The 68,854-nt window shown below is 53.7% G+C and overlaps 3 protein-coding genes across 6 annotated transcripts in view; 1 reads left to right on the forward strand and 2 right to left on the reverse strand.

Moving 5' to 3' along the window:
* Window positions 1-9,652: 9,652 nt before the first annotated feature.
* On the reverse strand, window positions 9,653-35,248 carry LOC140903530 (interleukin-36 receptor antagonist protein-like). Of its 3 annotated transcripts, none has more exons than XM_073324939.1 (6): window positions 35,052-35,248; window positions 20,454-20,540; window positions 18,435-18,561; window positions 12,482-12,685; window positions 11,485-11,609; window positions 9,653-10,774 (listed from the first exon to the last, which is right to left on the reverse strand). In XM_073324939.1, the coding sequence occupies exons 3-6, from the start codon at window positions 18,502-18,504 to the stop codon at window positions 10,565-10,567; spliced, it is 609 nt and encodes a 202-aa protein (XP_073181040.1). In that variant the 5' UTR covers window positions 18,505-18,561; window positions 20,454-20,540; window positions 35,052-35,248; the 3' UTR covers window positions 9,653-10,564. The 3 variants fall into 3 exon arrangements, with proteins under 3 accessions (XP_073181040.1, XP_073181039.1, XP_073181042.1); XM_073324938.1 differs by having other exon boundaries at window positions 20,454-20,567; XM_073324941.1 differs by lacking the exons at window positions 20,454-20,540; window positions 35,052-35,248 and adding an exon at window positions 20,387-20,442.
* A 1,769-nt stretch (window positions 35,249-37,017) lies between these two features.
* Window positions 37,018-41,131, reverse strand: LOC140903617 (interleukin-1 family member 10-like). 2 transcript variants are annotated; one of them, XM_073325160.1, is made up of 5 exons: window positions 41,063-41,131; window positions 40,263-40,323; window positions 39,164-39,252; window positions 38,517-38,641; window positions 37,018-38,218 (listed from the first exon to the last, which is right to left on the reverse strand). In XM_073325160.1, exons 1-5 carry the CDS (start codon window positions 41,091-41,093, stop codon window positions 38,009-38,011), a joined length of 516 nt encoding a protein of 171 aa, XP_073181261.1. In that variant the 5' UTR covers window positions 41,094-41,131; the 3' UTR covers window positions 37,018-38,008. The 2 variants fall into 2 exon arrangements, with proteins under 2 accessions (XP_073181261.1, XP_073181260.1); XM_073325159.1 differs by lacking the exon at window positions 41,063-41,131 and having other exon boundaries at window positions 40,263-41,055.
* Window positions 41,132-66,498: 25,367 nt separating this feature from the next.
* The window catches only part of LOC140903717 (transmembrane emp24 domain-containing protein 4), a 4,489-nt gene continuing 2,133 nt past the window's right edge, over window positions 66,499-68,854 (forward strand). The window contains exons 1-4 of the mRNA XM_073325461.1: window positions 66,499-66,817; window positions 67,783-67,883; window positions 68,190-68,315; window positions 68,768-68,854. The exon at window positions 68,768-68,854 is cut by the window's right edge and continues 60 nt beyond it. Coding sequence (XP_073181562.1) covers window positions 66,499-66,817; window positions 67,783-67,883; window positions 68,190-68,315; window positions 68,768-68,854 — 633 coding nt within the window. The remainder of the gene's footprint in view (window positions 66,818-67,782; window positions 67,884-68,189; window positions 68,316-68,767) is intronic.

A 68,854-nucleotide genomic window follows, 5' to 3' on the forward strand; every position in this document is an offset into this window, starting at 1 on the left:
AAGTGTGGTCTCCTAAAACAGACTGGACAGCAATACGTTGCTGCAAGCAAGGGCAAGGAGAAAGCCCAGGCGACTATAGGTCCCGGCTAACTGATATTTTCCTACAACATTCAGGAATACAAGAGCCCGATGTAAATGGGCAGTGGGCCTTGGCACATGCATCTGTTGATGGTCTTCTCCCTGCCACAGGCAGCATGTTAAAACGAATAAGTGTGGGATGGGAGACTGAAACCATGGACAAATTGCTGGCAGTAGCAGAGCATTGCCACCGCACTTTAAAAGGAAAGGAGGAACAGTCCTCCCAAAAGTTAATGGCTCAGCAGATACAGCATTATTCAGGACTAAGCAGACCACAGCGGGGACAGGGACGGGGTTGCGGAAGGGGGCAGGGGGCTGGATTAACTGGGGTTTGTAACTACTGTAAACAGCCTGGACACTGGAAAAAAGAGTGTCCAAGACGACCTAATAATTGTATGGGAAATCAAGTGAACCCCCCGCTGGTTCCTCCAGCTGATCCCCAACCCTATTTTTCACCCCAACAATGACGGGATGCTGGGGAACCTCACAAAGTTTTAGCTCCCTTATTACCTCTGTCCCCTACTGGAGAATGTGTCCTGACTGTAAATGATCTCTCTCTCCCTTTCCTTCTTGATACTGGAGCTTCTCTTTCTACAATCCGCACCCCTGACTTGCCTGAGGTTCCCCGATCTGGAAAATCTGTGTCTGCTGTTGGCATTACAGGGATCCCTACCTCTTTTCCCCTCTCAAAACCTTTGTCTGTTCAGGTCGGTCCCCTCTCTGAGGAGCATGCATTCCTCCTCTCTGATTCCACCCCGCAAACCTTCTGGAACGGGACTTGCTATGCAAACTTGGCTGTTCTATTTACTGCTCACCTCTCCTCTCCTCGCCTCACTAGGTATGAACTTTTGCTGCTTTCAGCCTCACATATCACTATTAAGCGCTGCTCCCGGTTAAACCCTGCTACCCTCCTTCCTTTACCTAGTGATGGTGAACCCCATGACTGCCTTGCAACTGTCTCCGCTATCACTGTCCCGCGCCCCAACCTTTCAGATGTAGCTCTCCCTAACTCTGACCTGGTATTATTCACTGATGGGGCCTGTTATAGAAATGACCAAGGCCACCTTCTTGCAGGGTATGCTGTGGTCTCTCTCTCTGAGACCATAGAAGCTGCGCCCTTACCCTCTGTGACCTCTGCCCAGGTGGCTGAACTGATTGCTCTAACCCGTGCCTGCTTTCTAGCCGAGGGGCTCTCTGCCACTATTTTTACTGATTCTCGGTATGCCTTTGGGGTTGTGCATGACTTTGGCACCCTCTGGCAGGCTCGAGGTTTTCTTACCTCTGCTGGTACCCCTATCAAGAATGGCCCCTACATCGCCGCCCTCCTGTATGCAGTTTTACTACCGTCTGCCTTGGCAATTGTTAAGTGTACTGGCCACTCAGCGGCAGACACCGAGGTGGCAAAAGGTAATGCACTTGCTGATGCTGCTGCAAAACATGCCGCCACTATAAAACCTTCACCAGAAGCATTTCTTGGTCCCCTCTCTGTCTCTGTAATGCCACCATCCCTGTCTCATCTCGCTCAGCTCCAGGATTCTGCCCCAGAAACAGAGAAAACTCCTGGAGTGCTTTGGGTTGCTCTTTGCATTCTGATTCCCTTTGGCGATCGCCCACCGGTACCTTTGTAGCCCCCCTCTCACTCTACCCATCTCTAGCCGCCCTGCTACATGGTGTTTCGCATGTCGGCAAGGAGGGGATGGTCTCTGCTATGAGTAAGGCGGGGTGGTGGGCTCCCCATTTCAGCCCCTTTGCAACCCGCCACTGTGCCACTTGTGTTACTTGTCAAAGCCACAATGTCGGCAAATCTGTAAAAGTAACACAAGGGTTCCGGGGTTTGCCTCAAGCACCTTTCCTACACTGGCAACTCGATTTTGTACAAATGCCAAAGTGTCAGAAATATGAATTCATTTTAGTTATAATATGTCTGTTTTCGGGTTGGATTGAAGCCTTTCCCTGTCGCAAAGCTGATTTATTGTCCGTTGCAAAATGTCGGTTAAACCACATTATCCCTACCAAGGGAATTCCTGCCACTTTGTCTAGTGACCGGGGAACACACTTTACTGGAAAAATTGTTCAACATCTAAACCAGGTATTACATGTCACCCCCCTGTTGCACTGCCCTTACCGTCCACAGAGTGCAGGGGCCGTGGAAAGGCGAAATGGTGTGCTTAAAAATAAGCTGGCAAAAATCTGTAGTTCCACAGGGTTAAACTGGCCAGCTGCTTTACCACTGGCCCTTATGGAAATTCGGTCATCCCCATCCCAGAGACACAAATTGAGTCCATTTGAAATCATCATGGGACGCCCTATGCGAACAATGGCTACTATTACCCCAGCCCCAGACCTAAACCTAACTCACAGCACGCTCCTCCAGTACTGCAAAGGGTTAATGCAAGCGGTGAGCTCCTTCCATTCGTAGGTGGGAGCAGCTTGGCCGAGGGAACCCACCTCTGCTGCCTGTCACACCCCTGAGCCTGGTGAGTGGGTCTGCCTGCGGCACCCCCTTCGGAAGCCCGCCTTGGAACCCCGGTGGGAGGGTCCATACCAGGTACTGCTCACCACCCAGACAGCAGTGAAATTATCCGGCATCGCTGCATGGATCCACACCCCACAGTGTAAGCCAGCGCCACCTCAAGGGGACCCAGCACCTCTGCAAGACCACGCAGAACCAGCTTCAACCCCAGAAGACAAAGAGGAACAGCCTGCAATACCTTACAATCTGCGCTCTCGTAAGGGTTGCCAGAAGCAGAGGGTAAGCAGACAGCAGGACCCAACAAACAAGAAGCAGTAGTGAGCCTAGCGTCTGCTGCCTGGTGGACGTAAAACCATGACTGCGATTCCCTCGAAAGGGGTTGTCGGAACCAGAAAGGGTCCTGCTTCCAACATGTGTCCTTTGAGAAGCTTAATCCTCAGCTCCTGTGTCCTGAGGGTCGGGGAATCCAGAGTGCTAATCTAGTGTTGTTAAATGTCACCAGTGAAAGTAATGAAAAAGAACGATTGATGTATGGAATCCAGTAAGTCATTGGTCATGGGCGTAGCCTTGACCAAAAGGGGGGATTGTGGAAGTTGTATAACATTGTATAAGGGGACATGCTGGATACATTGTATATGAGAGGGCATGCCAAAACATGTTACAAAGTATCTGAGGGAGCACACGTAGGGACAGTTAGCTTTTGAATGGAGAAGCAATTAAGATAGAGCCAGCACATCTAAGAAGCAGGCATCAGAATGGAAGGTGTGAAGGGCAATTAGTTAAGTTAACTGGAAGCTGTTAAAGGAGATTGTTAAGGGTGGCAGGTAATTGAAGATACGTGACTGGTCTCAGGGATCTTGAAGGGTGGTGACTAAAATCTTTTTCTTCTTTTGTCTGTAACTTCTCTGTAACTTGTTCTCCAAAAAACTGTACAAATTAAAAGACACAAGCCCCACTCGGGGGGCTCACTTCTAAATGTATTAGCAGAGCAGCTTTGCTAATAAAACAGAGAGGTCTGATAAATTGTGAATCTGAGTCAAACTTTGACAATAGGGACAGGTTACAGAGGGACCTAGACAAACTGGAGGACTGGGCCAAGAGAAATCTGATGAGGTTCAACAAGGACAAGTGCAGAGTCCTGCACTTAGGACGGAAGAATCCAATGCACCGCTACAGACTAGAGACCGAATGGCTAGGCAGCAGTTCTGCAGAAAAGGACCTAGGGGTTACAGTGGACGAGAAGTTGGATATGAGTCAGTAGTGTGCCCTTGTTGCCAAGAAGGCCAATGGCATTTTGGGATGTATAAGTAGGGGCATAGCGAGCAGATCGAGGGACGTGATCATTCCCCTCTATTTGACATTGGTGAGGCCTCATCTGGAGTACTGTGTCCAATTTTGGGCCCCACACTACAATAAGGATGTGGAAAAATTGGAAAGAGTCCAGCGGAGGGCAACAAAAATGATTAGGGGTCTAGAACACATGACTTATGAGGAGAGGCTGGGGGAACTGGGGATGTTTAGTCTTCAGAAGAGAAGAATGAGGGGGGATTTGATAGCTGCTTTCAACTACCTGAAAGGGGGTTCCAAAGAGGATGGCTCTAGACTGTTCTCAGTCGTAGCAGATGACAGAACAAGGAGTAATGGTCTCAAGTTGCAGTGGGGGAGGTTTAGGTTGGATATTAGGAAAATCTTTTTCACTAGGAGGGTGGTGAAACACTGGAATGCGTTACCTAGGGAGGTGGTGGAATCTCCTTCCCTAGAAGTTTTTAAGGTCAGGCTTGACAAAGCCCTGGCTGGGATGATTTAATTGGGGATCGGTCCTGCTTTGAGCAGGGGGTTGGACTAGGTGACCTCCTGAGGTCCCTTCCAACCCTGATATTCTATGATTCTAAGAGAGATGTGCATGACTTCTTGCCCTCCCCAGTTAGAAATGACATAAACTGGGTTTAATAATAAACAAAATACATTTATTAACTGCAAAAGGTAGATGTTAAGTGGTTAAAGGGAGAGCAAACAGAACAAAGCAGATTACTAAAAAAATGAAACAAAACATGCAAACGGAGCCTGACACACTCAATAGGCAGGATACAAATTAGCAAATTCTCACCCTGAGTGATAAACAGGCTGGCAGAGTCTTAAGGCACAAGCTGCCTTGGCTTTCCCAGGTTTTCATACACAGGCTAAAGATCTTAGTCTGGGACCAGCACTTCTCATAGTTCAGTCTTTGTTTCTCAGGTGTTTTCCGGTGTTTTGTTGTAGGGAGAGTGAGGCCACCTCATGTTGTCATTGTCCCTCTCTTATATCTTCCCCACAACTTGCTGGAAAGCTTTTTTGCTCTGACCTGGGTCAAACAGTTCCAATTGTGCAGGGCTATCTCTGAGAGGTTTCTAGTGTTTGCTGTTCCTGAGGTAATCCTTATGCTTGTGTGCATTTCCCCAGTAAGCCATTAACATTGTTTGGCCTCTTCCAGTGTAGCACATTTGAAATACAGAGGCATGGTCAGATACAGAAACGATACATGCATACACATTGGATAATCACATTCAATAAATCAGAACCTTTCCAATGATACCTCACAGAAGCCATCTTGCATAAAGTACATCTCAGTTCTGTCATATCCATCTCATAAACATATTGCCATAAAGAACCTGGAGTGTAACATCACAACGCCAACTAAATCATCCCAGCCAGGGCTTTGTCAAGCCAGGCCTTAAAAACCTCTAAGGATGGAGATTCTACCACCTCCCTAGGTAACGCATTCCAGTGCTTCACCACCCTCCTAGTGAAACAGTGTTTCCTAATATCCAGCCTAGATGGATCCCCCAGCCTAGCAGCAGCACAAGGGAGAGCTGAGCCCTGGGCTTTGGGAAGCAAAGCCGCTCACGGAGCACCAGAGCAAATGACACAGCATCAGCTCCAGGGACCTGCTGGCTGGGCATCTCCAACCTTGGGCACATGCCTGCCTTGTGCAGCTCCACCTTGGGCTGCGACCAGGGGGCCCTTTGCGGGATGGTGAGGAGCCTGCCCGACAGCTGTGATATAGCATTGTGTCACCACGGCACATGAGAGCACGAGCCATAGCCCAGGCGTTGTGCCAGGTGCGGTCCAAAGCAGAAGAGAGAGCTGGTCCTGCCCCACAGAGCTGCTAAGGTCACAGAAGCAGAGTGTCCCACAGCTATCACAGGCTTGTGCACCCAGGGTATGGAAGGAGCTTGCTGCCCTTGAGGGATCCCCTCCCTACAGATTGGTGTGAGGGTTGCCTGGAGACCCCCAGCTCTCTGCAGAGTGCCAAGGATGCCAAGTCTGGAGCCACAGGCAGGGCCTGTGGGGAAGGTCTCCTGGCCATGCCATGCAGAGGCCCAAAGAAGTGGTAAGCTGACCCCAGTAGGCCATTAAAGCAACGGGCCAAGCCAAGGTCAAGGAATTATGATGGTGATGGTCAAGGTCAAGGTCAAGTCAAGGAATTATGATGTGATTGGAATAACAGAGACATGGTGGGATGACTCACATGACTGGAGTACTGTCATGGATGGATATAAGCTGTTCAGGAAGGACAGGCAGGGCAGAAAAGGTGGGGGAGTTGCACTGTATGTAAGAGAGCAGTATGACTGCTCAGAGCTCCAGTATGAAACTGCAGAAAAACCTGAGTGTCTCTGGATTAAGTTTAGAAGCCTGAGCAACAAGGGTGATGTCATGGTGGGAGTCTGCTATAGACCACCGGACCAGGGGGATGAGGTGGACGAGGCTTTCTTCCGGCAACACGCAGAAGCTACTAGATCGCACGCCCTGGTTCTCATGGGAGACTTCAACCACCCTGATATCTGCTGGGAGAGCAATACAATGGTACACAGACAATCCAGGAAGTTTTTGGAAAGTGTAGGGGACAATTTCCTGGTGCAAGTATTGGAGGAACCAACTAGGGGCAGAGCTCTTCTTGACCTGCTGCTCACAAACCGGGAAGAATTAGTAGGGGAAGCAAAAGTGGATGGGAACCTGGGAGGCAGTGACCATGAGATGGTCAAGTTCAGGATCCTGACACAAGGAAGAAAGGAAAGCAGCAGAATACGGACCCTGGACTTCAGAAAAGCAGACTTTGACTCCCTCAGGGAGCTCATGGGCAAGTGCCCCTGGGAGAACAACATGAGGGGGAAAGGAGTCCAGGAGAGCTGGCTGTATTTTAAAGAATCCTTATTGTGGTTACAGGGACAAACCATCCCGATGTGTAGAAAGAATAGTAAATATGGCAGGCGACCAGCTTGGCTTAACAGTGAAATCCTTGCTGATCTTAAACACAAAAAAGAAGCTTACAAGAAGTGGAAGATTGGACAGATGACCAGGGATGAGTATAAAAATATTGCTCAGGCATGCAGGAGTGAAATCAGGAAGGCCAAATCACAATTGGAGTTGCAGTTAGCAAGGGATGTTAAGAGTAACAAGAAGGGTTTCTTCAGGTATGTTAGCAACAAGAAGAAAGTCAAGGAAAGTGTGGGCCCCTTACTGAATGAGGGAGGCAACCTAGTGAGAGAGGATGTGGAAAAAGCTAATGTACTCAATGCTTTTTTTGCCTCTGTCTTCACGAACAAGGTCAGCTCCCAGACTGCTGCACTGGGCAGCACAGCATGGGGAGGAGGTGACCAGCCCCCTGTGGAGAAAGAAGTGGTTAGGGACTATTTAGAAAAGCTGGATGAGCACAAGTCCATGGGGCCGGATGCATTGCATCCGAGAGTGCTAAAGGAGTTGGCGGATGTGATTGCAGAGCCATTGGCCATTATCTTTGAAAACTCATGACGATCGGGGGAAGTCCCGGACGACTGGAAAAAGGCTAATGTAGTGCCCATCTTTAAAAAAGGGAAGAAGGAGGATCCTGGGAACTACAGGCCAGTCAGCCTCACCTCAGTCCCTGGAAAAATCATGGAGCAGGTCCTCAAGGAATCAATTCTGAAGCACTTAGAGGAGAGGAAAGTGATCAGGAACAGTCAGCTTGGATTCACCAAGGGCAAGTCATGCCTGACTAATCTAATTGCCTTCTATGATGAGATAACTGGCTCTGTGGATGAAGGGAAAGTGATGGACGTGTTGTTCCTTGACCTTAGCAAAGCTTGTGACACGGTTTCCCACACTATTCTTGCCAGGAAGTTAAAGAAGTATGGGCTGGATGGATGCACTACAAGGTGGGTAGAAAGTTGGCTAGATTGTCGGGCTGAACGGGTAGTGATCAATGGCTCCATGTCTGGTTGGCAGCCGGTATCAAGTGGAGTGCCCCAAGAGTCGGTCTTGGAGCCGGTTTTGTTCAATATCTTCATAAATGATCTGGAGGACGGTGTGGATTGCACCCTCAGCAAGTTTGCGGATGACACTAAACTGGGAGGAGTGGTAGATACGCTGGAGGGTAGGGACAGAATACAGAGGGACCTAGACAAATTGGAGGATTGGACCAAAGGAAATCTGATGAGGTTCAACAAGGACAAGTGCAGAGTCCTGCACTTAGGATGGAAGAATCCCATGCACTGCTACAGACTAGGGACCGAATGGCTCGGCAGCAAAGGACCTAGGGGTTATAGGGGACGAGAAGCTGGATAGGAGTCAACAGTGTGCCCTTGTTGCCAAGAAGGCCAATGGCATTTTTTGGAGGCAGTCTGGGAGGGCACCGCTCAGTGGGGCGGATGCTCATTGACCTGAAGAGCTGGAGGCCCAGACCCTGGCCGAGGGAAGCCCACGTCTTGGTGTTCAGGAAATCAAAGCTGGGGGAGACACAGCCTGGGGCAAAGGGACACAGGCAGCACCTCCAGCCAGGGCCACAGTCTGGCCCATTGGTCTGGCCCCAGAGCCTGGGACAGAAACTGGCCCCCTGAGCCCTGCTCCCAGCCAGGCTCCCGGCGCCATCCCTGTGGCCTGCCGATCGCAGGGACAAGGGGGCAATTTTCCCCAGGCTCTGGTCCCCGCTGGGGCCCCCATGAGAGTTTTCGGTGGCACATCGGCAGTGGCAGGTCCTTCAGTGCCGCTGAACACACCCAGAGTGAAGGACCCACCACTGCTTCTTCCACTCCATGTCTCCAGCGAAGTGCCCCGAAGACCCGGAGCGGAAGGATCCCCACCGCCGAAGACCCCAGGCCCCCTGAATCCCCTGGGCAGCCCTGCCTGGGCACACAGAGCCCTGGTGCCTCCTGGTGACTCAGCATTGCTGTCTGCCCAGCCAGTGCATGATGGGGAGGGACAGCTGCAGGGGGGTGTCTGGGCATGGGGCACCAGGCCAGGGGTGTAAGGAGGGAAGAGAGAGGGCCCAGATGATCTCTTTGCCCAGGAACAAAGACAAAGGGCGGAGGAGGGGGCTGCTGGACTGGGGACAAAGAGCAGCGGGAGGCCATGGGAATGGGGACACATGGACGGGGCTAAGACTGGCCAGGCCCCTGAGGCCCCTGAGGACAGCCTGTGCTGTGTTCAGACATACAATGAACCCACCTGTCACGGCAGGCTAGAGATCGGGGGGCATTGCTCCCCTGGGTGTGGCGGCCCCGGGGGCCCACGGCAGAGCCAGGTGTGCTGATGGCTCAGAGAGGTGCGGGCCAGGAAGTGGGGTTTAATCCCCGAGAGTGAACCCCCGGGGAGGGCTGTCAGACTGACGGGCCATATGGAGCTGAGAGAGCACGGGGCCCGGGAGTCCGGGACACCTGCCTTGCCGCCAGGAGCACCCTCCTGCCCCTTCTCTCTGCCCAGAGACCTGGAGAGAGGCCTGGAGACAGCCAGGGAGCCTGGCTCGTACAGCTGTGTATATGGAGCTGGGGGATCCGGCCCTCCCCCATGGATCCCCAGTCCCGCTTACACTGCCCCCAACCGTTACCTCCTGCATCCCCGGCCCCCTTCGGTTCCTGGGGTCCCCCCATCCAGTTACCCCCCAGCCATCCCCTGCCTGACCAGCCACTGACCCTGGATTTCCCTCCTCCAGCCCACTGCCCATTGGTTCACCCCCATCCCCCATTTTCAAATGTCGACCACACACTCAGCCGAATTCCGCCCCCCCCCCCCCCGCCCCGCCTGGCACTCGTGTGTTTGGCAGTGATTCCCTGGGCATTTCGAGCCGTTTTATTTCTCAAAACAGCCTGTACAAAGAGAGGGGAAAGCCAGACCCACAGATGGGGGTTGGGGGCTGGTATGAAGCGAGAGACCGAAATGAACCCCATATGCTCCAACTCCTCCAGGCCCTGCCACTTAGCCTCTTGTGCCTCAAATACGGCCCCCAAGGACCCACACGCCAGCCTCTTCTGGCCCTAGCTTTTTTAGGGGGGGCCAGGGGGTTAGCAAGGGTAACCCCAGGGGGCAGCTGCATCCAAAATCAGCCACACAAGAGTGACAGTTCCTAGCACCGCAGCTGGCCCAGTGCCGGAGCAGATCCCCAGTGGTTACAGGCTGTGGGACCCCCGGCACCAGAGGGTTAAGAGCAGGCTGGAGAAACCTGTCAGACTCGATCCTGCCTCAGGGCAGCAGCTGAAGCAGACGACCCCCAAAGGTCCTTCCAGCTACAAGTGACCCTGGTTCTCTGCTGGCTGGGTGCATAGACCCCCACTGGCCGGGCCAGGTACACAGGCCTCAGGCTAGAATCCAAGATCTCTTCCCATCAGCAGTACTCTGTCAGCCCCTCTAACGGGACCGGGAGCAAAGCTGGGCCAGGCCTCGTGCGCCCTGAGAAGTGGATCCGGTACAAATCAGTCGCTTGCTTCCCATGCCAGCTAAGACTTCAACCCCGGGAAGGCGCTGGGGCCGGGAGACAAACTGAGCCCCGTCGCATGTACTGGTCAGTGCTACGCCAGGGGCTCAGGCACCGGCCAGTCAAAGAGCTGACAGGCCCAGGGAAGACAGGGAAACTGAGGCTGCCATGCCCTCCTGGGGTTCCCATTGGGGGTGGGTAGCTCTAACCCCCCCCCACGGCTAGCCACCGAGAGGGCAGGACTGAAGCAGCACCGTGCCCCAAGGATAGGGCTGGTTTCTGGCTCCTGCTGCCCGGCCCCCACCCGGGGCCTATTTGCGCTTGAAATAGAAGTCGGTGATAGCAGCTTCCCCCAGGCGGGCGGTGAGGCCGATGGGCTCGTTGGCCTGGGCTGAGGTGCAGAGGAACCAGCCTGGGTAGGCAGCCGCCTCGAAGCGGTGCGTGCTGCCGTTGTAGGTCTTGAAGAAGGTGAAGCGCTTGGCCTCCTCATGCTTGTCAAAGAGCTCGGTGAGGTGCACGTCCTGTGGGGGGAGGGCGCGGGGAAGAGGTTAGAATGAGCGATGCCGTGGGACAGCCGGACACAACGCCCTCGGCGCCGGGATGAGTGTGGGGCTGGGAGGCTGAGCTGGGCCCCAGGGGTGACTATTTGTATTGACTAGGGAGGGGGATTGGGGCCTACTGGCCAAAACCCAGCCAGGCCCATTGAGAGGCCAGGGCTGTTCCCTCCTCTCTGACCTGTGGGCTCAGGCTCTCTGCAAACTCAGGCATTGGCTCTGCTTCAGTTCCATTCTGCACAGCCAGGATGCCTGGAGATGAACCTTTTCTGTGATAAGAACAGGAGGACTTGTGGCACCTGAGAGACTAACAAATTTATTTGAGCATAAGCTTTCGTGAGCTACAGCCCACTTCATCGGATGCATTCATGAATGCATCCGATGAAGTGAGCTGTAGCTCACAAAAGCTTATGCTCAAATAAATTGGTTAGTCTCTAAGGTGCCACAAGTACTCCTTTTCTTTTTGTGAATACAGACTAACACAGCTGCTACTCTGAAACTTTTCTGTGATGAATGCTGAGAGTGTGGGGCACTCCCGTGACCCCAGGAGGTGGGCTCCAGATGCTGGCTGGTAGGGCCTACGCCCTGGTCCAGCCCTGGCTCTGAGCAGGGTTTTGAGAACCCCGCAGCAGAGACTCAGGGAGGGGCCGGCAGGGGGTCCCTGGCATGGCACTCACCTCCAGCTGCAGCCGGGGCTGCTTGGCTGTTCCACACGACAGGCCCTGCCTGCCGCCTTTGATGCCCAGGATCAGGGGACACCTCTTGCGCTCCAGCCCCCTGTTGGGGACCACGCTGACCTTCTCTGCAGAGGGAGATTGGGAGGGGGAAATGTGATCAAAGCACGGCCAGGGCCTCCTGCAGGCCAGGTCACTGACCTCCCAGCATGGGTTGCTCCTGGTCCCCCCTCACTGCCTTGTGGTCCCATTGTCCTCCAGGGGCTAGGCTCCCTGGCTGGACTACATCTCCCAGGATGCACCGTGGTAGAATCATGGGTCTTGCATGGCAGTGCATCTTGGGAGCTGTAGTCCAACTGGAGAGCTTGGCCCAGAGAGGAGAAGAGAAGAATGAGGCGAGTGAACTACAGCCCCCACGAGGCCCTACAGTAGCTAGGGCAGTCGCGGTTCAATCCCTCCGGGCAAAGTGACACCAAACTTCCCCCCGTTCCCAACCTGCCCCTCCCCGCTGGGCAAGATTTGGACTGTTCACCCCAACTCGGGATGGAAACGAAATTCGAAAGGTGGGAATTTCCCCAGGCTGGGACCTGATTTCCCACTGGCCCTAGGAACAGTGGAGGGTCTGGGTGGGGGCTCAGGACCATGCTCCGCCCTTCCTGGGGTTGTAGGACCAATAACGCTTGTTGCAAAGGGTTCCCCTGAGCAGCTGTTCCATTAGTGTGCAACGTGCCAGCCACTGGAAAGAGACTGGGAGACCAGCAAAGCGAGTGGGGTAGGGGGCACCTGGCTCTGCTGCTATCTCAGCTCCTTGGGGTGGGCATCGCTGGCTGCAAACTACCAGGAGCCTTGTGTGGGGACAGAGCCCTGCCTGGTGTCTCCCAGCGCCCGGGAGCCAAATGGACCAAGGAGGCTGGAGCCAGGTGCGGAGGGGACTTTGGGAAGGGGGTGGCGTGAAGTCACTAACTGTGAACCCCCAGCAGGTACCCTGGGGGCAACCAACCTTCCTGGCTGGCATTTTCACCCTGCAGGTTCGCGGCCACCAGCCTATTGTCCCGCAGGTAGAAGGCCTTCTGGCTGGTGTCGCGGATCCAGTAGTGGAGCGGCTGTTTGGACGGCCGGAAGCCAGGGGTGGGCCGGAAGCCAGGGGCGGGAAAATTCATAATCTCTGTGCTGGACGTCCCATCCCCGCCCTCGCCCTCGGCAGCTGGGAAACAAACCAACAAGTCCATTACCCAGGTGCTGCTGTGTGACCCCCCCCCAGCCTCCCTAAACCTGCCACTGGGATCCCCCTGCCTGCGGATCCCCCTCCCTGCCTCGCACCTCCGTCGCTGGAGTCCCCCTCCCTGCCCCTGCACTCCCATGGTTGGGGTCCCCATCCCCCTGCCACCGGGGTCCCCAGCACGACAGGGCCCTGATCTTGGTCAGGTCTGGGCAGCGCCCAGCACAACAGGGCCCTGATCTCGGACAGGGTCTGGGCAGCGCCCTGATCTCAGCCAGCTTCTCTAGCTGTGGCTACACAGTTGCTAATACCAGACACCCCCCTGGACCTCCAACTGCTGGTCTCTCAGGTCATTTTCCCACCAGGGGCCTGTAGGGACCCCAGCCTCTGCCTCACCGGATGGGCCCTGGGCTGTGATGGACCCTGTGGGCATGGGGGGCATGGGGCACTGCAGACAAGTTGCTGTGACGAAGTGGGACTGTTCTTAATGTTTTCTCTGAATATTGTGGGGGTGCCTCAGTTTCCCCTAGGCAGTTCTTAAGTATCTAGGGGGTGGGGTAAGGGTGTATGATCATTGCAGAGCCCTAGAGGACAGGTGTGTGCAGGGGTCTGGACACAGAGAATGGCCGACACCCTGTTTCCTGACAACTGATGGCCTGGGCCCTTCCCCCCTGCAAGGTGAGAGCTAAAGGGGTTGGAAAACAAAGGAATCAGGTGACCTCCTGGCCTGGGAAAGGGACAAAGCCCAGAGGGGCAGGGGCTGGAGGGAGTTTCAGTTTGGGGCTGGCTGGGGACGAGGAGTGAAGTGCAGACGGGGTTGTCTGGCTCACTGCCCCCAAAATGGACCCAGCTGAGGAGTCCTGTTCTCTGCACCTACAAGCTCTGGTTTAGACCATGTTCCTGTCATCTAATAAACCTCTGTTTTACTGGCTGGCTGAGAGTCACATCTGACTGTGAAGTTGGGGGGCAGGACCCTCTGGCTTCCCCAGGAGCCCGCCTGGGCGGACTCACTGTGGAAAGCACAGGGAGGGGCAGAGGATGCTGAATGCTCCAAGGTCAGACCCAGGAAGGTGGAAGCTGTGTGAGCTTCTTGCCCTGGAGATGGGCTGCTATCAGAGAGGAGACTTCACCAGAGTCCTGCCTGACTTCGTAGGGAGCAGTTCCCGAGCATCGCCTGAGGACTCCGTGACAACTGGTGGCAGCGGTGGGATGTACTGCACCCCGTGGATGGCGCTTCCTGCAGTAACTGACTGGGGAGCAGTAAAACGAAGGGAGATTGACAAGGACCAGGCGTGCTGAAGGCTCAGAGAGGGGCGGTTTCGGGGGGCAGTTAACCCCTGGGAGTTTGTGACCAGCGAGAAGGACTGTGCAGTAATGGGGTCCCCCTGGGAACTGCGGTGAGCATTCTCGGGGGCGGAGGAGCCTGCAGCTTGGCTCTGGGAGAGAGAAGGACTTTTGCAGTAACAGGGTTCCCCTGGAGATTGCAGCGAGCAGTCCAAGGGGCGGAGGAGTCTGCAGCTCGACCCTGGCAAAAAGGAGGTGACCTCGAGAAGGGCTGGCACACAGGGGCCTGGAAACCGTGGGGAGCTGAGAGCACACAGGCCTGTGAGTCCACAACAACTTGGGAACAGTGGAGTGATCCTGTCACCGTATCCTTAAGAAGGACATTGTAACCCGGTGCAGAAAGAGAGGGTTGAGCATTGGAAAGTTCACCAAAGCACAGTTCATCGTGCAGCTGGAGGAGGATGACCAGGAGATTCTTACCCAAATGGGGCTATAGCAGGATCTGGGAGCAGCTGGAGTGGGAGACAGGCATCCCCAAGACTCCTGTCCCCGACCAGACGGGGGTCTTCACGATCGGGTTCCCCATCGGGGGATCGGAGACGGACGGGATTGGAGCTGAGTCCGAGAGAGCAAGAGGACTGTAAGAGACAGCGAGAGCCCGAGAAAGAGCTGCAGAAGCAGCAGCAGCATGAACTGGCGGTGGGGAGCAGAGAGGCCTAGGGAACCCCCCAGGGGTGAGTGGGGATAGACCCCAGGGTGCCAGCTCTGCGGGGAACCTAGAGACTAAATTGCTGCCCCTGGTTAAGGAGGGGGGGATGTGGATGCCCACCTCACTGCCTTTGAGCAGGCTGGTGATTTGAACCAGGGGGACCCTGCGGAAAAGCCCCGGTGTCTAGCTTCCTTGCTGGGTCCCAAGGCCGTAGACTATATGTCTGTGTGGAGTCTCCTGGGCTCAGGCCCATCGGACCTCCAGTGGGAGCGGAAGGTGATGGTCAATGGGGAGACATTTCTGGGGTGGCGAGACCCTGGGACAGAGAGAACTGTTGTCAGGCCCCTGGTGGTGCAGCCTTAAATGCTGGGGGGCTGTGTGACCTGGGTGAAGGTCCCAGGGATGAAGCCCCTCGCCCTGCCTATGGCCCAGATCCCTGTGCAGACACAGGAGGGGTGGGGCTGGCTGGTAGTTGGGGTTCTCCAGGATATCAGCTGTGAGGTCCTGTTGTGGGATGACTTTGTCTCTTTGGGACCAGATCCAGTCCCTGCTCCTGTAACGGCCGAGGATTTGAATTTGAATCCAGGGAACCAATTGACTAAGATGGAAATTGTCAGTGAAAATGCAAATGACCTGGCTGGCAGGGGGGAGGAGAGGCTAAGCTCAGGATACCTGCCTGCCTGTAACCAGACCCCTGGGGCTGGGTGGGACAGAGAGATGCTCCCCACCCCCTTGCACACCGGAGAGGGGGCTCACGCTGGCTCTGATGCAGTGAGGAAAGTAGCGAGCTCGCTGCCTGCCCACACTGGGAAGCAAGGGCAGCGCTGAGCACAGTGGGAGCTGAGACCCCAGCTGAGTGGGGGGATCCACAAGCAGGGCAAGTCGGCTGCCAACCAGGTTTGCCTGGTCCAGAGGCGCTGCTGGGAAGTGAGTCCATGACAACGATGGAGCTACCGGGGACAGGGCTCAGTGGGGCTGTGACCCCAGGCCCAGCCAGTGAGAGGGAAGACTGGAGAGCTGAGTCTGCAGAGCAGAACAGCTGGGTAGTTAATCTCTCGAGAATGCAGGGGATGGCAGGTCTAGTCTCATCTCTAGACACTTAGGATAGGACTTGTCGTCTCTCAGTGATTTGAACATCTAGTGCCTTGTGGAAGCAGAGGTTGGTAAGGGAAGGAAAACAGAGCTTTGAGAGCACAGCTTGTCAAGGGGAACCTGAGAAGGGTAACTGCGATTTGCTGGAAGTAGCTCAGGGTAGTGAGAAGAGCAGCAGGGGATCTGTTGGGAGTGGCAAGGTGCCTGGTAAGGAAAGTCTGGATGAGCCTAGGCAGCCTTGTGAGCTGATGGCTGTGTCTAGTCAGCAGGGTGGGAAGGCGAGGAGAGTGGAAGATGAGTGTCCCTGGACCTTGCCTGTTACCTGGGTGGAGAATTGTGACAGTGAAGGAAATGTGTCTGTGTCTGTCAGGGGTATTGACTTGCCTATGGAGGGAGCCACCCCAGTCTCCAAGCAGTTGTCTGTGACCAGCCTTGTGTGCTGGGACCAGGGGAATGAGATCCCAAGCTGGGTGTCTGGGGAAGGAGAAAGTGTGTCCGGCTCCTCTTTGTCTGTGGAGCAGACAGAAGGGGCCTTTCAGCCTGTGCCGGTTGAGGGGAGTGCAGTTGTCTCAGAGTTGGTTCTGGATTCAGCTAAAGTCCAGGAAGGGAAGGGTCCTAAGTTTGTGTCTGCTCGGGAGAATGGCCCTGTAACTAGGTCGCATCCAGTTAGTGTCTATGCAAAATCCCAAAGACCAGACAATTCTGGTGCTTGTATTTTGCCTGTTGCTAGTGTGTTGTTGGAAAGGGTGGAGCAACTCTGTCTAATCAGGGTGAGATCCTAGCCAGGGCACAAGGAGAGCATGAAGGTGATGTGATTGTGTTACCTACTGAGTGTGTGGAAACCTGTAGCAAGAAGGAAAAGATTCCTGAACTTGTGTGTGGCAAAGGGAAGGAGAATGCTTCTAACCTTTTATCTAGGAAGTCTGTAAGTTTGCCTGAGAGGGGATTGTGTAAGAATCCGCCTGATGGGCCAGAGGTAATTCTGGATGTAAGGGAGACCCAGAAAGAGTCTGTTGTTGCTCAGGAAAGTGCAACTGAAGGGTGTGAAAGTGATTTAATCAAGAAAGTTTCAGTTCCTAACAGCCAGAAATTTTCTGTTGTAAATGGATCCACTGACTGTCCTGTTGAAAGATCCAGTGTGGATAGCTTTGAGAAGGTCTCAGATGGAGTGAAAGCTGTTAAGAAAGTTAAACAGTCCTATAACCAAGTGGCTGTGTTTGGCCAGCTTGTTGGGGAGACAAGGCTGTTGAGAAAGGAATGTCTCCATGCTGATTCTGTACGTGAACAGTCTGTGTCCCAGATGAAGAGGGTGCTGGGCTGCCCCAAGGAGGCAGGACTGATGGTAAAAGCTGCAAAGTGTAAGGTGGGGATGTCAGAGGTGTCGCACCTGGGCCAAAAGGTGGAGAGTGGATGCCCAAGCCCAGAGCCGGCCAAGGTGGGAGACAATCAGAGAGTGGCCTGTTCCCCAGACCAAGAAACAGGTCCAGGCCATTATCGGGATGGTGGGATACTACTGGAGGTTTGTACCCCTCTTGAGCTCCCCAGCTGCCCCATCACTGAGCTGTGTAAGAGGGGGAAGCCAGACGAGGTGGTCGGGACCGAGCAGTGCCAGAGGGCTCTCTGTGCGCTGAAGGAGGCTCTAATCCAGGGCCCAGTAAATCTGGTAAACCCAGACTTTGCCAAGGCCTTTACAGTGATCACCGACGCCTCAGACACAGGGCTGGGCGTGGTGCTGATGCAAGCCGATGCTAAGGAATGGGAGAAAAGCTGGGACATCCATGGAAACGTTGGTGGGGTCGAACTTCCCCAGGTCACTGGCTAAAGTGACCCCGCTCAGTTCGGTCTCAAAGGGGGGAGAGATGTGACAAAGTGGGACTGTTCTTAATGTTTCCTCTGAATAGTGTGGGGGTGCCTCAGTTTCCCCTAGGCAGTTCTTAAGTATCTAGGTGGTGGGATAAGGGTGTATGATCATTGCAGAGCCCTAGAGGGCAGGGGTGTCAGGGGTCTGGACACAGAATGGCCGACACCCTGTTTCCTGGCCACTGTTGGCCTGGGCCCTTCCCCCCTGCAAGGTGAGAGCTAAAGGGTTGGAGAACAAAGGAATCAGGTGCCCTCCTGGCCCAGGAAAGGGACAAAGCCCAGAGGAAGGGGGGCTGGAGAGAGTTTCAGTTTGGGGCTGGCTGGGGACGAGGAGTGAAGTGCAGCCATGGTTGTCTGGCTCACTGTCCCCCAAAATGGACCCAGCTGAGGGGTCCTTTTCTCTGCACCTACAAGCTCTGGTTTAGACCATGTCCCTGTTGTCTAATAAACCTTCTGTTTTACTGGCTGGCTAAGAGTCACATCTGACTGTGAAGTTGGGGGGCAGGACCCTCTGGCTGCCCCAGGACCCCGCCTGGGTGGACTCGCTGTGGGAAGCGCACAGAGGGGCAGAGGATGCTGAATGCTCCGAGGTCAGACCCAGGAAGGGGGAAGCCGGGTGAGCTGTGTGTCCTGCAGACAGGCTGCTCCCAGGGAGGAGACTTCCCCAGAGTCCTGCCTGGCTTCGTAGGGAGCAGTTCCTGAGCATCGCCCGGGGACTCCGTGACAGTTGCTAAGCAGCATCCACGTCTCCCCCTCTGGCACAGCTGCCCTTAGCCCCTGGGTCGCTACCTTCATCCAAGAAAAGTCTGAACAGCTCCTCCATGTCGGGGTCCACGACCGACTCCGAAACCGGCTCCATCCTCAGCCCTTCCCCTGAGCCCAGCCTGGACAGCGGTGTTCCTGCAGCGCTCTCCAGCTGGAGAGGAGAGACTGAGGTCAGTGATCTCAGTTGCCCCACACCGTAGCCACCCCCGTGCACAGATCAGCGGTCTCAGAGCTAGATCCTGCTGCGGGGGACCCTGCCCCAGGGAGTCACCTACCCACATTTGACTCACAAGCTTGGCAGGGGGGCATTCTCACCCCCTTCTCTGCACCCCCGCTCCCAATCACAGCCTCCTGGGAAAAGCATCAACCCCAATGTGCCCCTGGAAGGGCTGGCCATGGGGGACAGATACACTCTGTAGCACACAGGGGGCACCTGGCTGATTCAGGGGGCAGCAGCTTGTGCAGCTGGGGGTCTTAGCTGACATCCAGTAGCAGGGAGTTCCACAAACTATTTGGCTGTCAACACCATTGCACTCTCAGCCCCAGCTGAAGGGGAGGCAGAGCTCCTTGGGGGCGATGGCGGCTGGGACAGGGCAGAAAACGCTGAGTTCCCCACCCCAGGCACAATGTATCCGCCAAAGGGAGACCCCAGCCCAACCCCAGCCCTTACCCCACATGCACAGTCTGCAGCTGGCTCCCCTCCTCCTGTGGCTTCACTATCAACAAAGGGAGATGGTGACCAGAGACAGCAGCATCACGGCCAGATTTTGCCCCGGGCTGCTGACCTCTCAGGATGCCCTGGGCTCCCTGCACTAGCCCTGCCAGTGCCCCTCACTCCCGACCCGCAGCCCCTGCTAGCCCGGCCCTGGACTCCCCACACAGCAGTGGATCGATACCAATTGACACCAGCAGAGGATCTGGACCATTGATGCCCATGGAGCCACTGCTGATCGCCAGCGGTGTGAACTGGGCACGGAGGTGGGGCCTGCTGGTGCCATCCCTCAGTGTTAGCCCATGTTGGAAGGCTCCCAAGGCCAGTCCAAGCCCAGGTGCGGGCGCGTCCAGCTTACAGCTCCAGCCAGCCCGGTTCTCCCGGGGCGCGTGGGTGGAGGGTGCAGACACGGCTCACGAGCTGTGCTCACAGTCACCTGCCCATGCCCCGTGGAGCCCGGAAAGGCAGGGATCCCACACGTGGCCAGCGTCCATGTACAGCTTGGGGGCTGGGACTCACCTGTGGGGTGTCCCCCAACCCACATGTGACTCTGGGGTGCCAGACATGGCTGAGCCTTGGGGGGAGAGGCGGGCACCTGGCGTCGGTCTGGAATGGGCAGGATTCCTGGCTATCACAAAGGCCTGACCCTGCCTGTGGCTGGGACCAAGCCACAACAGTGGGGCTTCGAGATGGGCCACATCAGTGTGTCTCTAACCAGGGAGCCGGGATTCAGACTGGGGCAGAGGGGGGCATCCTTCTCCAACACAGCCTATAGTGCCAGGATCTGCCCACAGTCCCAGGACGGCCACATGTGCAGCAGCAGAGACTTTAGTCTGCAATGGTGACATGCCTGCGGTCATCACTAGGTTTCAGAGTGAATGCCTGGCTGTGCAGGATGGTGGCAGGTCATAGTCCTCCTAGGCGTTCTTTCTGACCATGGAGGCCTGAGCCCAGAGGAGTCGGTGGAGCTCTGCTGCTTTACAGCAGCTGAGGTGCCAACCCAAGGGGAGACCTGCCGGTGACACCAAAGGCTTTGGGCTTGGGCCTGGGCCAGCCCTGGCAGGCCCCTGTACCCAGGTAACTCCCCAGGCATGAAGGCTGCAAAGGGCTCTCTGTTCAGCCAGCAGCTGGTAAATCCTAGCTGAACCCAGCCCCAGGGCCCACCTGGTAAAGCACTGGATTCCTGCCCTTCCCTGTTGCCCCTGGGAATATGCCCATACCCCATCAGCCCCATCCCAGCCAGAAGAGAAAGCAGAGGACCCACCGGGTGCTAGGGCAGCAAGCTGGCAGAGGAGGCCTGTGGCACTGGGAACCCGGTGGGAGAGCGGTACCTGCAGTCCACAAGTTCCTGTGAGTTCTGGAGCGTGCCGTCGCACCAGTCGCACCAGCCGGGCAGCTCCACAGCTACTTATGGGGCCCTGCTGCACAGGGAGTGTCGGTTACACCTGGGATAATGGGCCGGGAGAGGACAGCGCTGATGTAACATGCAAATTCAGCTGACACATGGTGGCTTCCAGGAAGGGGCAACACCCAGTCCCGGACAATAAAGCTGGGGAGAGCCCATGAACTGAGTGACGTATGGGCAGGGATTGGGTCAGTCTGGAAACCCCAATGCAGGAATCCTCAGATAGAAACCTGAGATTGGGGCCCCGTCAGGCCGGGCACTGTCCAGACCCCGACCGAGATCAGGGCCCCATCGTGTCAGGCAAAACCCCAACTGAGATCTGGGACCCATTGTCCTGGGGGCTGTGCAGACCCTGTGACGCTGCAGGGAGGGGGGAGTGTTGACCTGGGAATGTGGCAGGGGAGTTTCACTGGGGGTGGGAGACCTGAGAGCCTGTCACATGAGCCAGGAGGGGGAGGGGGGAGGTAACACCTCTGCCTGGGAAACTGGACAAGAGCTGGAGGAGAGAGACTGCTGGGGGAGGGGGGGTTGGTTTCAGTTTGGGGCTGGGTGGAGGAATGCAGGGAACCCCAGGGCTGGGGTCTGAGCTCCCTGCTCCCCCAGAAGGACTTGACTGAGGGGTCCTCGTTGTACCCACAAGCTCTGTTTGAGACTGTGTCCCTGTTGTCCAATAAACCTTCTGTTTTACTGGCTGGCTGAGAGTCTCAGTGAAACCCAGGAAGAGGGGTGCAAGGCCTGGACTCCCCCACACTCCGTGACAACTGGTGGCAGCGGTGGGATGTACTGCACCCTGTGAACGGCGCTTCCTGCAGTAAGTGACTGGGGAACAGTAAAATGAAGGGGAATTGACGGGGACCAGGCGTGCTGAAGATTCAGAGAGAGACGGTTTCGGGGGGCGGTTAACCCCTGGGAGTGTGTGACTAGAGAGAAGGACTTTTGCAGTGACAGGGTCCCCGGGGGATCGCAGCGAGCGGTCCCAGGAGTGGAGGAGTCTGCAGCTCGACCCTGGCAAAGAGGTGGTGACCTTAAGAAGGGCTGGCACACGAGGGGTTTTTCCTGGAAACTGTAGAACGCTGCCCGGCCTGCGAGTGGCCAGCAGGGAGATGTACGCTAAACGCCTTAAGAGCGACCTGGTGGAGCTGTGCAGGCAGAGGGGGCTGCGCATCGGGAGGTCCACCAAGGAACAGCTGATTGCCCAGCTGGAGGAGAGGGATCGCTTCGACGACCCGATCCCTGTCCCTGAGGGAAGCTGCCCGGCGGATGCAGGGTGGATCCCTGGGGCCTGACCGGGCTGGGAGGGGTCAGACTGCTGCCGAGGACATCCCGAGACCCTTCCTACCTAGGCCTGGGGGAGGGGTTGGGGGAAGATCCCGGCGGAGCTCCCCATCCCTGGAGCAGATGCGGCTGGAATGGGAGAGGGAGATGAAAATGAGGGAGCTGGAGGATCATGAAAAGCAAAGTCAGCATGAGCGGGAGGAGAAGGAGAAACAACGTCAGCATGAACAGGAGGAGAAGGAGAGGGAATGTCAGGAGAAGGAGAGGCAACGTAAGCATGAGCAGGAGGAGAAGGAGAAACAGAGACAGCATGAAGAGAACCAGAGACAGCATGAACTGGAGCTGGCCAGGCTGAGGAGCAGTGGGGCGCCGGCTGCGGTGAGTGAGGGGGGACCCAAGACTGCAAGGAACTTTGATAAGTGCTTCCTGGCTCAGCGGAAGGAGGGGGAGGACATAGATAGCTTCCTGACGGCCTTTGAGAATGCCTGCGAGATGCACAGGGTTGACCCTGCAGACAGGCTCCAGTTCCTCACCCCCTTACTGGACCCCAAAGCCGTGGAGGTGTACAGCCGGATGACAGGGCCGGAGACAGGGGACTATGAACTGTTCAAACAGGCCCTGCTCCGTGAGTTTGGGCTGACCCCCGAGATGTACTGGAGAAGGTTCCGGAGTCAGCGTAAAACGCCTGAGGTCACCTACCTACAACTGGCCAACCGGATGCAGGGGTATGCCCGCAAGTGGGCAGCTGGGGCCCGAGCTAAAGAGGACCTGCTTGACCTAATCGTACTGGAGCAACTGTATGAACAGTGCCCGTCCGACCTGAGGCTGTGGCTGGTGGACAAAAAGCTCGAGAACCCCCAGCACGCAGGGCAGCTGGCCGACGAGTTTGTGAACAGTCGGTCAGGGGGTAGCCGGGAGGAGTCCCAAAAGAACAGCCCCCCCCACCCCCCCCGATGCAGAGAGAGAGTCACCAGGGGGCCTCCCAGCGGGGAAGTAGGGAGAACCCCCTCCCACGGGGAACGCCTGGCGTCGGGCCCCTCCGACCCGCTCGAGGGGACCAACGTGACCTGAGCTGCTATCACTGTGCCCAGAGAGGCCACATATGGACCCAGTGCCCCGGGCTCAGGGACAAATTGAGCAGACCCAACCTACCCAGGGTTAACTGGGTAGGGACCCAGCTGGAGGAGGGGCAGACAGGCAAGGGGGGCTACCAGTTTACCACCTGCTCAGGAGGGAAGAGTACCCCAGGCCAACTCCGCCAGAGGGCTGGAGGCTCTGGACTCAGGGTGCTTGGTTTACAGGGTGGGCGCGGGGCTGTCCCTCCGGAGAGAGTGCCTTGTTCCCCTGGAGGTGGATGGGAGGAAGGTCAATGGATACTGGGATACGGGCGCGGAGGTGACGCTGGCCCGTCCTGAGGTGGTGGCCCCAGATCGGGTGGTGCCCAACACCTACCTGCCCCTGACAGGGGTGGGCGGGACCCCATTCAAGGTGCCCGTGGCAAGGGTACACCTGAAATGGGGGGCCATGGAGGGCCCCAAGGAGGTGGGGGTGCACCACTGAGGTTTTGATGGGGGGAGACCTAGAGGACTGGCCAAGCAAGCCCCAGACCACCCTGGTTGTGACCCGTAGCCAGAGCCAGCGAGGGGCACTGCACCCTGACCTTGTTGAGGGTACCACACCGGAGGCGCAGGACCCTACCCTGGTGTAGCCAGACAGCCAGCCCCCCCCCCCCCCCCCCTCAGACCAGCATTGCTGGAAACACAGGAGGAAGCCGGAACAGGGCACTTAACATATATTCCAGCACAGCCTTTGAAGCTGTGAAAGCACAGGTGTGCTGCTACAATGTGCCTCTGGGAACAGATACGACGATTAAGCTCACAGCAGGCAGAGGCCCTGTGACAGACATGGCTCTTAGCCCCTACTAAATAGCGTGATGCACACACCCCAACATCCTAGGTGGGAAAATATTTACCCTGATAAAAGAAATGTCCAGTAGTCGAAACTTATTGTTTCTCTCCCTTGCAAGTGTAAACTACTCTTGCGAAAGCTGGCGTCACCCAGACAGACCAGCCCCAATTTGGCATAAGAAAGGAGAAAGAGAATAGAGGAGTACAGAGGTATAAGTAGGGGACCTACAGCACCATGATTTTTGAGTGCTTTTCACTATCTATCTGCTGGTCAGATAAGTGACAGCCTCCCAAGGCTTGTGCAGCTAAGAGGGTCCCTAAGCCTTGTCCCTTATTCGTCTTTCCGCGGAATTGAGTGACCGATCCTGGCTTGGCACCGCTGGAATCGAGAGATGCAAGGAGGGTAAGAAGCACCCACACCTGATCTCCTATCTTTAGTGTACACATATTTTGAAATAGAGCTCTATACTTTGTTTTCTTTCTTTGGGATTGTGGCTTCAGTTTTGTAACTTGTTTGTGTGTGTAACATCTCTACATTTAAATAAGTAGACACTAGCAATTTTGTAACCACATGATTAGAATCTAGCTTAATAAATTTTGGTAACCATTTGTGCATAAGCCTGACTTGTTTTCTCTGGTTTACTGTAAAGCAGCCAACACAATTAAAGAACCTCAGCCGTTTTGGCTCTAAAGCCTGGCCATTAGGTGAGAGTACTAAGAGCCTAGCGTTGAGTTGTGCCGCCTCCACGGGGCAAACTCTTGGGGCACCTGTCAGTCAATCCTGGCTGCCCGCTGCGAAGGAGCTCTGAGCTCTAGCAGTTAAAGTCACGGGTGTGGAGAGGCTCTTAGTGCTGCCATTGGGGCACCTGTCAGTCAGTATTGACTGCCCGCTGCGAAGGAGCTCTGAGCTCTAGCAGTTAAAGTCACGGGTGGTTAGGACCTTGGGGCATCCGTCAGCCTAGCCCGGGCTGCCCGCCGCGAAGGGACAGTGTGTCCTAAAGTCACAGATGGTATAAACGGGCATAGCTGGCACCTCACCAAACATCCTTGGCCGTCAGCTAACAGAAATTGGCGTCACGAACAGGATTGTGATATAGGCTGCACTACAGTAACACAATGAAACCAGTCATGATAAACACCACAGAATTCCCTGAGCTAGAGAAAAGTTTGACCCAAGAGGGATGGGGAAATCCTCTGTGGAGCAAAGAACTGCTGGAGAAATATTGGGGAAAACCAGCAGAGATCTGGCAGCATTTCTGTAACTGGAGAACTGCCTGCAAGATGAAGAAAGGGAAAGGAAAAGGTGCTTGTATATGGCTGCTTACTAACATTTGGCAAGCTGCCTGTAAGGATTATCATAGTCTGGCAATAGAATTTAATAGGCTACAACAGGAAAGGGACACACTGCGCAAGGAATGCCAGAATTTAGATACCAGAGTAAGAACACTGAATAGGGATATGGAACATCTTCAGAAAAGATTACTTCCCTTAATTGAGAAAGAAGGGATAGAACGAAGGGAAAAGCTGGAGACTAAAACACGCAGAATCAACCGGGCTAAAGTTGAGACTGCTCTCTGGCTAGACCCTGAGGAATGGGATGGAGACATTTGGGATTCAGCAGATGAGTTCCCCTCCTCTGAGGAGGAAGGTCCCTCTGTAAAATTAAGACCAGCTATCACACATCACAAATCAGAAGAACATGAGGAAAATTTGAGTGGGGCAGAGCTGGATGAAGAAGGGGATGACAATTATCCATCCACCTCTTCAAAAACAAAGAAGGGAGGTAAAAAGGGAAAAGGGAGTAAAGCTCCAACACACTTTACCAAAATTACCACCCGCCAATATACTCCCATGTAGTTAAAAACAATCCAGGGAGATTTTGCTAAAAAGCCTGAGGAAGGTATAATAGAGTGGCTGGTCCGCCTCTGGGACACTGGGGGTGGATATATACGCCTGACAGCCCAAGAAACTGAGCGCCTTAACTTAGGTGCAGGAATATTCCTGGAACACTCAGAGGGGAACACCCCTAAAACACTTTGGTCTCTGGCTTGTCGATGGGCAAGAGGAATTTACCCAGCAGACCGAGATGAACCCACAGTAATGCACTGGACCAACATAGATGAGGTAAAAACAGCTCTATTAACTGTGGCTGTCATTAGCATGCTTGGCCAAAACCCTCAAGAGTTAGCCTACGAAAGCCCATGGGAGGGTCAGGTAGATGTAGATGATCTCAGACCCCTGCTTAAGGGAGTTCCGAGTAACCACAGGGCTATGGCACTGTCCCTTAGATCAGAAGCTGCAGCACATAACAGTACCTTTCGGGCACTGCTAAACCATCTGGTGTCATACTTTAGAGAATTCGGAGACATCAGAGCACTGACAGGCAAAGCTAAGATGCGTTCCCTTCAGGGAAACAAAGGGGCACCATCTAAAGGACATAAACACAAGCGAGAGCCAACCCAGGAGGAAAAGGAGCTTAGAGCCAAGTTGTGGAGACAATGTCTGGCTTTAGGTTATCCCAGAGATGTGATAAATGGACTGCCCACAGAGCGGCTAAAATTATTAACCACCTTTAAAAGAGCTGACTGGGAGACAACTCATGCTACTCCCAGTGCACCTCTGCAGCTCTTTCCCCACCTGCAGACACCCGGTATACTCCATTGCTGCAGCAACTACAAGAGTTACCAGAGCAGGGAAACTAGCTTGCGGGGGTCAATCTCCTCTCCTAATAAACCAGCTTAAATCCAAAGAGGAGAAAACAACAGCAAAAGACCCCCGGATACATGTAACTGTAAATGACAAACACATTATTCCTTTCTTAATGGACACAGGGGCTCAAAGGTCCATGATTAAGCGAGAAAGTTTTCAGGGCTCGCCACCTACTGGCCGAAAGCAAGTACTTGTTACAGGGGTAAATGGCAGTACCATAACTTACCCATTAGTTAAGATAAAACTGGATATCCCCTTGCAACCCCACCATCAGCCCCGAAAATATGAGGTGATTTTGGGCAATGCCAACATACTGGGCATGGATGTTTTAAGAGGAAAGAAGGGAAGGATGAATGGGGAAAGATGGGCTTTTGGAGTCAGTTCTGTTCCTCATGCCACCCACCTGGAAGAGGAAAGCCCTCCCCACTATTCTGTAAACTTACTTAGCAGCGCACCTGCTCTCCCGCCCTCAACAGTAACAAACACAAAGCAGTATAATGCCCCAGCTGAGGCCATAAGCCCTGTTACTGACCTGATCAAAGATTTGGAACAGCGAGGAATTTTAATTCGTACTCACTCTCGCTTTAATTCTCCTGTGTGGCCCATCAAGAAACCAAATGGCAAATGGAGACTCACTATAGACTATAGGAAGCTAAACAGTAACACTGGACCATTAACTGCAGCAGTCCCTAGCATAACAGATATTGTAAACACCATACAAACCTGGGATAAACCCTGGCTAGCAGTATTAGATGTAAAGGACATGTTCTTCATGGTCCCTTTGCAACCAGCTGACCAGGAAAGATTTGCTTTTACTTGGAAAGGTGTACAATACACTTTTACCCGAATGCCACAAGGGTTTAAACACTCACCCACTATTTGCCATGGGGCACTGGCAAAGGTCCTAGATGACCTTATCCTGCCACCCAATGTACAAACTGTGCAATACATTGATGACATCTTAATAGGTGGGAAAACCTCAGAAGAGGTACAGGAGGCTATGAATCAAATCAAAGGAGCACTAGAAGCCCTTAATTTAGAGTTACCAGCTGAGAAATGCCAAGGTCCCTCCCAAGAGATAAAATTCTTAGGTACTGTATGGATGGGAGGTCGGAGGTCTGTGCCTAATGACACTGTGCAAGAGCTAAATCAGGCACCTCCCCTGAAAGTAAAGATCAATTGAGACAGATTTTGGGAACCCTGGGGTTTTGGAGAAAACATGTACCTGGCTTTGCCATTATAGCCAGACCATTGTACAATTTGTTAAAGAAAAGTGCTGCCTGGGAATGGGCTCCTGCCCATGAGGAAGCCCTCAGGCAACTGATAGGGGAGATACACACCTATCAGGCTCTGGGTCCCATACATCCTGAAGCCCCATTCCATTTGTACCTAACTGTGGGAGCCACTGGAATGTCTTATGCTCTCTGGCAAGACAGTGACACTGCTCCCAGACGACCAATTCAGTTTGGTTCCAAGTCATGGCAAGGGTCACAGGCTAACTACACGCCTTATGAGAAGGTGCTTCTGGCAGCTTACACAGCCTTGAGAGAAACTGAGGAATTAACTCAGGATAAGGACATCACAATTCACACTCCTCTTCCAATCATTACACCTATATTGGAAGGGAAAGAGTTACCACCTGGTGTAGCACAAAAGATGACTATCCAAAGATGGGCACTTTACATACACCACAGGGTAAGGAGTGCAGACACTGCACAGAACCCCACTATGATTCAGGAATCCCTATGGAAAGTAGGAATGCCTGATGAATACCGCCTGCCTCCACAGCAGTCTCCCATTAAGGATGCTGCCCCATTTGATCCTTCTAAGCCTGAGGGAGTATGGTTCACTGATGGCAGTGCCAGGCTGGTCAAAGGAAAATGGAAGGGAAAAGCTGCAGCAGCGCCTGCAGACACCTCTGCAGCACCCCTAACTGCTGGAATTGATGGGTCAGCACAACTTGCAGAATTGGCTGCAATTAAACTGGCCTGTGAAGCAGGAGCCACCGCAGTATATACGGACTCCTATGCGGTATGGGCAGGTGCCACTCAGTGGATCACTAACTGGAAAAATAACCACTGGGAAATAGGAGGTAAACCAGTCTGGGGACTGGAATACTGGCAGTGGTTATATCAGCATGGCCTGCAACAACCCCTGTCTATAGGACATGTCTCAGCTCATCAGAGGAATAATACCCCAGCTGCACAGTTAAACGATTTAGCCGATGCAGCTGCCCAGCTCTTTACCACACAAGTAGAATGGGAACGCTTATATTCATGGTTACATGATAATTTAGGACACACAGGAAGTGATGAGTTAGTGCGGCAAGCACATATCAGGGGGTGGCCTATCACCCACAGACAGGCTAGAGACCTGGTGCAAGCCTGCACTATTTGTGCTGAGACTAGAAAACATATAGCAGAAGGACAAAGGTTTGCCAGGCTAAGAGATGGAAAAACACTATGGGCAACCTGGCAGGTCAACTATGTCGGACCACTGCCCACTACAAGGCAGAGGTGGAAATACATCTTGACTGGGGTAGAAATTGTTTCAGGAATTGGTTTTGCATATCCAACCCGATTGGCAACAGGGTTGTCCACAGTTATGGGACTAAACCGCTTAACAGCAATTGTCCCAATGCCTCAAGAAATCCAATCAGATAATGGTTCGCATTTTAAGAATAAACTTGTAAGGGAATGGACCCTTAACCATGGAGTCCAATGGACCTTCCACCTTCCATATCGACCTCAATCTAATGGCATGGTCGAGCGCTGGAATGGGTTGCTAAAGAATCACTTGAAGCCTACTGATGGCACATGGGGAGACAGACTGGACGAAGTGGTGCAGAGATTAAACAACAGACAGACTCCTACAGGAAGTCCAATCAGCAGGGGATTCTTCCCTACAGGGAAAGCTATCTCCCCTGCCAGAACACCACTGCACAGTTCCAAGTATGCTCCCGGAGATACTGTTGTGATTAAACACCCAGCCCTGGGAACCTTTACCTGCGTTTTGCATGCCTATAAAGAGAAAGGTGTATGGAGTGCCTTAAATGCTGATAAAAGGCTAATAACCATTACAGAGGCTTGGATCGCATCCAAGACCGGCTGACCATGTGATTTATTGCAGGAATGGTCCCATGGTTCCGAGCAACCTGCCAGCTAACCTGTCAGCAAAATGGACCATGCAGCAGACCTGTGTGATCACTAGAGACTACTATGGACTGTTGATATATTTGCCATTACTTATAATAGCAGGTGTAATTTTTGCTTTTGGTTTTAAAATAAGTTTTTTAGCTAGAACACGACCCACCAGAGATATGTTCCTGCAAGCCCTCACGATCCTTCTGTTGGCTCCAGTCACCTTGGCAATACCAGAACATCCTCTTCGGGGAGCAATCCAAACCATCGCCTCAGCTGCTGGTGCTACCAATGGCTGGATGTGCACCTTGCTGGATTCAACCAATGGCCTGGGACTTGAATTGGTACCACTACATGCAGTGGCTGAGAATGGACAAACCTCATGGATGCAATGGTTCGCTCAACACTTGGGATTCTCCCTCTCCCCGTTTTACATTCGGTTGTGAAAACTGTTTTAACCATTTTAATTATTGTAATTGTTTTTTGTGTAACTTTATGTATTATGAAGCGTTTGATTCAAACTGCTCTTTCCTCCACGCAAATCAGATACCTAGAGCTAAAAAGGGATCCTACCCAATTCCGCGAACCCTCATCCTCTAATTTGGTTGTTGGGTATTTCTAGATTTCCCCAAGGAGGGCAAGAGGTGCTGGCATCACCGCCACCTTGCAATCTGGGATGTAGTGTGGTGCAACAGGGGTGGAATGTAGCCAGACAGCCAGCCGCCCCCCCTCTCAGACCAGCATTGCTGGAAACACAGGAGGAAGCCGGAACAGGGCACTTAACATATATTCCAGCACAGCCTTTGAAGCTGTGAAAGCACAGGTGTGCTGCTACAATGTGCCTCTGGGAACAGATACAACAATTAAGCTCCCAGCAGGCAGAGGCCCTGTGACAGACATGGCTCTTAGCCCCTACTAAATAGCGTGATGCACACACCCCAACATCCTAGGTGGGAAAATATTTACCCTGATAAAAGAAATGTCCAGTAGTCGAAACTTATTGTTTCTCTCCCTTGCAAGTGTAAACTACTCTTGCGAAAGCTGGCGTCACCCAGACAGACCAGCCCCAATTTGGCATAAGAAAGGAGAAAGAGAAGAAAGGAGTACAGAGGTATAAGTAGGGGACCTACAGCACCATGATTTTTGAGTGCTTTTCACTATCTATCTGCTGGTCAGATAAGTGACAGCCTCCCAAGGCTTGTGCAGCTAAGAGGGTCCCTACGCCTTGTCCCTTATTCGTCTTTCCGTGGAATTGAGTGACCGATCCTGGCTTGGCACCGCTGGAATCGAGAGATGCAAGGAGGGTAAGAAGCACCCACACCTGATCTCCTATCTTTAGTGTACACATATTTTGAAATAGAGCTCTATACTTTGTTTTCTTTCTTTGGGATTGTGGCTTCAGTTTTGTAACTTGTTTGTGTGTGTAACATCTCTACATTTAAATAAGTAGACACTAGCAATTTTGTAACCACATGATTAGAATCTAGCTTAATAAATTTTGGTAACCATTTGTGCATAAGCCTGACTTGTTTTCTCTGGTTTACTGTAAAGCAGCCAACACAATTAAAGAACCTCAGCCGTTTTGGCTCTAAAGCCTGGCCATTAGGTGAGAGTACTAAGAGCCTAGCGTTGAGTTGTGCCGCCTCCACGGGGCAAACTCTTGGGGCACCTGTCAGTCAATCCTGGCTGCCTGCTGCGAAGGAGCTCTGAGCTCTAGCAGTTAAAGTCACGGGTGTGGAGAAGCTCTTAGTGCTGCCATTGGGGCACCTGTCAGTCAGTATTGACTGCCCCCTGCGAAGGAGCTCTGAGCTCTAGCAGTTAAAGTCATGGGTGGTTAGGACCTTGGGGCATCCGTCAGCCTAGCCCGGGCTGCCTGCTGCGAAGGAGCTCTGAGCTCTAGCAGTTAAAGTCACGGGTGTGGAGAGGCTTAGTGCTGCCATTGGGGCACCTGTCAGTCAGTATTGACTGCCCCCTGCGAAGGAGCTCTGAGCTCTAGCAGTTAAAGTCACGGGTGGTTAGGACCTTGGGGCATCCATCAGCCTAGCCCGGGCTGCCCGCCGCGAAGGGACAGTGCGTCCTAGCGGTTAAAGTCACGGATGGTATAAACGGGCATAGCTGGCACCTCACCAAACATCCTTGGCCGTCGGCTAACACCTGGTGGGGAGGGAGCGCCGAGGGGCTTGGCTTAGAGAGGCTGTGGCCTCAGACCCAGCCAATGAGAGGGAACTGGTCCCCATCCCGTCCCCAGCCGCTGAGTTGCAGGCTGAGTTGAGGAAAGATCCCTCCTTGTGGAAGCTCAGGGACCTGGCCGACCTCGGTGTGGTACAGACCATGAGGAGAGGTTGCCAGGAGAGGTTCCTGTGGGAGAAGGGGTTCCTGTACCGAGAATGGGCTCCCCCAGGGGAAGTGGAGTCCTGTGGGATCAGGAGGCAGCTGGTGGTCCCCCAGAAGTATCGCCGCAGGCTCCTGTACCTGGCCCATGACATCCCCCTCGCAGGGCACCAGGGAATCCGGCGCACCCGGCAGAGGTTGCTACAGAACTTTTACTGGCCCGGGGTCTTTACCACGGTCCGGCAGTATTGCCGATCCTGTGACCCCTGTCAGAGGGTGGGGAAGGCCCGGGACAAGGGGAAAGCGGCTTTGAGACCTTTGCCCATCATAGAGGAGCCTTTCCAGAAGGTGGCCATGGACATCGTGGGGACTCTCACCAAGACGACCCGGTCGGGGAAGAAATACATTCTGGGGGTGGTAGATTTTGCCACCCGCTACCCCGAGGCAGTGCCCTTAGCTTCCATTGAAGCCGACACCGTGGCCGATGCGCTCCTGACCGTTCTCAGCCGAGTGGGGTTCCCCAAGGAAGTCTTGACAGACCAAGGCTCCAACTTCATGTCGGCCCTGCTCCGGTGCTTGTGGGAGAAATGTGGGGTCCGGCACGACTGGGCCTCAGCTTATCACCCCCAGTCCAATGGGCTGGTGGAGAGGTTTAACGGGACGCTAAAGATGATGCTGAAAACCTTTATGGACCAGCACCCACAGGATTGGGACAAGTACTTACCGCACCTGCTGTTCGCGTACAGGGAGGTGCCCCAGGAGTCGACCGGATTTTCGCCTTTCGAACTGTTATATGGCAGGAGGGTGAGGGGCCCCCTGGACCTGATGAGAGACGAGTGGGAGGGGAAGGCCACTCCCGATGGAGAGTCAGTGGTGGAGTATGTCCTGATCTTCCGAGAGAGACTGGCTGAACTCATGGGCCTGGACAGGGAGAATCTGGCCAGAGCCCAGAGGAAGCAGAAGGTCTGGTATGACCGCACGGCACGGGCCCGCGCCTACGCCACCGGGGATCCGGTGATGGTTCTCATCCCAGTGAGAAAGAACAAACTACAGGCCACCTGGGAGGGCCCTTTCAAGGTCGTCAAGCAGCTCAATGAGGTAAACTATGTGGTGGAGCTGTCAAACCGGGCGCACCACCGCCGGGTGTACCATGTGAATATGATGAAGCCATATTATGCCAGGGGGAATGTGGTGTTGGCTGTGTGTGGACAGTGGGAGGAGCAGGGAGATGACCCTTTAGTAGATCTATTCCCTGGGAGCGGAGCTGGTTCCGCCCTGGAAACAGTTCCCCTCTCGGATCAGCTAACCCCTGCCAGCAAGCTGAGGTCAGGGGGGTGCTGCATCCGTCCCAACAGCTGTTTTCTAACCAGCCTGGACGCACTAATCTGACTGTCCACCGGGTGCAGACAGGGTCGCACCCGCCGATAAGATGCTCCCCCTTCTGAGTCACAGGGAAAACTGCTCAGGACCTGGAAAGAGAGGTCCGGGACATGCTGGCTTTGGGGGTGATCCAGCCATCTGCCAGCCCTTGGGCCTCGCCGGTGGTGCTGGTCCCCAAAAAGGACGGGTCGGTCCGGTTCCGTGACTATCGGAAGGGGTAGTATCTGATGCCTACCCCATGCCCAGACCGGACGAGCTCCTAGACAAGCTGGGAGGAGCTCGGTACCTTACCACCATGGACCTTACAAAGGGCTACTGGCAAGTGCCGCTGGATGCAGATGCCCCACTGAAATTGGCCTTTATCACCCCTCTGGGGCTCTATGAGTTCCTGACCCTGCCTTTCGGCCTCAAGGGAGCACCGGCCACCTTCCAGCGCCTAGTGGACCAGCTCCTGAGGGGGATGGAGAGTTTTGCCGTGGCGTATATTGATGACATCTGTGTCTTTAGCCAGACCTGGGAGGACCACGTGTCCCAGGTTAGACAAGTGCTGGACCGACTCCAGGGGGCTGACCATAAAAGCGGAGAAGTGCAAGGTGGGGATGGCTGAAGTATCTTACCTGGGCCATCGGGTGGGGAGTGGCCGCCTAAAGCCGGAACCAGCCAAGGTGGAGGTGATCAGAGACTGGCCCGCTCCCCACACCAAAAAGCAGGTCCAAGCCTTTATTGGGATGGCAGGATACTACCGAAGATTTGTGCCCCACTTTAGCGCCATAGCCACCCCCATCACGGAGCTATGCAAGAAGGGGAAGCCAGACAAGGTGGTCTGGACCGAGCAGTGCCAGGTGGCTTTCCGGGCGCTGAAGAAGGCTCTGGTCAGTGGCCCAGTTCTGGCAAACCCAGACTTTGACAAGCCCTTTGTGGTGTTCACCGACGCCTCAGACACGGGACTGGGGGCGGTGTTAATGCAGGAGGATGAAAAGGGGGAGAGACACCCCATCGTGTACCTGAGCAAGAAGTTGCTACCCCGGGAGCAACACTACGCGGCCATCGAGAAGGAGTGCCTGGCCATGGTTGCGGCCCTCAAGAAACTAGAGCCCTATCTCTTCGGGCGACACTTCACCGTGTACACCGACCCCTCTCCCCTGACCTGGCTGCACCAGATGAAAGGACCAACACCAAGCTCCTGAGGTCCACGTGAATGGAAGTGCCAACCTGATAGCGGATGCCTTGTCCCGGAGAGGGGGCCCCGAACTTCCCCAGGTCACTGGTCAGAGGGACCCCGCTCAGCTCAGTCTCGAAGGGGGGAGAGATGTGACACAGCAGGGAGGGGGGAGTGTTGACCTGGGAATGTGGCAGGGGAGTTTTGGGGGAGGGGAGGGAAGATCTGAGAGCCTGTAACCTGAGCCAGGAGCGGGAGGGGGAGGTAACACCTCTGCCTGGGAATGTGAACAGAGGTTGCAGAAGGGAGCCTGCTGGGAGGGGGGAGGGGGGTTGGTTTCAGTTTGAGGCTGGGTGGTGGACCGCAGGGAACCCCAGGGCTGGGGTCTGAGCTCCCTGCTCCCCCAGAAGGACTTGACTGAGGGGTCCTGGTTGTACCCATAAGCTCTGGTTTGGACTGTGTTCCTGTTGTCCAATGAACCTTCTGTTTTACTGGCTGGCTGAGAGTCTCAGTGGATCCCAGGAAGAGGGGTGCAGGGCCTGGACTCCCCCACACTCCGTGACAGACCCCAACTGAGATGGGGAAGCTGAAGGCCAGACAGACCAACACAGAATCCAGCTCACCTCAGCTGCAGCCCAACGCCTGAGTCACGAACCCAGCTGTCCCTGCTGTGTCCCTTGACAGCTGCTGTCCTTTTGTGGCTGGTGCTATCGCAGATCTGTGGGGAGGGGTACTTGGGGTGTCAGAAGCATACGGAGCTGGGGAGTCCAGTGTTGTGCAGCTGGCTCTGGGGAGCTATGGCATACTCATGCTGGGCCAGTCCCCGCCTCAGGGCAGGAGAAGGCAGCTGCGAAAGCTGGGGGATGTTGAAATCTTGCTGTTGACGCATCAGTGGGTGGAATTAATGGAACCTGCCAAGCAGGCTGGGCATGCAGATTGGCCCTGGTGTGATGCCAGAGCCGTGGGTAGCATTGCCCCAGGGGGATCAGGGTGCAATGATGGGTGAAATGCCCCAGCTGCCATGGGGCTGGCCCTCCATGCACAGCACAAGTAGAGGCCCCTCCCCAAATGAATCTGCGCTCCCACCCCAGGCGGGTGCATCGAGTCCCTGCCAGGGTGGGGAGTGACCCCAGGCCCTCATAGATTTCAGCCGCGCCCTGGTTCCCAGGAGTCATGGGTGCCCGGGCTGTGGGCAGAGCTGGCTGGGAAAGGCTCCTGGTTTCCCTGAGCCATTGGACTTTTGTTCCAAACCCTGGGGCAGGCTCAGTGGTTCCCCATGGATGGGGGGCTGGAGGAGCAGCCCATGAGGGGAATAAACACACAAGGAAGGACGTGTGTGTCCCAGGGAGGCCTGGGAAGCCTCTGCCCAGCAACAAGGTCAGTCTGCAGCCTTAGGCACCTGGGCGCCCAGTGTCCCAGGGACTCCCCACAGCTCACTGGGAGTGCTACCCCCCATGCTCCTCACGTGCCCAGCGCTCCCACTGACGCTATGGGGCTGGGTGTGGCACACATGCTCTCCTCTCTTGCCCCAGTCCCCTGCCTGCAAACTCTATCCACAAAGGGCGTGGACATCGCACCCATGCCCAGTCCACCCCGGGGCCTGTCTGCCATGGGGCCACTCCCAGCCACTCCAGGGGCCATTCCGGACCACCCGCCCACGGGAGCCGTTTCCCCCTGACCCTGTCAGACCCAGGGGCAAGGGGCTCAGATCCCAGCTACCAGACCCAGGGGCAAGGGGCTCAGATCCCAGGTACTGTGTTAGCCCCTCTCCTGGATGAATCCAGCCCCTGAAGTGGCTCAGTTCTGTAGCTCTGAACAGTCTCACGCAGGATAAATGGATCCTTGGTGGAACCTCGCCAAGCTCTTGGCCTCTATGACATCATGTGGCAGTGAGTTCCCCAGGCTGAAGGTGCATTGTATAAAATCCCTTCCCCTGGTTTCGGTACCTGAACAGTCCCATTCCCTGGGGCAGCTCCTCTGCCCCCCACCATGCACTAGCCCCCGTGTTCAACAGGCGTATTCCACAGTGCTCCCATGCCCGCCTGTAAAGCTGGGATGGTAGAGTGCACAGGGCGCTTTCCCTGCAGGGGGAACATATCCCACATGGGCCCAGGGAGCGAGGAGAGCTGGAACATGCCAGCTCTCCTCTGCACGTGGGATCCCCCTGGGGGGTGGGGGGGGATGGTAACATGGAGTGAGCACTGTATGTGTGGGAGTTGTGACTGGCGCAGTTCCCTAGACTCTGATGGAGCAGCACCATGGACACCAGCTCAGGACCTGGCTATAGACCTGGAGCACTAGTCTCATGTGACCGCTGGGGAAACTGAGGCACTGAGTGGGGAAGCAAGTGGGTGGCTGAGTAGGGCATGGAACCCAGGAGTCCTGCTTGTCTTTGCCTCTTTCATTCCTTACTCCAGCAAAGCCCTGCAGGGAATCAGCCCCTGTGTTTATCCAGCCTGGAAGTCGCGGGGAGCAGGCTGGGGGAGGGGGGCCAGCCCTGGGCTCCAGCATGGCCCAGCTGGGGCGTTTGATGGGAGTTGGGCCCAGAGGGTGGCAGGTGCATCTCAACTCAACAGTGTCACTCAGGCATGGGTAGCTACTTTCCACGTTTATTCAAAGCCAGGCTGGGGTTGGGGGGATCCATGGGGCCAGAGCTCTCCAGTGGGACGAGCTAGTCACACAGCGAGGGCGCGCATCCAGATCCCCTTCCAGGGCAGCCGGCCCTTCCGCAGCCATGCAGAGCAGAACCGCTGGGAGACACTGAGCCCAGCCGGAACAGTGCTGCCATGGCAACATCCTGCTGCAGCTCTGTCGGGCCCACGGCCAGACACCCGCATGCTCTGGGAGCCCTGTCTGGCCCCCAGCACCAGAGCCTGCAGCTAATGAATCACAGAATCATAGACTACCAGGGTTGAAAGGGACGTCAGGACGTCATCTAGTCCAACCCCCTGCTCAAAGCAGGACCAATCCCCACTTTTTGCCCCAGATCCCTAAATGGCCCCCCCAAGGATTGAACTCACCACCCTGGGTTTAGCAGGCCAATGCTCAAACCACTGAGAAATCCCTCCCCCCCCATGGAGTTACCCTCACACACCCCGGGGGGCAGGGCTGGTGTCCCCATTGTACAGGGGGGGAAATTAAGGCACGGAGTGGCTCCGGGACCTGCCCAAGGGAGTCTGGCAGAGCAGGGTTTTCCAAGTCCCCGGCTAGTGCTCGAACCGCTGGGCCATCTTGCCACTGGACGCCTGCAGACCCCTTTGGAAAGGCTCCACGGCTCTGGAGAGGGGCCCCCAGGACCGGCCCCCTTTGGGGCACGTTGGCTGAAGCGCACGGCCTGGCTCTACAAGGGGCTGGGTGCCCTGAAACACCCCCACCGGGAGGGGCGCAGTTCCTGGCAGGATCAGGCCCCGGTGCCCTCCTGCTGGGACTCAGGAGTCCTAGGGACATGGCTCTGTCTCCTGCGCCCCAGCAGGTTGCGGCTGGGTCAGGGAGAGGTCATGCAGCCCTTCCCGACCCAGCTGGTCTCCTCCTGCACAGCCGGGGGGAGGCTGGGCCGGGGCACACATCCCGGGCGGCTGGCTCAGCACAGCTGGAAGTAGAAGTCGACGATATGGGCAGCGTCCAGGCTGGTGGTGAGGCCCAGGGGCTCGTTGGACTGGGCGGAGGTGCAGAGCAGCCAGCCTGGGTTGGCAGCCGACTCGAAGCGCCACATGCCGTCCTTGTAGGAGCGGAAGAAGGTGAAGCGGGTGGTTTCCTCACCGCCCCGGGACAGCTCCGTGATGTTCACGTCCTGCGCAGGAGGGGAGAGGCTGGTGAGGGACGGAGACTCTCCCGCGGGGGCCAGCCAGGGCCTGGGGCTGGTCTGTACTGAGTGGGGAGGGGCTCGGACTGGTGCCGGGCAGGGAGGTCACCAATGGGGTGGGCAGAGATCTGGACTCCAGTGGAGCAGGGCGGGATGGGAGCACCCTCTACCAGCCTGCGCTGCAGCCAGGCCTGGGCCGGGGGAATGGAGCCCTGGCAGGGAGAGGTCCTGTGGCAAGGGAAAGGGGGTGTAGGACACAGAGATCAGAGGTGGGGTCCCCACTCACCTCCAGCTGCAGCGCGGGCAGGGCGCCCGTCCCACATGCCAGGCTGCGGCGCCCGTCCTGGACGCCCAGGATGATGGGGAACTTCTCCCGCTCGAAGGAGCGGTTGGGGACCCAGCAAATTTTCTCTGTGGGGAGAAGGGAGGGAGGGTGAGCCCTAGGACAGATCCTCCTGCCCCTCACAAGGCCCCACTCGGCTCAGGCCCCTTGCCCATCAGATGAAATTACCGCCCCGGCGAGTCCCAGGGTGGGAGAGCCCAACTAGCTCTCAGACCACCCCGGTGACCTAACTGCCAGAGCCCCCAGCATGCCAAAGGGGCCGGATTTGGCCCACAGGGAATAAAACCAGACTGGCCTGGTTAGCACTTAGCATGGCAAGTGGGAGAGGGGGGTCTGCGTTGCCAGCCCTGGGGCCACAGGCCTAGAGCTGTAGCGTAATTGCTCAATGGCTGCAAACTGCACGGAGCTCGGGGAGATAGAGCCAGGCTGAGGCACCCAGGGCAGGGCGGGCCTGGCCAGGCCCAGCTGGAGGCTCTGGCTGCCAGGCGAGGGTGGTGGCACGGTGCCCAGCAGAAGATCTGCCCGGGAGGATCCCAGCCCCTCGCCCGCCCAGGGCAGGGGAAGCGGAGGGGGCAACGGGTGCAACCCACCTTCCAGCGCAGAGTTGGGCCCTTGCAAATAGCCAGCGACCAGCTGATTGTTCCGCAGGTAGAGAGACTTCTGGGCCACATCCCAAAGGCTGAAAGGCAGCGAGTGTGAGCCAACAAGCCGCAATCTAGATCCAGCCCCAGCACTCCGCCCCTCCCCTCCAACGCCAAGCACCCTGCCCTGCCCCTCCAACCCTCCAGTGCCCCAACCATCCAAACCCCAGCACTCCATCCCCAGCACTGAGCCCCCCAACACCCCGCCCCAGCACTGAACCCCCCCAGCACCCTGCCCATTCCCTCCAATGCCCAGCACCCTGCGCTGCCCCTCCAAACCCCTACCCCCCCCATACCCAGCCCCAGCACCAGTTCCCAACTGATCTAAACTAAACAGATATAACCTGCTCCAAGCCCAAATGAAAGCATCTACGCAGGGCCGTGCCAGCCTCTCTCTGCACAGCCCTCAGTGCCCCTGGACCCAGCAGTGCCACAAGACAACACGGGCCGATGGCCCCATAAACCCGCCAGCCCCGGGCCTCCCATAGGCCCCACTCTGCTGGCAGTGAGCTCAGGGATCCTGCTCCTGGATTGCTGAGGAGCTGATGGGTGCCTGGTCCCACTGAACATCCCTTGTCACACCCAACCCGTCCCGCCTGTCACCGCCAACGCACGCCTACCTCCCCCCCTCACCTGCTCTTTGAGCTGTGTGCTCGGCGGCCTATGCTGCGTGGGGCCATGCCCACCCTGCCTGGGAGGCTGAGACTGGTTTTGAACACCACAGGACAGTAAATGGCACAAAGTTTCAGAGGCGGTGGGGACCAAAATTCCCTGCACTTCTAGGATCTGCGCTCGCTTTCACAAGCCGCCCAGTCCCTTGTGAACCACCTGAGACAGGGACCATCTTTTTGATCCGTGTCTGTGCAGCACTTCACACAACGCGGCCCTGCTCCATGACTGGGGCTCCAAGGCCCTACCACAATACAGAGAGCAACCACCACAGGGAACCAGTCCGCCTTGTGAAAATCCTCGCAATCGGCCAATTTGACGCTCGACCACGGATCTGAACTCTGCAGCCCTGTGCTGCCAGGAAGCAGAAATCACTTACCGGTACTTGAAGACTTTCATCTGGGCGGCTGGCTTTTCATGAATCTCAGATGGATGTGCCTCTGAACAGAAACCGCAGAGAAAAAGCACTATCAGGTAACTGAGCCAACACACCGGACAACCCATCCTGCACCGGCTGCCCCTGCTCTGTGGATCTACTCTGCCATTGGACCAGTATGGGTCTCTTTATAGAGGCCGTCACATGCTCCCGCATGCCCGCAATGTACATCATTGCTCTATAGCGTAACTCATTCTGTGGTATCAAAATTTCCAGTAGCGTAATTGTCAACCTGCACGCCTTGCAGCCGGTGTCGTAACCAGCTGCGCTGCAACTTCCGTACTGCGGTGACCTTGTTTCCTGTGTGTCGCCTTGGAGGGAATGAAAACTATGGTCAGAGAAACCCAACTCAAATTCAAGCTGGAGGGGACTTGTTTAGAAATGAGCTGGGGTTTCACCTTTTTACAACTAAAAGGTCACTTATTCAAAGAAAATCAAATGACCCTGATTGGCCGCGGGCTGGCTCTGTGGAGCCGCTCGCTTGCCCGCCACCAAGGTCTCAATATATCAGCCCATTCTCTGGCTTGAAAACACAGTGATCGCGCTGCAAACGCCTGTCCTGCCTGGGCGCTGCGTCTCGGGCGGGCGGGGCAGCCTGCCTCCGGGATCCAGCTACAAGGAGATCAAATGCACTCTCGGCAAAAGAGGAAGGAGAAAAGCCCCGGAGAGCCGCAAGGCCCAGCAGAGCAGTAGCAGAAGAGAGAGCCCTTCGCAGCCGTAGCTTGCTGATGGCAATACAGTACCCAGGCCCGCCCGTGGCTCCGAGTCACCCATTCTTCACCTGCCTCTTGTCTGATTTCTTGCTGAGCTTCGCCCGCCTATTTATGCTGCTTGGAGCGAGAGGAGGCGGGGTCACACCTGGGAAGGCTGGCTCGGCTGGGAGCTGCTGTTGCACAATGCTGCTCCAGGCAGGAGGGAGGCCTTTGAGCGTGACCAGCCTGTGTTTGAGCACACTCAGCTTTACATGCAAACCATGCTGGGCAGGAAGCTAGAGCTGCCAACTCGGGGAGAAGACATTGCCAGAATCTCCCAGGCTGGCAAACTGGGGCCGGCAGTTAGGCTCCTCTCCCCAGGCACTAGGGCCGCAAGACAATACACTCAGCACTCCGGCATAGCCCCCGCCACGCAGCACAGCCCTGGGCTTTGTGAGCCCCATTACGGGTGACCAGGTGGAGCCCAGGCAGAGAGGCACCAGGCTGACAGTCACGGAGGCTCGCAGGCAGCCACAGCTATAAAGGAGGGAGGACAGAGCGAGATGGGGAGGCAGAAAGGCCTGGGATAGTGGAGGGGCAACAACCGGGCCAGGCTGCCTCTAAGGAACTGATAGGGAGACAACAAACGCCCTGGAGTTTAAGGGCTGCTTGATGCATTTTACGGCTGGGCCAACAGGAGGTGGCCAGAGGGAGACAGTTAGGAGACGGCCCGAGAGCAGCTGACGAGGGAGTCCCAGAAGTGGGGAGGACTGTAACCATCACTGCAGTGCAAAGAGCGACGGAGGTGAACCGGCTCCTGCACCGGCCGGCTGACTCGCCAGCACAACTGCTCACGGAGATGGCATCACACCAGCAACAGTCGTCCCAATGGCTGGAAGGCCTGGGACCGCCCACTGCTTCTCGGGTACCCGCCCCCATTCGGAGCATGTCCCCGGCACCTCCGGGCACTGCTCCAACCCTGGTGGCAGTGTCCTTGGTTAGGTCAGTCAGTGGGGCTGCTATAGTGGTGAACGTGGTATGAATCGGTCATAGTAGCCAGCTAGGCCTAGGAAGACCCAAACTTGTGTGCCCATTGGGCATAGACCTTATCCATCTAGGGGTGGACTTGCCCTCCACCGACCATGTATCCCAGATAATGAGATTCCTGTTTTCCCTATTACAAACTGGGTTAGCCATTAACCCAGCTTCCCTCAGTGATCGGGGAAGGGCAGCTATTTGTCCAGATGGGAATCCCAATCCTTGCTGGAGATGACTACATTGTCGAAGTATGCAGCCGCATGTTGATTATGTGGTTGGAGTAATTGGTCCACTAAACATTGAAAAGGGGGCCACTGCCCCCTGTAACCCAAAGAGCATCGTCTTAAAATGAATTAGGCCAAGTGGTGTAGGGGAAGCCGTCTTCTTCCGAGAGTCCAGTGATAAGGGGATGTTCCAGTATCTCTTTGTCAAATCCAGAGTGGTGATGCACTGGGCTTCTCCCAGCTGGCCTAAGAGTCCGTCCATCCACAACATGGAGTAGGAACAAAGTCCTCCCGGAAACACAGGGAGCCATCCGGCTTTGCAACCAGCACAACAGGACTCCTCCAGGGATTCCTCTGTTACCCCGAGTTCTAACATGGCCTTGACAGCCCCCCTCAATTTGTCGGTGATTGGTTGGAACCCGTCCTGTATTACTTTACCAGGTTCTGCATTAATGTGATGCTGGGCCATGGACGAGCTGAGAATACCTTTGGAAAAGTGGCCACCAGTTGGAGCACCTGTTCCTTTTGCTTCTCTCTGAGGGGCACTGAGCTTCCTTGCAGGCAGCTGTTAATTTGGAGTCCCGGATCCAGTTCCTCAGGATGCGGCAGAATGAAGAGGCCTTCCCTGGCTTTCCAGGACTTCAGCAAATGTATGTGCTAAATTTGCTGTTCTTTTTTCCCCTGGTTGTCTGGTTAAATAGTCCCTAGTTCCTACTGTCGTCACCGCTGTGGAAGGACCTCGCCACTGGGCCATTATCTTTGCTTCAGAGCTTGGAAGAAGCAGCAGAACTCGGCTGGGAGGCACATAGTCAGGCCTCAGCTTCTTTGAGGTTTTCTCTCTGGGACTGGGGCACCTAGGCTCTACCGTAATACACCTAATAATGTACAGCGCCTGGCACATGGGGGCCTGGTCCGTAACTAGGTGCTACCCCAATCCAGATAATAGCGGTCATATCAGCAAAGCTAGATGTCCTCCAGATGAACACAGCTGTGATTCTGTCCGATGCCCATCTGCCAGAGGGGTGAGGGGCACAAGGGGCCTGGGAATTTCAGACAGCCAATTTGTTAGCGTCAAAGCTCTCACTGACATCTGTGAGTGCAAGATCGAGCCCTCCTTGCCATGTCTAGTCTTCCTCTCTGTCTGAGCAATCTCCTTCCCTAGTGGGCGGGTGGAAGATTTGTTTGGACAGCAGTGGCCCCCTGCCACGAGCAGGAGCGGAGCCATGAATCAGACCTGGGCAGGGGCACAGAGGAAGGAAATGGGATTGAGGCTATGATTCAAGGCAGGGCTGTAAAGAGCCAGTGGGGGATGAATCAAAAGTGGCGGGGTGAGGGGAGGCGGGGGGGAAAGGGGGAGAGATGAGCCAGTACAAGACTCTGGCTCGATTTCAGAATGTTGCCTTGACTTATGAATAAATGACCTGAGATCTAGAAATGTGACATGTTCCCAGGAGAAAGAAAAGGAGGACTTGTGGCACCTTAGCAACTAACAAATTTATTTGAGTACAAGCTTTCGTGAATGCATCCGATGAAGTGAGCTGTCGCTCACGAAAGCTTATGCTCAAATAAATTTGTTAGTCTCTAAGATGCCACAAGTCCTCCTTTTCTTTTTGTGAATACAGACTAACACGGCTGCTACTTTCTTCCCAGGAGAGCGGCTGGGAACCTGCTACCCGACCCTCAATTCCCCAGCAACACAGATGCAAAAGGAATGTCTTATTTATGCAGAGCCTTGTCTGCTGCTCCTGCCCAAAGGGGAAGAGCTGGCCTGGTCCTACAGGAACTGAGATTGCCACAGCAGTCACTGCTGCATCCGCCCGTCACATCCTGTGAGAAGTGTCTCATCAGGCCCTGCACGAGGCCATGACTGTAACTATGACTGTGCCCCAGACATTGGAGGCCTAGGGAACGTTGCTGATTTCCAGGCAGAGGGGACTGAAGTTTTATTGTGTTGCAAAGCACAGAGTCACCCGCGAAGCTTGCCGACTGTACGTGCTACAGCAGGGGTGCAAATCAACTTCTCCCCTAGGAGACTGCCCCCTGGGTGTTTCCTGAGTGAAGCCATTCTGGGGCAAAACAGCTAGTTTCTTAAACAACTCTCCAGGGAAGCAGGAGCAGTATCCGATTTCGCCACTGGTTGGAGGTTATTTCCAGCTAGGTTGAAGTGTATCCTTCTCAACAGAAGACAGGGTGGGCTAGTGAAGACTGGGAAACACCAGATCCAGACTTTGTGTTGCAGGCGCAAATGGGGCATTCCCAGCCCGCCCAGGGTTCGGGGGTTGTGTAACTAGGAACCTTAATATTGTTTTTCCAGACCTGCAAAGTTCAGCTTTCATTTTAAACAGCCCCTGTCTCAGTCCCCTTTCTCCAGGCGACGGCTAGCTCTGGCCAGTCACAATGCAGGAGGAGCGGAGTTGTGGGCCAGGAAATTCCCTTTGTTTCTAATAAATATTTCAGGCTCGTTCAGTGACAGAGCCCGACCCTGGTGTGCTGCATGGGGACCTGCCTGGCAGCAACCTCAGTGGGTCTTGTAAACCACCCTGGGACGTGGGTGGATCACACAAGCTGTGAGGGCCCAGGTGACATTGCAACAGGGCAGAGCAGGTGCTGGCTAGCCCCCACGTGAGGCCCTGCTGCCTTGGCACCCCCTGCCCGGAGGAGATGTCCTTTTGGTGGAAAAGAGCAGTGAATTTAGTCCTCCAAGATCTGCCCAGAAAGGACATCGGGCATCAGCTATGAGTAGGGTTGCCAACTTTCTACTCAAGGTGTGGCCAACCTGAGCCGGAGAAGGAGCCAGAATTTACCACTATACACTGCCAAAGAGCCACAGTAATATGTCAGCAGCCCCATTAGCTCCCACTCCCCCCGGCTCCCAGTGCCTCCCACCCACCAGCAGTCCCACCAATCAGCGCCTCCCTCTCCCACCCCACACCTCCAGATCAGCTGTTTCATGGCATGCAGGAGGCTCTGGGGAGGAGGAGTGAGGGCACTGCAGGCTCGGGGAGGGGGCGGGAAGGGGTGAGTGGGGTCAGGGCTGTGGCAGAGCCAGGGGTGGAGCAGTGAGCACCATCCCGCACATTGGAAAGTTGGCACCTGTCGCTCCAGCCCCGGAGTTGGTGCCTAGACAAGGAGCCACCTATTAAACTTCTGAAAAGCCGCATATGGCTCCGGAGCCACAGGTTGGCCACTCCTGGGCTACTTGCACAAAATCGAACACCCTTGCCCCACCTCTGAGGCCCCGCCCCTGCCCCAAGGCCTCGCCCCAGCTCACTCCACTCCCCCTTTTCTCTGTCGCTCGCATTCCCCACCCTCACTCACTTGCTCATTTTCACTGGGCTGGCTCAGGGGGCTGGGGTGCGGGAGGAGGTGAGGGCTCTGGCTGGGGGTGAGGGCTCTGGGGTGGGGCTGGGGATGAGAGGTTTGGGGTGCAGGAGTGTGCTCCAGGCTGGAATAGAGGAGTTCAGAGAGCAGGAGGGGGAATCAGGGCTGGGGCAGGGGGTCGGGGCACGGGTGGGGCTCAGGGGTGCAGGCTCTGGGTGGCACTTATGTCAAGCAGCTTGCGGAAGCAGCAGCATGTCCCCCCTCCGTCTCCAATGCAGAGACGCGGCCAGGCACCTCTGCATGCTGCCCTGCCCGCAGGCACTGCCCGCACAGCTCTCCTTGGCTGCGGTTCCCGGCCAAGGGGAGCTGCAGGTGTGGTGCTTGGGGCAGGGGCAGCATGCGGAGCCCCTTGGCTGCTCCTATGTGCAGGAGCTGGATCAGGGACATGCTGCTGCTTCTGGGAGTTGCGCGGAGCCACAGCAGGCAGGGAGCCTGCCTTAGGCCTGCTGAGCCGCCGACCGGACCTTTAATGGCCCGGACAGCGCCGTTGACCACAGCCACCAAGGTCCCTTTTCAACCAGGCATTCCGGTCTAAAACTGGACTCCTGGCAACCCTAGCAATGAGTATTATTCCTCCAGTAACTAGAAGGCCTGGGAGCCAGCTGGCTGGATTCACAGGGTTGATGCCAGGCCTGTAACCAGTTTTGGGAGTGATCAGTTTAGTGTACCAGGGCCCAGGGATCCACACAGCTCCACAGGGGCAGGCCCATGGCCTCCACCACAGGGCCTTTGGTGCCAGCATTCCCTATCTCTGACCGTGAGTCCAGCAGGCCAGACCCCTGCGGGAGCCCTGTTCTGCTCTTTCCGGGCCCAATGCCCCAAGGCCTGGTCTACACTTAAAAGTTAGGGTGCCATAGCACAGCACTCCCCTGCTGTGCCAATCTCACCCCCGCTGCAGATATGGCTTGGGCAACAGAAGAACACTTCCACCAGCCTAGCTGCTGGCACAGGTGTGGAGAGGTGGATTACCCCTTCTGTTGCCGCAGGAAGCACCTACAGTGCTGTAGCATCAGACGTGGCCTGAGTCAGCATCTGGCATCAGCAAAATTTGGCCAAAGCACTCTTTATGCTTTGAAATCCCTGCTCACAGGCCTCCATCCATTGCACCCAGTCTGGCTTTTCCTTTTTCATCAGGTCTGCGATGGATGCAACAATGTCACTGAATCCTTTTACAAACCTCCTGTAATAGTTGGCCAGACCAATGAACGATTGGACCTGCTTTTTAATTCTAGAGGTAGGCCAATTTTTAATGGCCTCCACCTTTAAAGGCTCAGGGTACAGTTGCCCATTGCCCACCCTATGCCCCAGGTAGGTCACCTCAGCAGCTCCCACTCTGCATTTAGAAACTTTAACAGTTAGGTTGGCCTCCCTGAGCCAGTGCAACACAATCCCTATGTGGTTAAGATGAACTTGCCACGAATTGCTGAAGATGTCTAGGTCGTCTATATATGCCCTTGCAAAAGATTCAAATCCCTGTAGGACCTTGTTTATAAGTCTCATGAAAGTAGCCCCTGAATTTCACATCCCCAGGGCAGCACTTTGAACTCATACAGGCCAGATTCCTCTATGAAAGCGGACTTTTCTCCTGCATCAGCATCTAGGGGTATTTGCCAGTACCCCCTAGTCAGGTCCAGGGTGCTTATAAACTTCACCCCCCTCCCCAGTGTATCTAATAGATCCTCTCTTCTGGGTGTGAGGTAAGGGTCAGGCTGAGTTAGAGGATTTAGCTTCCTAAAATCCACACAAAATATCATGGTTTTATCCCTTTTGGGCACCATCACAATGGGAGAAGCCCAGGGGCTCTTGGATTTGGTGATTACTCCCATTGTTAACATGCTTTCCACCTCCTCCTGGATCGGTCTCTACATTTCTCCCTTAGCCCTGTAAGCCCTGCTAGGAGCTGGGCGGGGACCCACTGTCTGAATGGAGCATGTCATCCTATCAATGAGCCCCGGCCTGTTGGAGAATGTTTGCTTGTGGTGTTTCCACATCATTAGCAACTCCTTCCTTTTGGGGCGGGGGGGGGGGGGGGGGGAGGCGGTCAAACCCTCTCCCATCTCAGTGCTCTCAAGGGGTGTCTCCTCCTGGCTTTCCACCAACACGTCAGTCAAAGGGACGGACATTGCCTCTTCCTCAGCACAACAAATCACATTCACATTTACCTCCCTTTCATGGTAGGCCTTTCTTTTGTCCACACGCACGATCTGCACACTTCCCCGGCCCTGGGGTTTCCTCACATCATAGGTGCCCTCATTAATCCTTTCCACTATCTCCAAGGGTCCAGTCCAAACATCTTTCACTATGTTCTTCCCGACAGGATCTAGCACCAACACCATGTCCCCTATTTCAAATGCTCTTTCCTTAGCATCTCCATCATACCAGGCTTTCTGAGTACCCTAGCTCTCCTTCAGATTCTGCTGAACCAACTTCATCATCTCCTGCAAACTCTCCTTGAACTGAGCCACATACTCAGCCCCTGGCTGCGCTGCCTTCTCAACATTCCTTCCCATGAGTCACGAATCAGATCTAGGGGCCCACAGACCTGCCTCCCAAACCCTATAGACTCTTGGGGCACGCTTCTGTATGCTGTGGCAAGGCACCTTCTTGGTGGCACCAGACTCACTCAGCTGTTTCTAGCCTTGGTGAGATGGGCTTGGGGTAAAATAGTTCCTCTTGGCTGCACAGGGGCAATCTGTTCCTTCTCTCCGCCAGTCTTTTGGGCTTGTTTTTCTCCCTTATAGGAGGGAATGCAGCCTCTCTCCCCCATGGTGGGGCTTGCTGTCTTGCTGCTCCTACTGGCAACTTGACTCCTTCTCTCTCTCCCACTCTTCTCCCACCAGGGGCAGGTTTAAATAGGTCTCAGGCAGCCTGTCATAAATATAAAAGGAAAAGTAAACACTTTTAAAATCCCTCCTGGCCAGAGGAAAAACCCTTTCACCCGTAAAGGGTGAAGAAGCTAGGATAACCTCGCTGGCACCTGACCAAAATGACCAATGAAGAGACAAGATACTTTCAATGCTGGAGGGAGGGAGAAACAAAGGGTCTGTCTGTCTGTGTGATGCTTGTGCTGGGGACAGAACAGGAATGGAGTCTTAGAACTTAGTAAGTAATCTAGCTAGATATGCGTTAGATTATGATTTCTTTAAATGGCTGAGGAAATAAACTATGCTGAATAGAATGGATATTCCTGTCTTTGTATCTTTTTGTAACTTAAGGTTTTGCCTAGAGGGATTCTCTATGTTTTGAATCTAATTACCCTGTAAGGTATTTACCATCCTGATTTTACAGAGGTGATGCTTTTTACTTCTATTAACATTCTTCTTTTAAGAACCTGATTGCTTTTTCATTGTTCTTAAGATCCAGGGGTTTGGGTCTGTGGTCACCAATGCAAATTGGTGAGGATTTTTATCAAGCCTTCCCCAGAAGGGGGGTGCAAGGTTTTGGTGAGGATTTTGTGGGGGAAAGATGTTTCCAAATGGCTCTTTCCCAATAATAAACCCGGTTAGACGTTTGGTGGTGGCAGCAAAAGTCCAAGGGCAAAAGGTAAAATAGTTTGTACCTTGGGAAAGTTTTAACCTAAGCTGGTAAAAGTAAGCTTAGAAGGTTTTCATGCAGGTCCCCACATCTGTACCCTAGAGTTCAGAGTGGGGAAGGAACCTTGACACAGCCCTTAGTTGGAATCAGCTGATTCTAACTGACCTCAGGTTAATTCCCTCTCAGCTGATCCTACCTGATCTCTGTTAACCCTCTTCTCAGGTGAACCTGATTGACCTGTAGTCACCCCTCCCCAGTTGATAGGGAGGAGGGCCTTTTAATCTTCTGGGACTGTTTTCTACCCCACCTCCCCTTGCAGCCATCTGTCCTGAGTTTATCACAATGCATAGAATAGATATGACGGCATAACATCCCAGTCATTCTGGCATCTATCCATACACATTTTCAACATTGACTTCAGGGTTCCATTGGACCTTTCCACCAGACCATTAGTCTGAGAGTGGTAAAGAGCAGTTTTCAGGTGTTTCACCCCACATAACTCCCACAACTGCTTGAAAACCACAGACATAAAATTAGAGCCACGGTCAGACAATATTTCCTTGGGAAAACCCGCCCTGCTAAAAATAGAGAACAAGGCTCTTGCCACTGTCTCTGCCTCAATATTAGATAATGCTACAGCCTCAGGGTATCTGGTAGCAAAATCTAACAATACAAGGATGTATTTTTTCCCATTCCTTGAAGGTTTTGGGAGTGGTCCCACAATATCCACAGACACCCTGGCAAAAGCCTCCCCAATAATGGGCAGAGGCTGGAGGGGCCCCTTGCTAGGCCGCCTTAACCCCTTACGCTTCTGGCACAGTTCACAGCTCCTGCGGTACTCTCTCACTGATCTAAAGAGGTGGGGCCAGTGAAAATTTTGCTCTAGCCTGTCATGTGTTTTGCCTATACCCAGCTGTCCTGCAAATGGACCATCATGAGCCAACTTCAACAAATCATTGCAATAACTCTCAGGTACCACAAACTGTTTGCGAACTGCTGCTTGGGAATGCTTCCTTCCCCTAGGAGGCTCCCTATACAACAACACGTCCTGCATGAAAAACCTGCCTCTCTCTTCACTAGCTGGGATCTGACTCTGAGCATCATTCCTGGCTCTCTCTAGTAATACATCACTCTGCTGGGCCATAATGAATTCCTTCTGGGTTTCATTCGAATTCAGAACCATCTCTGATACCTCAGATAAACCCTCACCTGATCCATCCTGGGAGACTCTCTCTGTTTGCAGTCCCCCTCACTGTCATCAGTTAGGGTATCTGCACAGACCCAAACTCTCTTTGTGACCTGGTTACCACATTAACTCGGACAGGCACCTTCAGTAGGTTATTTCCTACCAAAACATCAGCCGGAATTAAATCCCAGACAGCAGCATTCACATCCCCTGTAAAGCCATACCACTCAAGATGGATTCTAGCCCTCAGCAGGTCCACAGAGTACTCCGATGTTGCCAGGGGAGTATGGGACGGTAATGGCACTATGTCCTCTGGCTTCACCAGATGTCCCTTAACTATAGTCACATCAGAGCCAGTATCTCGCCATCCCATGCATTCAACACCATTGACCTTTGCCTCCTTAATAAATCGCACACTCCCTTGCCATGCCTCAGTCCTAACATAACTGGTGAGCTCACCGCCTCCTCCCATGCTACTAGAGACTCAGGGGTTGTCATTAGTCACTGCTATGCTTGCACCTGGACTCAAGGTGGTGCTGTTGTGGCTTGGTTCAGCCTGGGTTCTCAGAGTAATGGAGTTGGCATTTACCGTGGCTTTTGGGGCTGCTGGTCGGGCAATCTGGTCTCATGTGGCCAAGCACACCACAGTGATAACATTTAACCTGTTTATTCTTGTGGTGAGAGTTCCTACCCTCTGGGCCCCCTTGAGCTCCTTTATAAGAGTCAGGGCCAGGTTTACTTTTAAATCCTTCCCTACCCTTGAAGTGGGGAGAACGGTCATTAATTTTCCCCTGGGGTTTATACCCTTCCTGAGCCCCGTTTTGAGTATGCGCATCTGCAAATTCCACGGCCTGTAGGACTGACTCAGGGTTCCTATCCCTCACACAGCTGCTCTCACATGGTCAGGAACAATGTCCAAGAACTGTTCTAAAATTATTAAATCCAGCAGTTTTTCAAAACTCCCAAGCTCCTTTGTTCCCACAATCTACTTTTTAACAAAACCCATCAGCTTATGAGCACATGATACAAAAGTAGAAGCATGAGACATTTTAAAATTTCTAAACTTAACCCTGTAAGACTCAGGAGTGACCCTGAATCGCCTTAACACAGAATCTTTAAACAGCACATAATCTAAGGCTTCTTGCTCCCTCAATTAATTAAATACTTCCCTGGCTTTTCCAGTCAGTCAATCTGGTCAGCAGGACAGGCATTTGCTGCTCATCTGGGATCCCATGCAGAGTGCACAGATGTTCGAAGGTAGACAAAAACTCCTCTGTGTCTTCAGTATCTTTGTAAATGGGACAGATCCTTTCCCAGTTTCTTTCGTTATGGTGGGGAAGCGGAGTACCAGGTGGCGAGGACTTTCTCTGCTCTTCCAATACTTGGATCTGAAGTCTGGCTGTCTCCTGTTGCATCTGGTGAATCTTCTGTTGCATCTGCTTTAGATATGGTCTCCCACAGTATTCTTGCTAGCAAGTTAAAGAAGTATGGGCTGCATGAATGGACTACAAGGTGGATAGAAAGCTGGCTAGATCATCGGGCTCAGCGGGTAGCGATTAATGGCTCCATGTGTTATGCAGACAAAAACTACACAGGATCGTTTCAGGGGACAAGACAAGACGTCACGTTTATTATAACACAATTTGATTTATGGCCAATAACTAATATCTAATACCTATGTACACACACACACACACACCCCCACACATCCCAAATGTTCTGCAGCCGCTGTATAGTTACCAGTCCTGAATGTAGCTTGAGTTCGTGGCTTGGGTTCGTAGCTTGTGGTGGCTACCTGGCCAGGAAAGCCGGGCACAAGGAAGGGCTGGGTCTCTGTGGGGCGTGCACTGATGCCCTTCCATGTTGGCAGCAGAATGTTACCCTCCAAAGTCTTCCATCTCATCCATCCTTTTTGTAGGCTTCAGTTTGAATCCAGAGTCTATAGGTCTTGCTGTGTCACGCTGCCTCTGGGGTCGGTGTGACTGATCACCCGTCAATTGCAGACATGACTTTCAGCTTTGATGTTTCTTCAGTTGTACTTTTGTCCTTTTCTTTTGAGGGTGGTCTCTTCTTGCTTTGTCAGGGCTGTTGTCTGCATCTTCAGCCATTGGCATTTACACTTATTTCATCAGGACAGGCTGGGGCTGGAGGTTGAGTCCATCATCCATCCATACCCATCCATCCATACCTCATTCCCACATCTAAACTACACTAATCAGATTACAGCCGGGTTTTGCAAAATGAAGGGTGCAGCAGGGTTTACAAAATGGAGTTTGGGACAAGTTAAAATGGAGTTTGAGTTACAATATGGACAAGTGTAAGGAATGGCAAACAGTGAGCAGAAGTTACAATGTTGAAACAGCGGCAAAGAGTTCTGTGGCACCTTATAGACGAACAGACGTATTGGAGCATAAGCTTGAAGTGGGTATTCTCCAATAAGTCTGTTCGTCTATAAGGTACCAAAGGACTCTTTGCCTCTTTTACAGATCCAGACTAACACGGCTACCCCTCTGATGTTGAAACAGTGCAAGTTTCAGTGATTTGAGCAGCAATTGAATTGAAAGTGAAACTCAATTAGACAGTTATTGGGGTAACCGGTTTTATGAATGAATGTTGTTTCATTCATAAAACTTTGCTTATGAAGTTATATTAATAAAGTGAACAATTAAAAACAATTTCATTGATCAGTTCTACATTGTCTAGTTGGCAGCCGGTATCAAGCGGAGTGCCCCAAAGGTCAGTCCTGGGACCGGTTTTGTTCACTATCATTAATAATCTGGAGGATGGCATGGATTGCACCCTCAGCAAGTTTGCAGATGACACTAAACTGGGAGGAGTGGTAGATATGCTGGAGGGTAGGGATAGGATACAGAGGGACCTAGACAAATTGGAGGATTGGGCCAAAAGAAATCTGATGAGGTTCAACAAGGACAAGTGCAGAGGCCTGCACTTAGGACGGAAGAATCCCATGCACCGCTACAGACTAGGGACCGAGTGGCTAGGCAGCAGTTCTGCAGAAAAGGACCTAGGGGTTACGGTGGATGAGAAGTTGGATATGAGTCAGCAGTGTGCCCTTGTTGCCAAGAAGGCCAATGGCATTTTGGGATGTATAAGTAGGGGCACTGCCAGCAGATCGAGGGATGTGATCATTCCCCTATATTCGACATTGGTGAGGCCTCATCTGGAGTACAGTGTCCAGTTTTGGGCCCCACACTACAACAAGGATGTGGAAAAATTGGAAAGAGTCCAGTGGAGGGCAGCAAAAATTATTAGGAGGCTGAAGCACATGACTTATGATGAGAGACTGAGGGAACTGGGATTGTTTAGTCTGAAGAAGAGAAGAATGAGGTGGGATTTGATAGCGGTTTTCAACTACCTAATTGTCAAAGTTTGACTCAGACTCACAATTTATCAGACCGCTCTGTTTTATTAGCAAAGCTGCTCTGCTAATACATTTAGAAGTGAGCCCGCCAAGTGGGGCTTGTGTCTTTTAATTTGTACAGTTTTTTGGAGAACAAGTTACAGAGAAGTTACAGACAAAAGAAGAAAAAGATTTTAGTCACCACCCTTCGAGATCCCTGAGACCAGTCACGTATCTTCAATTACCTGCCACCCTTAACAATCTCCTTTAACAGCTTCCAGTTAACTTAACTAATTGCCCTTCACACCTTCCATTCTGATGCCTGCTTCTTAGAGGTGCTGGCTCTATTTTAATTGCTTCTCCATTCAAAAGTAACTGTCCCTATGTGTGCTCCCTCAGATACTTTGTAACATGTTTTGGCATGCCTTCTCATATACAATGTATCCAGCATGTCCCCTTATACAACGTTATATAATGTTATACTTCCACAATCCCCCCTTTTGGTCAAGGCTACACCCATGGCCAATGACTTACTGGATTCCATACATCAATCGTTCTTTTTCATTACTTTCACTGGTGACATTTAACAACATTAGATTAGCACTCTGGTTAGGGGTAACCTGATGGATGGTGTGTCTTGTGCAGTTTTGGATACAACAAGAAATCAATTGAAAACACACAAAGATTATTAGAATTCCAAATAGGATTGTTAGGATTCCTTGAAACAACCAGTTTCCCAGACTAGAGAAATTGAATAAGTTACTTATCCATTTCCACAAGGAACTTGGTTCTTCGTGGGGAAGGTATGCAATTTGCTCCAGATGGCTAGCACGATTTATTTCCTCATTAGTATTATCAGGTATGTATACACAGCATTCTGTTCCAATTAGAGCACAGGTCCCTCCTTTGGCTGCCAGTATTATATCTAATGCCCGACGGTTTTGGAGGGCCACTTGTTGGACCGCTCCTGCTTCTTTGGCTAGAGCTTTTAAGCTCTCTCCTGTTTCATTGGCCATGATCTCAACCACCGCTTGTAACCTTAAAAGCCTTTTTGCATGGTGGATTACCCCCCCCTACTGGGACTAAAGAAATGCCAACAGCTTCTTCCCAAGTTAGGGGGCTTATGTTCTCCACATACCATTTAGCATCTGGCAAGTCCCTCCTTTTTTGCCTGAAATTACGGAGGTGTTTTTGTGGGAGGGATTGAAGCACCCGGAATTGTGGGAAAAGCTGAGCAGGATAACAGATACCTGACCAATTTGCTGGTAACACAGTGTAAGCATTTTCCCCACAAACCCAATGATGTCCCATTAAAGCTGGGAAGGGTTGACTGCAACCCTTTGACATGTAAGAATTTACAAAGGAGGAATAGTATCCCCCAAAGGGCACAGGATGATTTTCACTGGGAGAAGAGGTAGCATTCACATGACATTTGTAGATGGTGCTGTTTTTCTCAGGGAGGCTGTAGGGGGAGCAAGAGATTGAATCTTTGGTTTGATCCCAGGTTGAGAGGAAGTTTATCTTTCTATACCCGGTTCGCCATTCTCCAACCTTGTTTGAATCGTCCCATACACCATGGGACACGATGTATTGGAGACAGCTGCTCCTCCCTAGATTCAGCCCTGTCCCATTACACACCCAGCACCAGTGGCCCTTTCCTTTCACCACACTTATAAATTTAGGAACATATGTTTTTCCCAGCCCCCAAGTGTCATTTTCCTTCCATGTCCTTTCAAGTGGATAGGGTTCTCCAGCAAGCTCTGAGGAATTCACAGGGATCGCCATGGTGGGGATACTAGCTTGTGAGTGAGCTGGGATGTGGCTGCAGACCCAGCAATTAGAAATATTCAGGATCTGGGCTATCTGCACCTGTTGTTGGATGAAAGAATTGTCACTGTCACTCTGGATTGCCCAGATCCTCAGGACACAGTAGCTGAGGATTAAGCTTCTCAAAGGACACATGTTGGAAGCAGGACCCTTTCTGGTTCCGACAACCCCTTTCGAGGGAATCACAGTCATGGTTTTACGTCCACCAGGCAGCAGACGCTAGGCTCACTACTGCTTCTTGTTTGTTGGGTCCTGCTGTCTGCTTACCCTCTGCTTCTGGCAACCCTTACGAGAGCGCAGATTGTAAGGTATTGCAGGCTGTTCCTCTTTGTCTTCTGGGGTTGAAGCTGGTTCTGCGTGGTCTTGCAGAGGTGCTGGGTCCCCTTGAGGTGGCGCTGGCTTACACTGTGAGGCGTGGATCCGTGCAGCGATGCCGGATGATTTCACTGCTGTCTGGGTGGTGAGCAGTACCTGGTATGGACCCTTCCACCGGGGTTCCAAGGCGTGCTTCCGAAGGTGGTGCCGCGGGCAGACCCACTCACCAGGCTCAGGGGTGTGACAGGCAGCAGAGGTGGGTTCCCTCGGCCAAGCTGCTCCCACCTGCCAATGGAAGGAGCTCACCGCTTGCATTAACCCTTTGCAGTACTGGAGGAGCGTGCTGTGAGTTAGGTTTAGGTCTGGGGCTGGGGTAATAGTAGCCATTGTTCGCATAGGGCGTCCCATGATGATTTCAAATGGACTCAATTTGTGTCTCTGGGATGGGGATGACCGAATTTCCATAAGGGCCAGTGGTAAAGCAGCTGGCCAGTTTAACCCTGTGGAACTACAGATTTTTGCCAGCTTATTTTTAAGCACACCATTTCGCCTTTCCACGGCCCCTGCACTCTGTGGACGGTAAGGGCAGTGCAACAGGGGGGTGACATGTAATACCTGGTTTAGATGTTGAACAATTTTTCCAGTAAAATGTGTTCCCCGGTCACTAGACAAAGGGGCAGAAATTCCCTTGGTAGGGATAATGTGGTTTAACAGACATTTTGCAACAGACAATGAATCAGCTTTGCGACAGGGAAAGGCTTCAATCCAACCTGAAAACAGACAAATTATAACTAAAATGAATTCATATTTCTGACACTTTGGCATTTGTACAAAATCGAGTTGCCAGTGTAGGAAAGGTGCTTGAGGCAAACCCCGGAACCCTTGTGTTACTTTTACAGATTTGCCGACATTGTGGCTTTGACAAGTAACACAAGTGGCACAGTGGCGGGTTGCAAAGGGGCTGAAATGGGGAGCCCACCACCCCGCCTTACTCATAGCAGAGACCATCCCCTCCTTGCCAACATGCAAAACACCACGTAGCAGGGCGGCTAGAGACGGGTAGAGTGAGAGGGGGGCTACAAAGGTACCGGTGGGCGATCGCCAAAGGGAATCAGAATGCAAAGAGCAACCCAAAGCACTCCAGGAGTTTTTCTCTGTTTCTGGGGCAGAATCCTGGAGCTGAGCGAGATGAGACAGGGATGGTGGCGTTACAGAGACAGAGAGGGGACCAAGAAACGCTTCTGGTGAAGATTTTATAGTGGCGGCATGTTTTGCAGCAGCATCAGCAAGTGCATTACCTTTTGCCACCTCGGTGTCTGCCGCTGAGTGGCCAGTACACTTAACAATTGCCAAGGCAGACGGTAGTAAAACTGCATACAGGAGGGCGGCAATGTAGGGGCCATTCTTGATAGGGGTACCAGCAGAGGTAAGAAAACCTTGAGCCTGCCAGAGGGTGCCAAAGTCATGCACAACCCCAAAGGCATACCGAGAATCAGTAAAAATAGTGGCAGAGAGCCCCTCGGCTAGAAAGCAGGCACGGGTTAGAGCAATCAGTTCAGCCACCTGGACAGAGGTCACAGAGGGTAAGGGCGCAGCTTCTATGGTCTCTGAGAGAGAGACCACAGCATACCCTGCAAGAAGGTGGCCTTGGTCATTTCTATAACAGGACCCATCAGTGAATAATACCAGGTCAGAGTTAGGGAGAGCTACATCTGAAAGGGCGGGGCGCGGGAGAGTGATAGCGGAGACAGTTACAAGGCAGTCATGGGGTTCACCATCACTAGGTAAAGGAAGGAGGGTAGCAGGGTTTAACCGGGAGCAGCGCTTAATAGTGATATGTGAGGCTGAAAGCCGCAAAAGTTCATACCTAGTGAGGCGAGCAGAGGAGAGGTGAGCCGTGTTGCGTTGCAGAAGGAGAGTTTCCACAGAATGGGGAACCATGAGAGTGAGAGGAGAGCGGAGGACAAGGGACTCAGACATCTCGACCAGGCACACTGCAGCAGCTACAGCGTGTAGGCAAGGGGGTAAACCCTGGGCTACAGGGTCCAAGGTTGCAGAAAAATAAGTCACCGGGTGATTTCTGTCACCGTGCTCCTGAGTAAGAACCCCGAGGGCACAAGCAGATTGTTCATGACAGAAAAGGGTAAAAGGCTTGTCATAGTTAGGTAACCCTAAGGCAGGGGCAGAGGCTAAATTCTGCTTAAGGGAGATGAAAGCAGCATTTGCTTCAAGTGACCATGGCATGGTGTTAGGTACAGAGGATCGAGTGAGTTCTTGGAGTGGTTTAGCCAGAGAAGCATATTGGGGAATCCATTGCCTACAGAACCCTGTCATGCCTAAGAATTTTCTGACCTGGCGTGGAGAGCAAGGCTGGGGAAAGCTAAGGATGGCTTGTACCCGGGCTGGAGAGAGTGTACGGGAGCCCTGGGAGAGAAGGAAGCCTAGGTATGTGACAGAGGTTTGGCAGAGCTGCAATTTTGTGCGAGAAGCCTTATGACCCTTGTTTGCTAAAGCTGTGAGAAGTGATAGTGAATCAGTTTCTGAGGCAGACAGAGAGGGGGAGCACAGGAGTAAGTCGTCCACATATTGGATCAGTGTGGATCCTGATGGGAAAACCAGATCAGTGAGATCCCTGGCTAGGGCTTGAGAAAAATAGGATAGACTCTCCGTATACCCCTGGGGAAGGGTAGTCCATGTATATTGCTGACCCTTGTAGGAGAAGGCAAAGAGATACTGGGATTCAGAGTGAACTGGGACAGAGAAGAAAGCCGTCAGCCTTTTGAACTGGGAGGACAGGGGTGTTACAAGGGCTGGAACAAGGGACAATAATTCCTTGTTCTTTTAATGCAGATATAACTGGAGCAATCCCAGCCTCTGCCTCAGGATTCAAAGGATACTGAGACAGGCGAGGCAGAGGTTTGGAATTGTCTACAGTAATCCGAACTGGGTCAGTATTTAATCGGCCCACTTCAGATGGGTGCGATGGCCATAGGGAGGAAGGAACCTGAGAGATTAGGTGCTCTAGGGACGGAGTTAAGGGACAGCAAGGGACCGGAGTGGAGAGGGAAGTTTTAGACAGCAGGGAGGCTACAGAATCACATAAGGAAGACTGAGGGATTTGCAGATAGACACCATCTGGGGAGCAGTAAATAGAATAGCCAAGTTTGCATAGCAAGTCCCGTCCCAGAAGGTTTGCAGGGGTGGAATCAGAGAGGAGGAATGCATGCTCCTCAGAGAGGGGACCAACCTGAACAGACAAAGGTTTTGAGAGGGGAAAAGAGGTAGGGATCCCTGTAATGCCAACAGCAGACACAGATTTTCCAGATCGGGGAATCTCAGGCAAGTCAGGGGTGCGGATTGTAAAAAGAGAAGCTCCAGTATCAAGAAGGAAAGGGAGAGAGAGATCATTTACAGTCAGGACACATTCTCCAGTAGGGGACAGAGGTAATAAGGGAGCTAAAACTTTGTGAGGTTCCCCAGCATCCCGTCATTGTTGGGGTGAAAAATAGGGTTGGGGATCAGCTGGAGGAACCAGCGGGGGGTTCACTTGATTTCCCATACAATTATTAGGTCATCTTGGACACTCTTTTTTCCAGTGTCCAGGCTGTTTACAGTAGTTACAAACCCCAGTTAATCCAGCCCCCCACCCACTTCCGCAACCCCATCCCTGTCCCCGGTGTGGTCTGCTTAGTCCTGAATAATGCTGTATCTGCTGAGCCATTAACTTTTGGGAGGACTGTTCCTCCTTTCCTTTTAAAGTGCGGTGGCAATGCTCTGCTACTGCCAGCAATTTGTCCATGGTTTCAGTCTCCCATCCCACACTTATTCGTTTTAACATGCTGCCTGTGGCAGGGAGAAGACCATCAACAAATGCATGTGCCAAGGCCCTCTGCCCATTTACATCGGGCTCTTGTATTCCTGAATGTTGTAGGAAAATATCAGTTAGCCGGGACCTATAGTCGCCTGGGCTTTCTCCTTGCCCTTGCTTACAGCAACATATTGCTGTCCAGTTTGTTTTAGGAGATCACGCTTTGGGAATGGCTTGATGCAGGCGCTTCCAAAGAGCCATACACCGGTCTCTGTATGCCGAATCTGGGCCAGTACTTTTTATGGTTGAGTGGCCAGCTGAGGCACGCCAGTCTGCGGCAGCCAACCATTTTTCATAATAACTGGCAGGAGCTAACAATTTACACAGTTAGGGGAGATCTGTCTCAGAGGGTTCATAGGTTTCACAGATTAACAGAAACTCCTCAGCAAATTTGACAGAGTTTTCCTGTGGTTTGGGAAAACTTTTAACTATAGACAAAAGTTCCGTACGAGTCCAGGTCTTATAATCCCATATGGACTCACTTTCTCCCATCTTAAGGACTCGTAAGGGTGCCACAACAGTTTGATCAGAGTCTCTCATTAACCTCCCATCAGGTTCTCTTTTCCAAGAAGAGATGTCAAGAGAATCTTTGCAGTCTGCTTTGGATTTCTTCTTCATAATATTTTGCAGAGCTGCGAGGCCAATGAGGGTATCTTCTTCGCTTTCATTATCTGTAGTCACTGAAGATTTTTCCTTTTCTGATTTCTTATTTGCGCAGGTGTATGGTGGGGGTCGGGTTTATAGAATCATAGAATATCAGGGTTGGAAGGGACCTCTGGAGGTCATCTAGTCCAAAGCAGGACCAATCCCCGATTTTTGCCCCGATCCCTAAATGGCCCCCTCAAGGATTGAACTCACAACCCTAGGTTTAGCAGGCCAATGCTTTGATCCGGATCATTGCACAGGACTGGGCAAAGGGGAGCGCTCGGACTAGTGGTGGGAGAGACTGCATCCAATTGAACTGTTAGTTTTTTTTAGAATTTTTAAGAGAGGTGAGTTTTGACTCAGTCCATCTACGATTTGCCTCTTCCCACCACTGCATGAAGCAGTCTACTTCTCCTCTCTCCAATTTGGTTTTTGGGAGGACGAGTTTGCTTTTTAAAGCATCCACTCGATCCTTGTCCCAAGAACCTAACAGTGGCCACTGTAATTTGGGGTTCTCTAGAGCTAATTTGGACCATTTTTCAAGAAACCTACAAGAGTCCGGACCCCTGCTAAAATACATAAAATAAGCTGGAGTTCCCTTAGGGAACTGTTCTACCTTAGACTTCTGATTACCCATCCAGGAGGACTTCACACAGCACTCACACAAGAAGGAAATTCGGGCTCAGCAGAGCGGTACCCAGTGCAACACACAGAAAGGAGCCCACAGGCTACGGCCTCAACTGCCCTTGCTTTCACACCAGGGGTTATACCCAAGGTGTGGTGCGGCTGCAGCTGTGCAGATTCCACTTATTCAGACCGTGGGGACGGGGACGCCTTGGTCAGCCAGTCTCCGGACAGAGATGGCTCCCAGATTCACACACACACCACAGGGAAGACGGATAGACACAAAGACAAGACAGTCCTCAAACCGGTTAAAGCACAAAAATAATAATTACCTGAGACGTCTGATTCCAGAAGCTGGATCCAAAGACCCCTACCCGAACAGAGTGGGAACCAACAAGTTCAAAGGCGTAGACTGCGCTGCTGCTGTGTACCTTTCTGTCTTGTGGAGGATCGCTTGGACTAAGCGTCCAGGTGCCGGCTGCCACGATCGTCCTGCAAGGCAGTCAGGGATCACACAGCCTCAGTGAAGCCACTTGCCATCTCGGTGGAGCCGCTTGCCATCTCGGTGGAACCTCCAAATTGTCAAAGTTTGACTCAGACTCACAATTTATCAGACCTCTCTGTTTTATTAGCAAAGCTGCTCTGCTAATACATTTAGTAGTGAGCCCCCTGAGTGGGGCTTGTGTCTCTTAATTTATACAGTTTTTGGAGAACAAGTTACAGAGAAGTTACAGACAAAAGAAGAAAAAGATTTTAGTCACCACCCTTCGAGATCCCTGAGACCAGTCACGTATCTTCAATTACCTGCCACCCTTAACAATCTCCTTTAACAGCTTCCAGTTAACTTAACTAATTGCCCTTCACACCTTCTATTCTGATGCCTGCTTCTTAGACGTGCTGGCTCTATCTTAATTGCTTCTCCATTCATAAGCTAACTGTCCCTACGTGTGCTCCCTCCGATACTTTGTAACATGTTTTGGCATGCCCTCTCATATACAATGTATCCAGCATGTCCCCTTATACAACGTTATACTTATACAATGTTATACTTCCACACCTGAAAGGGGGTTCCAAAGAGGATGGAGCTCAGCTCTTCTCAGTGGTGGCAGATGACAAAACAAGGAGTAATGGTCTCAAGTTGCAGTGTGGGAGGTTTAGGTTGGATATTAGGAAAAACTTTGTCACTAAGAGGGTGGTGAAACACTGGAATGCGTTACCTAGGGGGGTGGTGGAATCTCCTTCCTTAGAGGTTTTTAGGGTCAGGCTTGACAAAGCCCTGGCTGCGATGATTTAATTGGGGATTGGTCCTGCTTTGAGCAGGGGGTTGGACTAGATGACCTTCTGGGGTCCCTTCCAACCCTGATGTTCTATGATTTGGTAAGCTGTCTCCTCAGCAGTGAGCTGCTCAATACGCTCTCTACGAGTCCTTCCTCTCTCTCAGAAGCCTCTCTTTTTAATTCAGAATTCTTTTCCTTTTCCAGAAATCAAATGTCTGCTGGTTTCTGTTCATGCTGAAGTTGCAGTTTATTTGCTGCCTTTTGCATTCTAATTGCTTCTGCAGCATCAGGAAGGGCTGTGCTCCTGCCTTCTGATGACTGGCCATTAACAGATCTCTCAGTTCTTGATTTGTAGCTTTCTTTTTAAAGCTTATCTCCTTTTCTGAACACAAATCTTCCAGGGCTTTTTTGTCAGGACCCTCATATGCTCTTTGCTCACTCACTGCAAGTGCTCTTTAACCAACCAAACTCTCAATTCCAAAATTAAACTTGGATAGTGTGGGGTTCTGACCCAAAGCTTAACTGACCTGTGGAGCCAAGCAGGACTATGCCACTGTAACAATGCTGCCCTTGGTGGGACCCAACTGAGAGAGCCAATTCAGGACAAATTGCTTAGAGCAGAGCAGTTACAGCACAAGGCTGGGGTTCCTTTGCACACCAAGGCAAACCAAACCAGCCAGACAGAGAAGACTTTGGTTTTACACCATTGGCCAACCATAAGTCATACAAGCAATTCCCCTAGACACTCCAGTTTCCCAGTATTATCACTGGTGCCACTCATTATGGGGACGAATGGTTACGAAAACCAATACCCCAGTAAAAGAAAAAGGTTCTCCAGATCCCAAAGGACCAAGCCCCAGACCCAGGTCAATATACAAATCAGATGTTACCCACAAATCACACTGTTGCCCATCCTTTAGAATCTAAAATCTAAAGGTTTATTATTCATAAAAGGAAAAAGATACAGATGAGAGCTAGAATTGGTTACATGGAATCAATGACATACAGTGATGGCAAATTCTTGGTTCAGGCTTGTAGTAGTGATGGAATAAACTGCAAGTTCAAATCAAGTCTCTGGAGAACATCCACAGCTGGGATAGGTCATTCAGTCCTTTGTTCAGAGCTTCAGTTTGTAGCAAGCTTCCTCCAAGGGTATGAAGCAGGATTCAAGACAAAATGGAGATAGGGCAGCTGCCTTTTATAGTCTCTTCCAGGTGGAAGGACACCCCTTTGTTCTTACTGTGGAAAATTACAGCAGAAAGATGGAGCTCGGAGTCACATGGGCAAGTCACATGTCCATGCATGACTCAGTTTACAGGCCAACGCCATTGTTTACCTGTTAGTTTGAATGTTCCCATGAAAGCTCAGATATGGATTGGAGTCTCCCAAAGTCCACTGTCAGTTAAGTGTTTCTTGATTGGGCACTTACTGAGAATAGTCCCTTCTCAAGAAGCTGACCAAATGCTTCACTGAGGCTACTTAGAATCAGAACACATTGATTTACAAGTACATAGCTAATATTCATAACTTCAACTACAAAAATGATACACCATACAGATAGCATAATCATAATTAGCAAATCATAACCTCTCCATAGACTCCTTATATGACAGCCTTTGTACAATATTTGCTGCAAATATATAACAGTGGTTGCAACAATGATCTATACGGTCACAGGTTATGTCAGTAACGTCACACAGCTACAAGGATTAAGCATCAAGAATCGCTTTCTTGAGGTCCAGCTTAAAGGCTACAAGCAAAACAAAAGCACCTGGGGTTAGCACAGAGGAATCCACAAGCCATAACAAAATAAAAGGAATAAACCTAACCGTGTTTTCCTAAACATTTCCTCATCTACTTACATATTTGGGGTTTTAAATGAGTAGTTTGTAGGTATGATACTGATGATTTTTTCATACCTGGTCTAAGTTTCTTACAGCATAGCTGCTCCCTGGCCACCTCTCCCCAGAGAGCAAACACAGACAAAAGGGGAGTCTTGTTTCCATTTTAAAAAGTTCTAGCCTTTCCATTGGCTCTTTTGGCCAGGTGCTCACTCACTTCCTTTTACCTATGAATAGCAGGGAGACTTTTTAACCCTTTACAGGTAACACAATTAGAGAACAGCTACTAAGAGGGATTTTATAGCTACTGGCTGGCTGGGTGTCCATAAAAGGGAGCTACCCTCCACCCCTTTTCATTTATCACAGAGGTGTTGCATTTGGATTGCTTTATGGGTTTCATGTTACCCTGAAATGTTAGGGAATACATTCAAAAAGGGCAGGATGGCAGCCCGATTACACAGTCCACATCTGCACAGAGTCCTGTGCTCGGGCAGAGACCCACGGTAGAGTCCCCATCCGCTTTTCAGTTCTTTGGCTTGTTGAGCCAGACTGGGGGTGCTGTGTGAAGCGCTTTGTTCATTCCTTTGTCTCTTGGGTCATCTTGAGAGATCTCCAAGAAGCTTGCATGGAGATCCTCCATGACCCTCTCTGCTAGGGAATGCAGTCTTGTTTCTTCCCCCACCATAGTGCCACAGCAGCAAACAGGTGAGTGGCATAAACTGGGTACTCTGGCTTTGTTACCCACACCAGAATCACCATGGCCTGTAAACCAGTGCCAATATATACTGCACTTGCCTTATGGCCGTACCCAGGTAGGGATGCCCAATGTTTACAGCTTCCATACCACAGAACACTCCCACCGCCCCGTCTGGCCATTCTCACCATGGTTTAAGCTGCCCAGAGGACAATTAAGAAGGACCAATGCTAGAGAGAGCTATTGCTGCAGGAAAGACAATAGGATCAACGGGAAACACACCAGGACAAATTGGGTTTGCTCAGGCAACAAAGCCAAATATTGCACTCAAACGAATGTTCAGTTCAGGATGGCCACTAAGGTGCCGTTAGGGTTCGGTTCTGAGCAGGCCAGGGCAGGTGTTTTGGGTTAAGACAGAAGACATACTGCCTATCCTGTCCCAGCATCACCCAGAACAGGCCCCTAGAAGATGCAGCCAATCCTTTTAATCCTGCCTGCTGGGCCCTGATTGACTTGTGACAGAGGAGGAAATATTCTGTAAGATTTTTATGAGCTATTTGTGTGACTGTGCCTGTCATCTTGGCCTCGTCGTCCACTGGGGGGGGGGGTAATTTGCTCCCTAGTACTTGGGAGATCTGGTGTTCGAGACATGTAGTCACATCTGTGTCCACATACCTAAAACCTACAACAACAGTACCTTGTGGCCATCCTGAATTGAACATTCGTTTGAGTGCTGTAAGGTCAGGCACTGGACACCCCACTGCCTCCCATGAACTACATCTTCCAACTCACTCACGGATCCTAGTGGCCTCTTAGCCATGCAGTACCCATGCTGGATTGAACCCATTCCTTTGCAGGACCCCCCCCAACCTCCATGTGACAATTTCCTGCCTGTACAGTTCCAACCCTGCGCTTCCTATAAGCTAGTCCTCTTCTTGTTCCTTCCAGGCTGGTGCCTGTGTAATTCCACCCCGTCTGCATTTAGGCCATTCAGAATTTATAGCAGAGCCTCTTCTGGGCCACGTGTACTTCACAAGTCTGCACCAGCCCCTGTTGACTTTAACTGGGCCACACACCCTCCCCGGTCCTGGTCAACGTCCCTCGCCAGGAAGATCAAGATCAGAGTTTCTCAGCCAAGCAGCTTTGCCTGAGTCAATAAAACCTTGGGAAGAGCTTCCAAAATGGAGCCCCACCCCCCTTCTGGTTTGGCTCCAAGTGTCCAGGAATAGTCTACCCTGGGCCAGCTGGTTGGACTCTGGCAGGGTATGACAACAGCAGGAAAATCAGTGAGCAACAAGCAGCTTTCCAGACTAGGAACACCTTAACTCTGACCCCACGCTCCCCTGCTAGCAGGCTGCAGAGCAATAGCAGAGATGGTATGGGATCTAGGAGCCCTGCAGACAGGAGCCAGGCGCCCTGGCCGGTAGCAGCAGCCTCGAACCCGCAGCTCCCCCGTTGTGAGCAGGGGGTTACAGCCACTAAACCAACCCGCCAGGCAGCGAGCTTACTGGACGCATGCTCACCACGCTCAGGCGCTAACAGTTGATACGCATGCGCGACGCCCTCCCTCAACAGGTTTAGGGGTGGGGCTGAAGGACGCTCCGCATCCCCGCGCGCGCGCGCACCCGTACCTGTGGCGTGTGGGTGCGTGACTGGTGGTTGTACGCTGCGCATGCTCAGAGCCCTTCTCCCAGGCATGGCGCTTGCGCAGTTCTCCTCCAGGGCCGGGCATCCGAGTGATTGCGCATGCGCGTCGTCTTCAATCCCCAGGGAGCCGTGGCAGCGCATGCGCGGTAGGCCGGGAGAGGGAGCGGGGCTGTCTATGGTCGGCGGCGGTGGGGAGTGGGTGCCCGGGATGCTGCGGACAGTGGCAGCCTTGGTGCTGCTGGCGCAGCTGGCGGGCCGGGGGGCGCATGCGCTCTACTTCCACATTGGGGAGACCGAGAAGCGCTGCTTCATCGAGGAGATCCCGGACGAGACCATGGTGATCGGTGAGGGGGGTCAGGGCGATGGGGAGGGGGGCGAGACCAACCGGCGGGGGAGGCCGGGCGATGGGGGAGGGGGCGAGACCAACCGGCGGGGGGCGAGACCAGCTGGCGGGAGGGGGTGGGGGAGGCAGGGCGATGGGGAGGGGGGAGAGACCAACTGGCGGGGGGGGAGGCCGGGCGATGGGGGAGGGGGGCGAGAACAGCTGGCGGGAGGGGGTGGGGGAGGCAGGGCGATGGGTGGGGGGGCGAGACCAACCGGCGGGGGGAGGCAGGGCGATGGGTGGGAGGGGGTGAGACCAGCTGGCGGGAGGGGTGGGGGAGGCAGGGCGATGGGTAGGGGGGTCGAGACCAGCTGGCGGGGGGAGGCAGGGCGATGGGGGAGGAGGGCGAGACCAGCCGGGGAGGGGGGCGAGACCAGCCGGCGGGGGGGGCAGGGGGAGGGGGGCGAGACCAGCCGGCGGGGGGGGCAGGGGGAGGGGGGCGAGACCAGCCGGCGGGGGGGGGAGGCAGGGGGAGGGGGGCGAGACCAGCCGGCGGGGGGGGGAGGCAGGGGGAGGGGGGCGAGACCAGCCGGCGGGGGAGGCAGGGGGAGGGGGGCGAGACCAGCCGGCGGGGGAGGCAGGGGGAGGGGGGCGAGACCAGCCGGCGGGGGGGGGGGGAGGCAGGGCGATGGGGGAGGGGGGCGAGACCAACCGGCGGGAGGGGTGGGGGAGGCAGGGCGATGGGGGAGGAGGGCGAGACCAGCCGGCGGGGGGGAGGCAGGGGGCTTGACACGAGGCGGGGAAGTGGGCGGGGGGCTGGGTTTGATGTGGGATGGGGTGGTTGGCGTGATGGGCAGCAGGGGGTGAGAGGGCAGTGGGGGTGGAGTAGCACAGGGCAGTGCAGGATAAGGGAGTTGGGGGTGGGGTCAGGGCTAGCTGGGGGTATGACGGCAGCCCCCCGCCCTGATCCCCGTCTCTGGCGTGCAGGGAATTACCGCACGCAGCTGTGGGACAAGCAGTCAGAGTCGTTCCTGCCCTCCACGCCGGGGCTGGGCATGCACGTGGAAGTGAAGGATCCTGATGGAAAGGTAATGCTGCCGGTGGGCGCAGGGCTGGGGGTGGCAGCGCCCCGTGCCTGGACTTGCCCTGCTGCTTTGGGCAGAGCCCAGTTATCCTGCACCGGGGCATCTTTGTGTGCCCTCTCCCTTCCTCCTGCCCAGATCCTGGTGCCTCCCTATGGTAAGGCCTTTGGGGCCAGATCTCAGGGGCTGCAACCCTTTGTTGGCCCAGGGTTTCCCTTGCCCTAGGAAAGTGACATCAGCAGCATGCTGGCACTGTGGGGTGGGATGGTGTGTCTTGCTTGGCACTCACAGCTCTGTCGCTGGTGGTTCCAGGTGGTTCTGTCCCGGCAGTATGGCTCAGAGGGCCGCTTCACCTTCACCTCGCACACCCCAGGCGAGCACCAGATCTGCCTGCACTCCAACTCCACGCGCATGGCGCTCTTCGCAGGTGGCAAGCTGGTAAGAGAATCCCCCAGTGCTTCACCCGACCTCTGCCCCTGAACCCGGGGGGGTGGGGGGCTTAGGGTGCAGGTTGTCTGTTTCTTCCGGGAAAGCAGTTGGGACACTGCCTGTTGGCTGAGAGGAAGGGCTGTCTGCCTAACGTGCCTGACTGGGATTCCTGGGCTCCAATCCTGGCTCTGCCACTCTCTCCCAGGATGATCACCATGGGCCATTGCCTGCCCTCTTTGTGCCTCAGTTTCTCCAGCTATAGCACAGGGATAATGCCTACTGCTTGTGGGAAGGTGAAGTGAGTCTCTCTGATATGTGTAAAGTGCTCTCAGATGCTGGAGGGAGGGGGCCAGGGGGTGTGTGGAAGCTGAAAGACAGATTCTCTGGGGCCTTAACCTGTAACCGTGTGTGCTGTGTTGCTGGGAGCCCTGTGCCTCTGACCCCATGTGTGCCATGTGCAGCGTGTGCACCTGGACATCCAGGTTGGAGAGCACACCAACAACTACCCCGAGATTGCAGCGAAGGACAAGCTGACAGAGCTGCAGCTC

The sequence above is a fragment of the Lepidochelys kempii genome, chromosome 26 (genome assembly GCF_965140265.1).
Source record: "Lepidochelys kempii isolate rLepKem1 chromosome 26, rLepKem1.hap2, whole genome shotgun sequence".
Taxonomy (NCBI): Eukaryota; Metazoa; Chordata; order Testudines; family Cheloniidae; genus Lepidochelys; species Lepidochelys kempii.

What these genes read in the sequence shown, in the direction of transcription:
- LOC140903617 (XM_073325159.1), bottom strand. Translation starts at nt 40,387, where the DNA reads ATGGGTTGTCCGGTGTGTTGGCTCAGTTACCTGATAGTGCTTTTTCTC. An exon ending in GCCCAACTCTGCGCTGGAAG is followed by an intron (nt 38,642 to 39,163) that starts GTGGGTTGCACC and finishes TTCTCCCCACAG; the next exon opens with AGAAAATTTGCTGGGTCCCC. An exon ending in TGCCCGCGCTGCAGCTGGAG is followed by an intron (nt 38,219 to 38,516) that starts GTGAGTGGGGAC and finishes CCTCCTGCGCAG; the next exon opens with GACGTGAACATCACGGAGCT.
- LOC140903530 (XM_073324939.1), bottom strand. Translation starts at nt 18,504, where the DNA reads ATGGAGCCGGTTTCGGAGTCGGTCGTGGACCCCGACATGGAGGAGCTG. An exon ending in TGAAAATGCCAGCCAGGAAG is followed by an intron (nt 11,610 to 12,481) that starts GTTGGTTGCCCC and finishes CTCCCTCTGCAG; the next exon opens with AGAAGGTCAGCGTGGTCCCC. An exon ending in AGCCCCGGCTGCAGCTGGAG is followed by an intron (nt 10,775 to 11,484) that starts GTGAGTGCCATG and finishes CTCCCCCCACAG; the next exon opens with GACGTGCACCTCACCGAGCT.